This window comes from Coregonus lavaretus (assembly GCF_964263955.1).
Source record: "Coregonus lavaretus genome assembly, chromosome: 38".
Taxonomy (NCBI): domain Eukaryota; kingdom Metazoa; phylum Chordata; class Actinopteri; order Salmoniformes; family Salmonidae; genus Coregonus; species Coregonus lavaretus.
In genome coordinates, this window is record NC_140025.1 from 21991075 (window position 1) to 22052022 (window position 60948).

Sequence of the window (60948 nt, forward strand, 5' to 3'; positions counted from 1 at the left end):
AGCCCCTGAGGACAACGAGGGCTACGTGCTTACGGTCTCCATGTAGGACGTATGTAAGTCATTCGAATGTGTTAACTCTCGATAGGCTGCTGTCCCAGATGGCATCCCTAGCCGCGCCCTCAGAGCATGTGCAGACCAGCTAACTGATGTGTTTTCTGATATTTTCAATCTCTCTCTAGCTCAGGCCGCTATCCCTACCTGCTTTAAGATGTCCACTATCAGCCCCATGCCCAAGAAAGGGAAAGTAACTGAACTGAATGACTACCGACCCGTAGCACTCACTTCCGTCATCATGAAGTGCTTTGAGAGGCTAGTCAAAGACCACATCACCTCCTCCCTCCCCGATACACTCGAACCTCTCCAATTCGCCAACCCCGACAGATCCACGGATGATACAATCGCCATTGCACAGCACACTGCCCTCACTCACCTGGACTAAAGGAATGCATATGTGAGGATGGTGTTCATCGACTACAGCTCGGCCTTCAATACCATAGTGCTCTTTAAGCTCACCACAAAGTTCACGGCCCTGGGACTGAACTCCTCTCTATGCAACTGAGTCCTGGACTTCCTGACGGGCCGCTCCCAGGTGGTGAAGGTAGGCAACATCACCACCTCCACACTGATCCTCAACACGGGGGCCCCACAAAGGCGCGTCTTCAGTCCCCTCCTGTACTCCCTGTATACCCACGACTGCGTGGACTCACACAGCTCCAACTCCATCATCAAGCTTGCTGACGACACAACAGTAGTAGGCCTGATTACCAACAACGACGAGATGGCCTACAGAGAGGAGGTAGGCACTCTGACAGTGTGGTACCAGGTAAACAACCTTTTCCCCCAATGTCAGCAAAACAAAGGAACTGATTGTGGACTTCATGAGGAACCAGGCTGGGTACACCCTCATACTCATCAACTGGGCCGCAATGGAAATGGTCCAAAACATCAAGTTCCTCGGCGTACATATTTCAGAGAAGCTGAAATAGTCAAACCACACGGACACCGTGGTGAAGAAGGCACGACAGCGACTCTTCAACTTCAGGAGGCTGAAGAAATGTGGCCTTTCCTCAAGGGCCCTCACAGTGTTCTACAGGAGCACCATCGAGAGCATACTGTCGGGCTGCAGCCCAGGACCTCCACATTCAGCTTCTTCACCTGCGAGATCGTCTGAGGTCAGCCACCCAGACAGCTGATGAAACTGTGGGTTTGCACAGCCGAAGAATTCCTGCACAAACTGTCAGAAACCGTCTCAGGGATGCTCATCTGCGTGCTCGTCGTCCTCATCAGGGTCTTGGCATGACTGCAGTTCAGCATCGTAATTCAGTGGACCCCATGGTGGCTGTGGGGTTATGGTATGGGCAGGCATAAGCTATGGACAATGAACACAATTGAATTTTATTGATGGCAATTTGAATGCATATAGATACCGTGACGAAATCCTGAGGCCCATTGTTGTGCCATTCATCCGCCGCCATCACTTCATGTTCCAGGATGATAACGCATGACCCCATGTCACCCAAGCTGAAAATGTCCTAGTTCTTCCATGGCCTTCATACTCACCAGACATTTCACCCATTGTTTGGGGTGCTCTGGATTGAAGTGTACGACAGCATATTCCAGTTCCCTCCAATATACAGCAACTTCGCACAGCCATTGAAGAGGAGTGGGACAACATTCCACAGGCCACAATCAACAGCCTGATCAAATCTATGTGAACAAGATGTGTCGCGCTGCATGATAACACCAGCTGCTGACTGGTTTTCTGATCCATGCCCCTACATTTTTAAAAAGATATCTGTGACCAATAGATACATATCTTTATTCCCAGTCATGTGAAATCCATAGATTAGGGCCTAATGAATTTATTTCAATTGACTGATTTCCTTATATGAACTGTAACTCAGTAAAATCTTAGAAATTGTTGCATGTTGCGTTTATATTTTTCTTCAGTGTATATATAAATATGGTTTGTATATATGTGTTGGGCTTTATATATTGTGTATTTGTATGTGTTGGGCTTTAGCTGAGATTATTCTTTACAGAGTCAAGTATATTAAAATCTTCTAACTTTTTCCCAGAAGCATTTAACTGCAGGGCACACCCACATCATATGAAGGAATGTGCCTACCTGATTTACAAAGATTATTTCCAGATCCTTAATATATTTTGTCTGCGCTTATGGAATGTCCTCTTCAATTCAAACCACAGGTTTTCAATGGGGTTCAGGGAGACTGAGATGGTCACTGCAAAATGTTGATTTTGTGGCCAACTAACCATTTCTTAGTGGATTTTGAAGTGTGCTTGGGGTTATTGTATTGCTGGAAGATCCACTTGCAGAGGCAACCAGGTTTTTGTCTAAAATGTCCTGGTACTTGGTAAAGTTCATGATGCTATTGACCTTCACAAGTGCCCCAGGACCAGTGGAAGCAAAATAGCCCCATAACATCAAAGATCCCCAACTATATTTTACAGTAGGTATGAGGTACTTTTCTGCATATATTTCTGTTTTTCGACACCAAACCCACCACTGGTGTGCATGGCCAAAGAGCTCTATTTCATGTCATCTGACAGCACACCCTGGAGTTTGCTAAACGGCATTGACACTTGGATTGGAACCGATGCTTTGGTCAGATGACATGAAAATAGAACTCTGTGGTGGGTTTGGCGTCGAAAAACTGATATTATGCAGAAAAGTACCTCATATACCTCATAATTCATTTTATTACTTGTTAAACGAAATCTCTTTCTCTGACCAATTGTTTGTAGGAAGAAAAAAAATGTTTTGCTCATCTTTATCAAAGGTGGCAATAATTTGGAAGGTAACTGTATGTGTTGTGTGCGTGTGGGGGATATAGCCACAGCACTTACTGTTATAAATGTTTAATGTACACACTCTTATCGTTAATGCATCTTATTTTACCGAATTCAATCACAATGCCATTAGGGTTGTCAATAGATGACATTAGCAGAGGTTATGATATTGAGGTCATAAATCAGAAGGATGAGTTGCAAACAAGTCCACAGCCCTATAGGCCTACACAGAGTATTCAATGGTTTTAAAGCTAAAATGTGTCTAGGCCTAGAGGTAGAACTATTACATTTGATCTAAGGTAGCCTAAAAGTATGGAATTGCCTGAGCTGGACCTTGTCACGATCGTTATAATGAGTGGACCAAGGCGCAGCGTGATATGAGTACATACTTTAATAGGTACTTTTCAAATACATCAAAATGATACGTGAAGTCCTCGGTCAATAACACAAACCTACACGGAACAAGATCCCACAAATCACAAGTGCACAAAAGGCTGCCTAAGTAAGGTTCCCAATCAGAGACAACAAGCAACAGCTGATTCACGTTGCCTCTGATTGAGAACCACCCCGGCCAACATAGAAACACATAACCTAGAACAGAACATAGGAAACGAAACATAGACACTACACAAAGAAACTAACACCCTGGCTCAACATACAAGAGTCCCCAGAGCCAGGGCGTGACAGACCTGACTTACTGTTTACACTAGCTTCTATATCCACACATTCAGATTCCACAGCCACAAAGTGAGATTCACAGCTACAAAGTCCAAATTGGCTACAAAAATGATCTTAATTTAAATTTGCTTAATTTAAGGTTAGGGTTAGGCATAAGGTTAGCAGTGTGGTTAAGGTTATGTTTAAAATAACATTTTAAGAAGATAAATTGTAGATATGGGTGGGGTTTATGACTTTGAAGCTAGTCTAGAAGCTAGTGATGACCCTGCCTCAGCTGTAGTTATCCTTCCTTGTCGACTGTACAGGTGTAGGATCTTAATGTGATTACTCTTTTGTTGCTGGGAATATTTATGCACTGCAGGAAGTGCAGATGAGCTTCATGATTTATACAAATTCACTGAAAACACGCAATAACACTTGGTTATATTAACAGGCTATTGTACTTTTCATTAAGTCTAATTTCAAGCAACATTATGGACTAAACTTTCAAATCCTGTTAGGACTACTGTAGGTTTATTTTGCTGCGACAATAGGCCTATTGGTCAAATTAAGATCCTACACCTGTAAATCAACCATGTTCTAAAAAATAACTCGGATGGCTCCATGAATTTAGTTGTAATCAGGCATCAGACAAAACAAATCTATAAGGGCGCGATATTGGAACTCACGATACATGTATTAAATTATTCAAGAGAGGGCACAGAAGTTAAATATGGAACTGTAACATAATTGCGGACAGTAGCCTATTTATAAAGGAGAAATGTATCCCTACAAAAAGCAGATATTACCATGGCGGACACGTGGGCTTATGTGTTGAAAAAAGGGGAGAAATTAATTGAGTACATAACTGCACCCTCATATTTTGTTGCTTCTCAAATGTACAATAATCTATTTTCAAACTAAAAAACAAACACACCCCCGCTGCACATTGCTCCTCGAAAATGTTGCGTTTGTCCGCTGTCCATGGTGCTATTTTCCGATTCGGCAAGATTTCAAAGATCACCAGTCTGTCGCACATATGGGCCAACTTTCTCTCCTATTGGCGCTTCGAAAGAAGGCTAACTAATGATATTATCATCAAACGTTTTTTGATATTTTAATCGACCGGAGCTTGCCTGGAATCCCGGAAATCCCCCTGAATTGAGTTGGATGGGAAATTGAGTAGCCTAGCGGAAAGCATCTGCAGCAGAATCTGCTTATGTCAGGTGTTCTTCTGTCCACTGCTGCATTCAAGGCAAGGAGCGGTGAGATCGAGGTAGATTGCATCGAAGTTGCTCTCTGTCATTGTCATAAATGTTACAAAATCGACATGTTAGCCTCGAAGCATTGGTTATGGATCAATTTGGTTCTACTGTGTCTCGGTCAAGCCAGTCTAGCTGCACCTAAAAAGGTTTTTCGATGCCCTTCAGGATGCTCGTGCTCCAAGGAGACCATTATCTGTGTCGGGACCTCAAGTGTACCACGGACTATCCCGAATGACATCAACTCACTGTGAGTATTCTCCTCAATGTATTCATCATCACACAAAGTTGAAAGGAAAACACAGTAGGCCTATCATATGGAATGTTGGAAAACGTACAAGCATCAATTGTGTAGTGACATGAAGTTTGTATTGACTTCAAGGTTACAAGTAATGATTTCCTCGTTACAGTCTATTGAGACAACTGAAGCATCTTAATAGGCTAATGCTGGTTTCATATTGTCAATATCATGTCGATCTTCCACCAGGAGCATAGTAAATGGATCCCTCGCAGAAATCACTGAGGCCATGTTCTCCCTCATGCCCTCTCTGCAGTTGCTGTACGTAGACACATAATTTACATCTTCAGCATGTACCTAAGAATATTTTGTTTTTATAGTTCCCTATACATGGATTCACCAATGCAGGCCGGATGTAGGCCTACACCAGTAACTGTAACTACAATTCGGATCAAGATGTGGTCCTGTATGGCTCAGTTGGTAGAGCATGACGCTTGCAAATCCTGGTGCTACCCAAACGTACAATTTATGCATGCATGACTAAGACGCTTTGGATAAAATCGTCTGGTAAATGGCATATATTATTATTATTATTATTATTATTATTATTATTATTATTATTATTATTATTATTATTATTATTATTATTATTATTATTATATCAGACAGAGACACATGCAGGGATTAGTGTCAGTCTGAATGGCCTGATTTATGAACAGTATCTCATTGCCTTCGAAAGTCTGTTTGGTCATAGCTCCGTGTTGCTAATAATTTTTTGCATCTTCAATAAGTGTCACATTTGCCATCCAAATGTTAAAAGTGGAATATGCTATGGAATCTAGGCTATCACGACCCAACACGTATCATGTTTTTCTTATTTTCTCAGGCTTCTCAATTCAAATTCATTGACCACCATCAAAGATGATGCATTCTATGGCCTTCCTCATCTTGAATATTTGTGAGTATTTGGTTCAAACTAATTTGTTTTTTTCTCCTCAGTCAACTGTTTTTGCAGAAACAGTATGATTACAAACATCTGAATTAATCTTCTTCAATGTCTAAAAACATTTTAAGGTGGCCTATGGAACACTAGTGTAATGTGATACCTGTAATTCGCCATGGTTTTCTTCTTCATTTTTGTCATATAAAACGAAAAGCTCTTAGCTTTAGTAAAATAAGTAATTTCATGTTTTTTAAACTGAATGGAAAGCTCAAAAGACAGCTACAGTAACATCATTACTCCCTTAATTTATTACATTTGTGATTAACAGATTCATAGAGGGCAACAAGATTGAGACCATCACCAAAAATGCCCTCAGAGGTCTCCGAGACGTGACTCATTTGTAAGTCTGCTGCTACCATTTCTACCATCTCTATTCTCTACCCAGGGCCGTAAGTGCATATGATTGACACCAAGGTCCGGACCTCTGTAATTGTTTCGAATTTGAAAAAATATATATACAGTACCAGTCAAAAGTTTGGACACTCCTACTGATTCAAGGTTTTTCTGTATTTTTACTATTTTCTACATTGTAGAATAATAGTGAAGACATCAAAACGTTGAAATAACACATATGGAATAATGTAGTAACCAAAAAAGTGTTAAACAATATATATTACATTTGAGATTCTTCATATAGCCACCCTTTGCCTTGATGACAGCTTTGCACACTCTTGGCATTCTCTCAACCAGCTTCACCTGGAATGCTTTTCCAACAGTTTTGAAGGAGTTCCCACATATGCTTAGCACTTGTTGGCTGATTTTCCTTCACTCTGCCGTCCGAATCATCCCAAAACATCTTAATTGGGTTGAGGTCAGGGGATTGTGGAGGCCAGGTCATCTGATGCAGCACTCCATCACTCTCCTTCTTGGTAAAATAGCACTTACACAGCCTGGAGGTGTGTTGGGTCATTGTCCTGTTGAAAAACAAATGATAGTCCCACAAAGCCCAAACCAGATGGGTTGGCGTATCGCTGCAGAATGCTGTGGTGGCCATACTGGTTAAGTGTGCCTTGAATTCTAAATAAATCACAGACAGTGTCACCAGCAAAGCACCCCCACACCATAACACCTCCTCCTCCATGCTTTACGGTGGGAACTACACATGCGGAGATCATCCGTTCACCCACACTGCGTCTCACAAAGACACGGCGGTTGGAACCAAAAATCTCAAATTTGGACTCAAGACCAAAGGACACATTTCTACAGCCCCTCTGAACAGTTGATGTTGAGTCTGGGTCTTTTATTCCTGGGGTGGTCCTCATGAGAGCCAGTTTCATCATAGCGCTTGATGGTTTTTGCATCTGCACTTGAAGAAACTTTCAAAGTTCTTGAAATGTTCCGTATTAACTGACTTTCATGTCTTAAAGTAATGATGGACTGTCATTTCTCTTTGCTTATTTGAGCTGTTCTTGCCATAATATAGACTTGGTCTTTTACCAAATAGGGCTATGTTCTGTATACCCCCCTACCTTGTCACAACACAACTGATTGGCTCAAACGCATTAAGAAGGAAAGAAATTCCACAAATTAACTTTTAAGAAGGCACACCTGTTAATTGAAATGCATTCCAGGTGACAACCTCATGAAGCTGGTTGAGAGAATGCCAAGAGTGTGTAAAGCTGTCATCAAGGCAAAGGGTGGCTATTTGAAGAATCTCAAATATAAAATATATTTTGATTTGTTTAACACTTTTTTTGGTTACTACATGATTCCATATGTGTTATTTCATAGTTTTGATTTCTTCACTATTATTATACAATGTATGAAATAGTACAAATAAAGAAAAACCCTTGAATAAGTAGGTGTGTCCAAACTTTTGACTGATAGTGTATATTTCTTTAGGAACTCAGTCAAGGTCTCAACTTACTGTTAAGAGTTAGAATAGTAGAATACACCCGGACCCAGCCACTAGAGTTCTAAACTCCAGGGCAAAGTCCTGCGCAGTCCTCGTCCCCTGCCTGAGATGGACCAGCCGCTCGCCCGCCTCTCTTCCCTCGGGAGGGTGATCGAAGACTGCCCGGAAGAGGCGAACGAACTCCCCGTAGTTGTCCAACGCGTCTCCTCCTTCACTCCAGACCGCGTTGGCCCACTCCAGGGCTTTCCCCGAGAGGCAGGAGACGAGGGCGGACACGTTCTCCCGCTCCGATGGAGCCGGGCTGATGGTAGACAAATAGAGGTCCAGCTGCACGAGGAATCCCTGGCAGCGGCCCGCTGTACCGTCATACTCCCTCGGTCGGGATAGGTGAATCCCTCTGGGTGCTGGGGTGTGGGTGGCTGGATCCGGTCACTCAGCTGGTCCTGAAGGGTCGGGTCCACTCCTCTCCAGGCGTTGGATGACCTGGAGAACAAGATCCATCGCTTCGCCCAAGCTGGCTAGCATGTTGGAATGCTCCCGGGCCCGCTCCACGACTCCAGGCATATTCCCGTCTCCTGCTGACTCCATGCTGTTGGTGTGTGATTCTGTGGCGGGTGATTTGGACGGAGTCAGGCGCAGGAGGGTAAATCACAGAATAAATGGTTTATTCGGTAAGACAGCGGTACGCAGCAATGCGTAAAACACTCCAGTGCGGTAATTACCGCACTGGAGAAAACAAGGCACACGGGTGAATATCCCAGCGATACAAAATACAACATAGCTCCACTGAGCTATAGTAACCTCCACAATAAACAATCACATACAAAGACAAGGGGGGCAGAGTGAATACTTATACAGGTTTGATAAGGGGATATGAACCAGGTGTGTGTAATAAACAAGACAAAACAAATGGAATGATGAGATGAGGGGTGGCAGTGGCTAGAAGGCTGATTACGATGAACGCCGAAGCCTGCCCGGACAAGGAGAGGAGGCAGCTTCGGAGGAAGTCGTGACAGCAGCAGTGCAGCAGCAGACTCAATACTGTACAGACTCAAGGCAGAGCAGGCTGTTTGCTGCTTCATTAAAACTCGTTCATTGTGATAAAATCATGTTACAACAATAGCTAGCTAACTATCTAGCTCGCTTGTTTATGGAAGGAGTATTTAATTTAGTGTTGCACTAGCTGGTTGGTCAGCTTCTCTTTCGTTTCATATGAAGTGACTTGCTCAGGCTTAGCTAGTAAGTTATCATGTACATGATCTAGCTTAGCTAGTACGTTTTCGTGTATATGATCAAAGTTCAGAAAGACACAAAACTGCTTAACTAAAATAGCGCGACTAAGACATCCTCGAAATTAAACTTCAAAAGTAATTACAAATTTCTTGATTTATCTAGATTTATTATGACTAATTTTGAGGGTGGCGTAGAAGTGACTGTTGTTACTAGGTAACATGATAAGATTCATGGGAAGAAGCTGCTGCTAAGGGCGCCGAGTCGGCATAGGATGCCCACTCGATAAAAAGCTTCCGAAGGGCGCAGTGGAGTCCTCGATGACTCGAGAACTAGCGTTTTTAGATTGACTCGATTGACTTATAACGTGAATATCAAGTGATCGAGTGCTCGAAGTGCTCAAAGTGTTTGAGATTCAGCCTATGTGTTTATAGATAGACTTTTTGCTGTTCTCCAAATAGCACCGCCCCCCATCCCCCGTCCCCCTGAACCTCACTAAAACTCAGACCCTGGTTACGGCCCTGTCTCTACCATCTCTTCCATCTTTATCCTCTCTCGATCTCTATTCTTTTCCATCTCTACCATCTCTATTTTCTATCATCTTTATCATCTCTACTATATTTCTACCATCTCTTCCATCTTTCTATCATTTCTCTCTCCCTGATCATCTCTCTCTACCACCGCTGTCATGTCTATCAGATCTATCAATCTCTATTATGTCTACCATTTCTATCATCCCTTCCATTTCTATCATTTCTATTCTCTATTATCTCTATCATCTCAATCCTCCACCCAAGAATCTCTCTCCATGACGACACATTGTTTTTCTCACTGTCTCCTGCCGCTCTGTCTCTCGCAGGTCGCTGGCTAACAACAACATGAGGGCTTTGCCAAGGGATCTCTTCCACGATCTTGACTCTCTGCTAGAGCTGTGAGTAAGAAAAGCAGCTAGCAATCACTTATAGGACCACGGGTTTCTATGAGGCAGCACTGACACTGCACCAAACATCTCTAATTGACAGTTGGCAACCTGCTCTTATAGGCTTTTAAGGCTACCGCCTTCTGCCCGATGTAAGGAGGATGACTACCGAAGATGGGCTGCTAATGCTCCTCTATAAGCTTGCCATCAGGGAATGGTGATTTGCAATTTATTGAACGAGATCACATTGAATATCCTGATATCCAATGAATAATGGTTTTGAATATAATATTGAGAATGAGATAAACAGGAAATGGTTGTTATACTCAGCTAGTTCAATCAGAATGCTGCTTGTGCTTAAAGAGTTAATGATCGATTTGTGTATATACCTTGTTATTAGTAGGTTCAAGAAATAAGTGCTTTGTTCAGTACACTGGCTAGCCAGTGATTTAGAAATGGTGCACAAAATATTTACTAGGGACAAGCTTAGTCCCGCATGCACATAGGGTGCCATTTTTGTCACGTAACAGAGCACAGATCTGTGAAAAATACTGTAAAACTCCACATTTATAATCTGAAGTGCAATATCATTTGAAAACTTTCTTTAATGTTGTGCATTAAAACTGCCAATTGCTCATGAAAAAAGTTGCCCATAATGTGTTGTTGTTTTGGCATTTTAAAAAGTGTATTGCATGTTACTTCTGGTCCAGAGACAATCTTCAACCCCTTTCCCTAGGTCCATCAGAAGAGATTGGAGATTGGATAGGTGTAATCAATATGATGACGGCTCTACCTGTTACATAAAATCTGCAAACACACAAGGGGCTAAGGAAAGGAACTAGGGGTTGTTTTGGAAAAAGGGTTAGGGTAAGAGTTAAACTGATTTTAGGGAAGTAGATAAAGGGCTTCATTGTCAAAATCCCAAACTATCCCTTTAATCTGTGTCCAGGAAACTAGCCCCTAGAGTCCAGACCTTATTTTCTTGCAGTGTGTGGATACTGGATGGCATAAATGTTCCCATTATTTTTACTCTTAATTCCCAGACTATGACCTAAGCTTTGCCTTTTACTAAGTGATCACATTCTATCTTTTGGTGGATTCGTTTGCGTTAATGCATCCATCCTCTGTCACATGTTAGGGATTTGCGAGGCAACATATTTCAGTGTGACTGCGAGAACAAGTGGCTGATGATGTGGCTGAAAAACACCAACGCTACCGTATCGGATGTCAACTGCGCAGGTCCCATAGAAATGAAGGGCAAACGTCTGAACGACCTTCCCATCCTGCCGGACGAGTGTATCTCCACAGGTAATTTAACCAGCGCACCTCCAAACTCTGGTCAAACATAAATGTCACACCCAACCAATTTATATTATTTATCCTTTCAATAATAATATGTTTGGTGTTTGTGTGTGTGTGTGTTGAGGAGGAATCAAATATACAGTTATGCAATTTATTTATAGCCACACTTGCCATCTGTGTGATACTGTAATAATACTATACACATATACAGTAGTAGCTCTACACACTATGAACCATGTTTGATTTACATATTGTGATACACAAAGGTGTCATGACACACAGTCCTTTCACACCGTGTGTTGTCTGTTCAGCAGTTGATCGATTTCTTGCAACAACACAAATACCTTTTTAAACTCTTACATGGTAAAATACATTTTACTTTCTGTAATAATGTATTGGACATCATCAGTACTTTGCTGTTGAATAATTAACAAAAAATTACCAATAGCGACAATGGGGGCTTTAATACTTCAAATCCAAGTTATATTTGATTACTAATTTGTTGTAGCTTAATTGAGAGTTGCCACATTGTTGTGGCCTTGTGTGGATATCAGGGTCTCCTCTGTACATATTTTTGTGTTGTGTTCATCATGTTGTGTTCCTTATCTGCCCCACAGACTTTGTCCGTCATCAGTCCATTCCAACCCAGGCTTTGTCGGCTGACATTTTCTCCCATAAGGAGGACATTTATGTGGCGATGGCTGACCCCAATTACAACAGCTGTGTGGTCATGGAATGGGACCACATTGAAATGAATTTCAGGCCTTTCGATAACATCACAGGTTTGATAACATCTCTTTTCTTGTTAGTTTGCTAAATGTTTTATTTTATTTTATTGTTCTAGGCCTATCCTTGTTGTTTAGTTAAATATACTAGAAGTCTCACTGTCCATTTTTTATGTTTTTTGGTTGTACCATACACTGAGTTTACAAAACATTTCCATGCTCTTTCCATGACATAGACTGACCAGGTGAATCCAGGTGAAAGCTATGATCCCTTATTGAGGTCACCTGTTAAAACCACTTCAATTAGTGTAGATGAAGGGGAGGAGACAAGTTAAAGAATATTTATAAGCCTTGAGACAATTGAGACATGGATTGTGTCTCAATTGTCTCCTCCCCTTCAGAGGTTGAATGGGCAAGACAAAATATTTAAGTGCCTGAACAGGGTATGGTAGTAGGTGCCAGGCGCACCGGTTTAAGTGTACCAAGAACTGCAATGCTGCTGGGTTTTTCACACTCAACAGTTTCCTGTGTGTATCAAGAATGGTCCACCACCCAAAGGACATCCAGCCAACTTGACACAACTGTGGGAAGCAATGGAGTCAACATGTGCCAGCTTCCCTGTGGAATGCTTTCGACACCTTTTAGTCCATGCCCCAACAAATTGAATTTAGGCCCCAACGAATTTAGGAAAAAATGGGTGCAACTCAATATTAGGAAGGTGTTCCTAATGTTTTTTACACTCAGTTTACATTTATTGTTCAACACATACAATTCAATAGAAATTACGAATTTGACTGGCCAGGACCTTAAAACAACTTGTGAATGTAAATTGAGAAACATTCTTTCCAAGTTCAAGTTTTTATTACACTCATATAGCAGTCAGTATAAACTGAAGTAAATGAGCATACAAAATATTAAGATAAGAGCAACTAAATAAAAAATTAAAGTAAAGACATTTTATAAAAAATCTCCTTAATCAATGAGCAGAAATATGGGGTGGGTGACCTCTTGTACCGTTCAGTTCTAGACTTTGGTATATATTCAGTTGGGTTTGGCTGCGGATGTTCCTGCCTGTCACTGTGTTTCGTCAGGGGGTAGCCAGTCTTTGAATTTAGATTTTAGGAGGCTGACAGCGAAATCCGTGCAGAGTTGTGTCCTTCTTTCATGAAGCCGTGTTAGGGACAGGGTCTAAAGTGCCTCAGTGTAACTGGAGTATCATGCTAGGATGGTGCGGCATGCTCTCTTCTGAATACGTTGCAGGTCATCAGACTGGGTCTGGGTCAGTGAGCTATTCCAGCACATGAATATGACATAATGCTGAGTATAGTGGTAGAGTTTATAGGACTTGATAATCTGACTATATTTTATTTCATTTTTTTCTCAATCATAATATCACTATTACTAATTATTTCAATATTACTCCAGGAAAGTCTGTTGTTGGATGCAAGTCTGTTCTGATTGACAACCACGTCTTGGTAATCGTGACTCAGCTCTTTGGCGGCTCCCACATCTACAAGTTTGACGATCAACAAAACAAGTTCACCAAGTTCCAAACCATTGAGGTCTTCAACATCTCCAAACCCAATGACATTGAGGTGTTCCAAATAGCCGGTGAGTGGTACTTCATCATTGTGGACAGCTCCAAGGCGGGCCTATCAACTCTGTACAAGTGGAACGACCAAACGGACCGGAACGAGACCGGTTTCTACTCCTACCAGTTCCTCCACGAGTGGTTCCGAGATACAGACGCAGAGTTTGTCGAGCTAGACGGGAAGTCCCATCTTATCTTGGCCAGTCGCTCTCAGGCACCCGTCATTTATCTGTGGAACAAGAGCAGCCAGAAGTTCCAGCTGCACAGCGAAATCCTAAATGTTGACGATGTGGTGGCGGTCAAAGCCTTCCGGGTGGACGAGGAACTCTTCCTGGCCATGACGTGTTACATTGGTGACTCCAAAGTCCTCAAGTGGACCAGCAAGCAGTTCACCGAGGTGCAGGCCCTGCCTTCTCGTGGCGCCATGGTCCTCCAGCCGTTTTCGTTCAAGGACAGGCACTACTTGGCCCTGGGCAGCGATTACTCCTTCACGCAGATCTACCTGTGGGATGAGGAGATCAAAATGTTCTCCAAGTTCAAGGATATCTATGTGCAGTCTCCGCGCTCTTTCAACGTGGTGTCCACTGACCGGCGTAATTTTTTATTTTCCTCCAGCTTCAAAGGGAAAACGATGGTCTTCGAGCACGTTATTATCGACATAAGCCTATGAAACTAGAAAGCTTTTATTTGTGCCTAACACCATCAAATTATTGTTTCTGACACATTTATACCTATTGCCATGAGTAGTAAATTATGTATTTATTTAATGAAAGGTGAATATAGTGTTTTAAATTAGTCTTCATAATTTGCAATAAACTATGGATGGCCTGGTTTAAACAGATATCTGAGCAAGTCTCTGCAAAACTATGCATTTTGCATTTGTTTACATTTTGTTATTGAATGTAATGATAGATCGGTAAAATTGTTTCCCTGTCATTAAGTTTGAAACCAAAATAATCATATAAAAGCAATGACAATGTGTGAAATGTAACCCGCATGATGAACAATGGCTGCCAATACCTGCTATGGTCTTGTACAGTGACTTATCAGGGATATGATTATTTGAGTAACTGCACAGTAGTTACAGCTAGCTGTTAAACATGAACAACTATTATACCTTTACTGAACATAATGAATAACAGAACTGAAATTGATGATGGCCAGCTATATGACGGAACAGTGCCTGGCTAATAGCAAAACTGAATGTCAATAATGTCTAATGCTGTACTTTATTAGAATGCTTTATTACACGCTGTACTATATTAGTACAGTTAGCTAGAACTTCATTTAAATAATAAACATATATTCCTTATGTCTTTAGTGTCATGATCTTGCTGCCTTTACCTTCAACGTGTTAACTATGCCCTACTACAGTATGTTACCTCTGTGCCATGTTGATGTTCTGAACAAGTGGTGTTTTCAGCCACATCTATCTATGTACTGTATATAAGTTAAACATAAAGCAAATTAATTGAATGTAGATTCCATTTGGCTTTGAGCATATCCTCATGAAATAATTGTTCTCCATTTATTATTTAAAATGTGTGGATTTAAAATGCAATAGAATTAAAGCATCTGACAGGAAATATACTGCACTGTTGTTTTTGTACCCATTATTCTGTACAGCATACCTTGCACTTACAGACGCTGGGAATTTGTCTGTGTTGCAATGATAAAGTGCCCAAGAAGGCAAAGTTAAGATGTGTAGCCTTGTCAGCACTGGGCCTTTGTGCCAGATTTATCTCTGGCTTGCAAGAATAGAGGACATCAGTACATCGCTACATGTATTAACCAGTGTTGTGACAATGAGAGAAAATGTAATGTGTGGGGAAATTTCCAAACCACTTCCATTCCTTGATTAGTTGTCAATCAATTTTGTAAGGGGAGGGCAAGTAGGCCCATGCTGTTATATTTATTTGTTTATAAAACAACAACACATTGTCAATATTCTTTGATTACATTAACAAAGGCTATGAGCGTTACCTGATTCTGTAGGCTATAGCCCATAAGCCTATGCGTTCAACTGAAGATAAGTGTGATAAGTGCACCACCCTGTGTTTAAGACTGACATTGCAGTGCATTGAGGCAAAAGGAAAACACAATATTTCGTATAAAAATGCATTACAATTGACTTTCCACGTAGGCATATTTGCATAACAAAGAAGACACAGATCACAATGAAAGGTCAGTCATATTCTTATTAATGATCTTGATAGCCGCTCAAAACTGCTGACGTTTCGCACGCACGCACGCAACTGACAGACAGACGGAAGTGAGGTAGACTGAAATAGCCTAATGTCTTCCTATGCAGAATAAATACTGTGATGCTTCCCTCCTGATACTGACTGTCCCGTCAAGCTTGATAAACGATAACATTGAAAGGCTGTCGGAAAACAAACGAGATGAATTCCTCAAGAAGAAGCGAAAGTGATTGGCAGGGTTTGGTCAGCGAGGTGAGTTGATTCAATGCAACATTGTATCATCCTGCACTGTGCAAATAATGCCACTGCCTCTTCCATGTCAAACTAAAATCCTAACCCCAATGCATCTTCTCACAGCTGTCAGTATCTTTATCACGTTGTTTGAAATAAATGTGCCTACAGTATTTCGTTTTTGAAACACTTCCTATAGCCTAAATGTTAATGTTTGTCGGGTAGCCTATTTAATCTACAACGCCGTTGCATATTTCAAATTCAACATGCTAGCCTACAACAAACTAGAAATGATGTGTACAGGGTATTTATTTCCTAGACAGAATACCTCTGCGTCGTTTCTTTTGATAAATATGACAGCTTGAACATGGAATGAGATACAAAATTCTGACGCATGTTCATTTTAAATGGACATAGATTAACGGTGGTTTAATACGATTATAAAGTCGTCCTCGTTGGTTAGGAGGGAGGGAAGAGAGTCTAGTACTGCACTTCTAAACATCTCCTCAATGTTTTCAATAAAGTCCATTACATGTTTTCCTGCTAGGGACATGGTCTTCCTTGTGGGCCTAGGCTATGCTATCCCAGATACCATTGTGAGCATTAGGAAGTACATTTGAGAAAATCCAGACAAATGTATTCACACGGTGTTGTACCGTTAGCCTACAGTACATTCTAAGCTTATTTACAGAAGCATTTGGTAACAATTAGGGTAAGGCTAGTCATAGGTTAGTCAGTCAAAAAGCACACAGGCACAGAACAGGAACGTGACAGCTATATAAAGCATTATATAACCTATTCCAATCTTTATTTTGGTCATGTATTCATTAGGTGTGTAATGCAATGCTATGTAGATGTAATGTCAAAGGTAACTGCCAAAATAAAGGAAGCACTTGAGTAAATGAAGGATAAAAGTATATTTAAAGCAGGGGGAAAAAATAGGATATTGAAAGCTGGTGCTGAGACAGGTGTGGTTCCTGAGTTAATTAAGCAATTAACATCCCAGGTCATGTAGAAAAGTGCCCATTATTTTGGCTACCGTGGTTTAGCGCTGTCCTTGACCCCAAAAAATATTGGTCAATCAATCAATCAATCAATCAATTTTATTTTATATAGCCCTTCTTACATCAGCTAATATCTCGAAGTGCTGTACAGAAACCCAGCCTAAAACCCCAAACAGCTAGTAATGCAGGTGTAGAATATGGTCGATCTGTTCTTTTGACCAATTAATTGGTAGACATTTTTAAACGTGTATTTTTCCATGTATAGACACTCCCTATGTTTGAATAAAATCAACTATATGTAGGCTACTGAGTTTGTCTGATGCTTTAAGCTCTGTGATTAAAGATTAAGACACACAAATTACTAAAGAGGGAGCCAGAGATCAATATAGCCTAACCAGAATAAAACCTGTTCCCGAAATGGACACATTTATAGGCCTACATTTGCGTGCAGGCCAGGTAGCCTAGGCCTACTTCTATGCATAATCAGGTGCATGTCCTTACTCAAGATTGACAGGAGCGCTCCAAACAAAAGACAATGAATATATTGACAACTTGTAAATGGAATGAAATAAACCTAAACTTTTTTGTAGCCTAGGTTGCGCTCTGCAAACGTGTCCACTCCTACAATGACAACGGTAATAATACTGTAATAATAATAATATATTGAATGCATTAACAGAAATTACCGTAACCAAACAAACATTGTAGATTAGAAATTATGTGAATTAACGGTAAATGTAATAATAATAATAATATGCCATTTAGCAGACGCTTTTATCCAAAGCGACTTACAGTCATGAGTGCATACATTTTTGTGTATGGGTGGTCCCGGGGATCGAACCCACTACCTTGGCGTTACAAGCACCGTGCTCTACCAGCTGAGCTACAAGCACCGTGCTCTACCAGCTGAGCTACAGAGGACTGGTGATACTGGTGTGCCATCCCCGCGGCCTCCGCAATGGATTAGTCCACTGAGACAGGCATGAATCAGACAGGTGTCTCGTGTGTCATGCATTTCTTTTTTATATATTTGCCACTGCTCAACTAAAAAAATATTGGTCGATCAACAGCCTATCGACCAGTCGACTAAATGGGGTCAGCCCTACTAGAATAAAATATCTCAGTGACTTTGAAAGAGGGGTCTCAAAGGAGCATAGGGGTTTAAAGTGTGTGTGTGCATGTGTCTCAGGCACCAGATCTCAACCAAATTCAACATTTATGGGAGATTCTGGACCAGCGCCTGAGATAGCATTTACCATCAACAAAACACCAAATTATGGAATTTATCGTGGAAGAATTGTCACATCCCTCCAATAGAGTTCCAGACACTTGTAGAATCTATGCTAAGGCGCATTGAAGCTGTTCTGGTGACTCGTGGTGGCCCAACGCCCTGTTAAGACACTTTATGTTGGTGTTTCCATTATTTTACCTGTATGTCCTGCTTATAGATGTTTAATATGTCCCACACAGTGATCTCATCATGCAGGCAAGTTGCCTTTTTTACAGTATGTCTGATCTGCTTGCACAAGATGACAATGTGTGTTCATGTCATGTGTACAGTTCCTGGTGTGTAAGCGCAAGTTGGAGAGCAAGAAGGAGGCCCTCCTGATTCTGTCCAAGGAGCTGGATACCTGTCAACAGGAGAGAGATCAGTACCAGCTGATGGCCAACCAGCTCCGAGAACGCCACCAGGGACTCAAGAAGAAGTACAGGGAACTCATAGTGAGTCTACACCCTCGGAGTAGGGTGATTTTGTGTCAGTTTTGCATTTTCAGGATTAGGGGAGGGGAAGCTGATCCTAGATCTGTACCTAGGGGGAAACTTCAACGTGGAGCCACTACTTCACACTACTACTCCACAACTGCTCCTCACACTGCTACAATACCTTACTACTGTCAATCACACACACTGTATTACTACACAAGAGGGACATTAAAGGCCTCATTCAATCAAAAGTAGACGCAAAGTGACACGCAAAGTGACACTTCCTGTACCACAAGAAATATGACGATCAAATCAAGTTTGATTTGTCACATGCTTCGTAAACAACAGGTGTAGACTGTGAAATGCTTACTTACGGGCCCTTCCCAACAATGCAGAGAGGAAAAAGAGAAATCATAGAAAAATAATAACACAAGGAATAAATACACAATGAGTGTTTTGATAACTTGGCTATATACACAGGGTAACAGTACCGAGTCGATGTGCAGGGGTACGAGGTAATTGAGGTAGATATGTACATATAGGTAGGGATAAAGTGACTAGTCAACAGGATAGATAATAAACATTAACAGCAGTGTATGTGATGAGGCAAGAGTTAGTGCAAAAACGGTTAATGCTGATAGTCCGGGTAGCTAATGGTTAACTATTTAACTAGCTATTTAGCAGTCTTATGACTTGGGGTAGAAGCTGTTCAGGGTTCTGTTGGTTCATACTCGGTGCATCAGTACTGCTTGCCGTGCGGTAGTAGAGAGAACAGTCTATGACTTGGGTGGCTGGAGTCTTTGACAGTTTTTAGGGCCTTCCTCTGACACCGCCTGGTATAAAGGTCCTGGACGGCAGGGAGCTTGGCCCAAGTGATGTACTGGGACATACGCACTACCCTCTGTAGCACCTTTGCGGTCGGATGCCAAGCAGTTGCCATACCAAGCGGTGATGCAGCCAGTCAAGATGCTCTCAATGGTGCAGCTGTAGAACTACAGCCCTGTCGATGTGGATGGGTCGTGCTCGGCCCTCCGTTTCCAGTAGTCCACAATCAGCTTCTTTGTCTTGCTGACTTTGAGGGAGAGGTTGTTGTCCTGGCACAACCCTGCCATATTTCTGACCTCCTCCCTGTAGGCTGTCTCATCGTCGTCGGTGATCAGGCCTACCACCGTTGTGTCGTTGGCAAACTGGAGATGGAGAAATCTGATGTTTTACATTAAACTATTTAAGCAGACAAATTATATTTGGCAGCAGCTACGTGCAGAGGCCTCTCTGGGCTAAAAGTATGGAAGAACTAGTAGACACTGATATTTTTCTTCTATGAGTGGATATTATAATAAGTTAGGGAAATGTCAAGTTATTTATTACACTGCAGTTTCAATTGACTAAAGAATGAGTTGATTTGAGCTGCCTATTCACACTTAAAATATCTGTCTGATGTTATAATGTTTTGTGCACAAGGTCCCAACATTTATACTCCTCATTTCTGACCATAAAGATACAGTGCATTCGGAAAGTATTCAGACCCCTTGACTTTTTCCACATTTTGTTACGTTATAGCCTTATTCTAAAATTGATGAAATTGTTTTTTCTCCTCATCAATCTACACAAAATACCCCATAATGACAAAGCAAAAACTGTTTTTTTTATTACAAAAAACAACAACTGAAATGACATTTACATAAGTATTCAGAACCTTTTGTCACGGTTTCGGCCGAGACTGCTCCTCCTCCTGGTTCGGGCAGGCTTCGGCGTTCGCCGTCCCCGGAGTACTAGCTGCCACCGTTGAATGTTTCGTGGTGTGATTGCTTTGGTCTGTCTTGTACACCTGTGTCTGTTTGTGTTCTGATTACGTGTCCTATAAGTTCCCTGTTTGGTATTGGTTAGATTGTGTGTTGTTGTCTGCCTGTATTTTCGGAGCTGCGTTTTGATGCTCTGTTTGTTTGTTTAGTGTTTACGCATGGTTTACGTATTCACTCGCCTCTGTTTGTTTTCGAGGCCGTGTATTGTATTTAGCACTTTTGACTAGTAAAGTCTGTTGGACGAAGCCTCTGTGTCCTGCGCCTGACTCCTCCACCACATCCACATCGGTTCTACTGACAGAACAACACACAAACCATGGAGTCAGCAGGAGCAGCTGCGACACCCAAGTCGCTGGAGGAACGGATCAGCTATCAGGACACCATGATCCGGCAACTTGGGTCCGCCATGGACGAGGTGTCCAACACTCTGCGCCGGTTGGTTACTGGGGAGGTGCCCACGTCTTCTTACACCATCCCATCACCAACGGCCAGTCCTCCTCTCTCAGCACCGGAACCCAGGGGCATTCGGCTCTCGCTCCCGAGGGCATATGACGGTTCTGCAGCCGGGTGTCAGGGGTTCCTCCTGCAGGTGGAACTTTACCTGGCTACCCTACACCCAGCGCCCTCGGGATACGAGAGCGTCTCCGCCCTCATCTCCTGTCTATCCGGCAAGGCGTTGGAGTGGGCCAACGCCGAATGGAGGGGAATAGACGCCGCTACCATCACCTACGCGGAGTTCTCCCGCCGCTTCAGGGCTGTCTTCGATCACCCACCTGAGGGAAAGGCGGCGGGGGAGCGTCTGTTCCACCTCCGACAGGGGAAGAGGAGCGCACAGGAGTTCGCCCTGGAGTTCCGGACTCTAGCGGCGGATGCGGGGTGGAATGAGAGGGCCCTCATCGACCATTACCGGTGTAGCCTACGAGAGGACGTTCATCGTGAGCTGGCCTGCAGGGACACCAACCTATCCTTCGACCAGTTGGTGGACATCTCCATCCGTCTCGACACCCTGCTGGCTACCCGCGGACGTCCCGAGTGGGGGTCGTCCATTCCACCCTCCAGCACCTCCGAGCCGATTCCCATGGAGCTCGGGGGTGCTGGCGCTAGAGAGAGGAGGAGAGAGAACCCGAGGGGGGCCATCCCCTGCACCAACTGTGGCCGTGGAGGACACACCGCGGCCAGGTGCTGGGGAGGGTCTCCTGGGAGGGGGGACAACAGGTCACGCACTGGGGAGTCATTTCAGGTGAGTAGGCGCCCCACTTACCCAGAGCTCTCTGTTGGTCACATGAGTATTCCTGTGAGATTTCCACAGGTGGCACCTCATTCCCAGCATAAGGCGCTAGTAGATTCAGGCGCAGCTGGGAATTTTATTGATCGTGCATTTTGTCATAGGTTAGGAATTCCCCTTCGGCCGGTAGAAGCCCCCTTTCCTGTCCACGCCCTAGACAGCCGGCCGTTGGGGTCGGGGCTGATCAGAGAAGTCACAGCACCACTTAAGATGACGACGCAGGGGGGTCATGAGGAGATCATTCAGTTTGTTATAAATTGCGTAATTCAAATCTGGTATTGGAATAAGAATCAAGAGATCTTCAATCCAAGCTTAATTTATTATATGCAAAATGTATGTATGATAAGTATGAAAGTTCGTATACGGGCTCACTGACAAACCACGCAGGGCCGACAGAGAACTAGAATTATTGTTTACAGAAATTTCTCAAGTACTCTGACAGAAAGCCTCCACCTCTTCTGTTGGCCAACCAGAGCAAAGGACTGAGTGTGGTTCAGCCAATCCGTTGGCGCAGGGGTGGGCCCAACTCCTCGGCACTCCATTTGTTACTAGACATAGTTGCTATGATAACCTGCGAAAGTCAGCACCCAGAAATACATCATCCCACTGTACTCAATGTTCAAGGACAGTTTCACAGAATACAAAGAGAGAGTGTTCGCAACACAAGTCTTATCTGTCCTACCCCCAATGTTCCCCACCCTGTTATGTGAAACAATCCATATCAGTATATTGCTCCTCATTAGTGCATTCCTTCCAAGCTATTCATCACATACAAATCCAATTAAAAAATAAAACCCAACAATTCCCTCTTTTGACACCCTCTAGGGTGTCACTCATTAAAATACAATACAAACAAAAATAAACACTTTTATTAATAGACAATTTGATAATAAAAATCCTTCAATCTACACCCAACTTGCAAACTGTTACCAGTCATCAAAGAAGTTCAAACCTTCACATAAGGAAAGACAAACATTCACATGGTTAACTTGATTAATAAAGCATAAAACACAGGATTAATAGAACACAAAACACAAGATTATTAAAACTCTAGGGTGTGATTAAAGATTTTTAAAGGGAAATTTTAGAATTCCCTCTTTTGACACCATTTATGGTGTCACTCTAAACAGAGTATAATCACCCTTAAGAATAACAGGATATGGAAATTAAATCACAACATTTAATGTTAATAAAAAATAAAAAATAATAATTTTAACCCTCTATTCCTCCCCTACACCTAACATGTATTGAGTTGGCTACCAGCCACCCAGGAATCCTTTACCTTCACATCAGGAAGAATAAACAATCACAGTGGTTAGTAAAAACATAAGGTAATAAATGAGCAAGAACTGAAAATAAATGCGTGTATGTATTTTACTAGGCAAAACATGGATCATCCAGCTTGGTCTCAGAGTCAGTAGCAGAGTCACCTGCATCATCCTGGGCCGGTAACAACAGCATCATACCCGACGCCTGCACCACTCCTACCACTGACCTCCTGAGACAGGGGACGATGCAAGCAGCACAACACATTAACAGCAAAAACACAATTACTAGGGTCAGAAATCCAGTAACCACCATAGAAGAGTACTCACCAAACCAGTCACTCAGCCAGGAAATAAGACAACATCCACAAAGAACAAGTATACCCATAGAAGCTATAACTTCACCCAGAATAGTCACAACAATAGTTTTCCATTTACCAAATATGTTATCAAACCAATCGTTTATGGAGCTATCAATACCAGAGTTCTTAACCAGTTCGTTCGCCAGCGTGGTGATGGTCACTCAAGCGCTTTGGTCACAGGCCCGTCCGGTGCTATATTGTTGGAGATGAAAGTACAACACATATATCCAAACAGAACACAAACCCCGTCCCGCTCAGCCAAAAGCATATCTAAAGCTATTCTATTCTGCCATGTCATTAAGCTAGTTGCCGCTGTCTGCTCAGCTAATCCCTTTATTGCATCACGAGTGTGGTTTATAAATATTTTGCTGGTTATATTAAATATAATTTATCCAATCTACATTTTTATTAATTGTTGACCATCAGAAAATACTTGATTCAAACTCAGCTGCGATCTGATTGTGGATCCCATCAATATATATCCTTTCATCAAAGGCTCCCGGGAGGAGGTCCTACTTTCTATGTGACAACTCACCAGTCTCTGACACGTTTGATTGTTTGCGTATGTAGGTGAGTTCACAATCAGTTATCACCACACATCCATCAGATGTCAGCACGGGCCTGGTTTTGGCTCCTATAATCCTCTTGCTGCAACAAAGAGGAGAGATTAGACTAGAAAAACAATTTAGAATCCCCTGTGACTTCAAACTGAGGCAACCCAGGTCGGGATGACTTTGTTATCGGGGGAAACAGATAGTGCAAGTTACCATAAGACTCTTTCACCACATTCCCAGGTGGCTTGCATGGAGGAAAAACCTGACAGAGAGTTAAAGCCTGTCAAGGGGAACGGAGTAGTTGTTAACCCTGGTTTGGCTGTCCCACAGGCAAAACAGTCTTCTTTAGACATAGTTGTTGCCGTATACTGAATCCATTCCAACCACAGGTTAAGATTTCTATACCCCGTTTCCACCTGTACTACTTCCTCCAGGTCTATAGTTTTGCACTATCTTTATCACAGCCCCGGTCTCACTACCTCCCTCAGAGAGGTTTACTCTAGAATTTCCCCTCTCCCTACGTCTAGCTGTCTCCTATGCTTTTTCAACTTGTGTTAGGTTAACTACCACTTCTGGCTGAAACAGGAGGGTCCGTGTGTGTTAGGAATATGGCCCCCACAATCAGACAGCTACCTACCGTCGGGAGACCTGTGAATCCCCACCCTTGCCCTGAGAACATGTCAGATGCCAGAGGCCAACCCATTGCTTTACCTTCTATCGAACTCACACAGGGATGATCAGACAGGGTAAGGGAATCTTCGTTAAGGAGGCAACCCCCGGACCATAGTGGTGATCGGATCTTTCTCCTAACTCTGTGTTTGTTCGTCAGGTGTAGCTGGTTTTGTACAGTGTGTGACATGCACCCAGATGGATCTCTCAGCTTTTCTGCTGGCAAAGGCAGTGCTTGGTAGGGCCCTTCCCGCCAGGCCTGATTCAGTCTCCTGGTTAGATAGAGTGGGTCACCTTCTCCTTTAGTTCACCTGTGGGGCACAAAACCTCTGACATACAGGTGTGGTTAATAAACTATCATACATGTTTTTTTAAAGTATTTTGTCCTCTCCTTCGTATATATTTAATAAAGTATTTTGTCCTCTCCTTCGTATATATTTAATATTTAATCCAACCATCCCCCTCTTTGACACATGATTTGGCCATGTGTCAATATTACCACCTACCTAAACAATCACTTTAGTTAATATCGGTATTTCATTATCCGATTGCCATTCCTCCACTCTCTCTTCTGTTATTTATGGTTCAAATCAAATATATTATTACCAAATTATAATCTTCTTCACAATTTTCACAGTACTATAAATTACCCTCAACTTAGTAAAATAAACTATGCTAAAATCTTCCTCTCATGCCTTTAGAATGTACTAGTGTGGATGATTAATTAACACCAGAATGTTAAAACAGAGTTCAGAGGCCATTGAAATCATTTAACGAACTGTTTAATCCCATAGTATACTAAACAATTACCATTATTCTAAATATTTCATAAATGTTAGTTATCCCAAGTGTTCATTAAGTCCTCATGACATTCATTCTCATAAGAAATCATATATACCCCAAACTCAGCCAAAACCTAAAAAATCCATAAAATTCACTGTGTGCACCTTTAAGACCTATAACCCTTGACCTGCTGAAAACCCCCCAAAATTGAAACAAGGCTTTATAAACATCATACTAGGTGTGTTGTTTTTTATTTGAAAACCCAATTTGAAAAACAACCACAAATAGCCAGGCCCTAATTTGGTAGCTCACTTTTATGACCTAAATACGGCCTAACTTCACTACTGCTCCCCTAGCCCTTGGCAACATTCCAACGAGATGAGCTAATCTCTTTCTCCTGGTTATCCCCAGTCTTAACCCATCAATAATTGTTTGTATCATTCTAATTCCTCCTAACTAATCCATTAAACCACTCAAAATTCCTCGAGTATACTATGATTATTTAATTGATTACCCTAACTTTGCTACATGTGATCTCATCTCAAATGATCCATTTATCAATTATTTATTCAACCCCCTAGAAAAACCTGTCTTCCCTTCTATTGTTCCTGTCCTCCCTGTATATGTCATATTTGAGTTTTTAGCCAATACAATCACAGTTACATCAAATGTTCCCTCAGCTAATGGTATTTTCTTCCTAATATAACTTCCCTAAATGAGATTAAATCCCCTGCCTTCCTCTACTATCCTTATATCATTACTGGATCAATGATAATTATTGTAATAACTATCAATAATAATTGTAATAACTATTTCACATTAAATTGTGTCTTTTTTCTGATAATGTTATAATTGTAGCCTATTCCATCACTTTTAGTTTAAAATATAAGTTTATGTAACAAATCCATAACCCACCACAGGCTGGCGCTATTCCCCCATCACAACAGCCAATGTCACTTGCATCCACTTAACCAAAATACATTATCGTTCTAAAATGTACCAAAAAAAATATTTCCCAGCTAAACCATTTCAGTTCGCTATTCAATTTATTTAACTGTTCTCTCTGATTATGCCCTAATTAATAAAACAAATACTTGCTATCGTTGATTAGCATACATTTAATTATGTTCCTACCATCTGAACTGTACTGTCTCTCACCCTCCCCTTGCTCCTTCGGAGAGAGCGCATGGTAACCTTATAACATATTTACATAGACTTTTCTAGAATACTTCTATTTAAGCTATCTAATTCAACCTTTCAGGTATATAGCCCCACTGCGTAAGCTTTGTCTACTGTCCCTACCTGTGTTCGAACCAGGGACATCGCCAGTCACTCCACAACCTCTACGATTCTCACAAAGTAAATACTTTCACGTCGCACATCCAGCCACGTCATCACCCCCGTCTAGCCAGCCCTTCCGTCTCAAACACCCTAGTAGCCTAAATAAAACACACTCTAACAGCGTTCTGCATTTTCCTCTATCATCGGGTTTAAGAACTAACGTAACAACATTAACTATTCTCTATTGCTGTAGTAACGTCTTGTTTGGTTCAGTTTATTTATTACGGAGTGTCCATAATACTATAATAATACATAATCGAATTCCCCTCATGCATACAGATTTCACCTTATGCCATTGAAATGCCAAATAAACCATAATAGTTCAATGGAGCCCCCTATTGGCTCTCCCCTACCTATACATTACTTCTACAACCACTTTAGTTATGGTCCGATTACAAGTTAAACCTTATCACATGATCAAACAACGCCACAACCTTAAACTCATATGGGGCGGCAGGCAGCTTAGTGGTTAAGAGCATTGTGCCAGCAACCGAAAGGTCGCTGGTTCTAATCCCCGAGCTGACCAGGTGAAAAATCTGCCGATGTGCCCTTGAGCAAGGCACCCAACCCTATTTGTTCCTGTAAGTCGCTCTGGATAAGAGCGTCTGCTAAATGACTCAAATGTAATGTAAAAGAACAACACCTCATAAGGAGTGCCCAGCAGGAGTCCAATTCCTATCAGAAAACATACATACAAACATTCAGACACTCCCAATCTCTCCCAGGGGGAAAAAGTTATTCTTCACCCTGAGTGAGATTGTTGTTCCCATAAGGGTTTCTTCATTGTGTTGTCAGGATTGGTTCTCGCTGCTCAAATCAGCCCTGACTTCTGTCAGTGATCTAGAAGGAGTGGGGGCTGGTGTGCAATGAGTTAGATGGTGTCAGTGTGCGCCTAATTTACCTCTGACCTGGACTGAGTGTGAAGTAACCTCCTTCACTTCGTACGATCCAGTCCACCTGGGTGTCAGCCACTTTCTCTTGTGGACTTTAACCCTCACCCAGCCTCCCACGTTTACCTTCAGTGTCAGCGTACTTCCCGACAGCTCCCCCTCTTGGGCCTTCTGCGCCTGAGAAGAGAGTGCTGCAGAAAATTCCGTCAATTTCTTCACATAATCAGTCATTTCTATCTGTTGTACATCAAGGGCGGGCATATGACCTCCCTCCCTTGGTGGACCTGGCATTACTCTCCCTGTCATTCGTTGTTCTATGTATTCATTGAATTTGGGTATGTTTATGTTTGGTCCTGCCATCTTGCTTTCTCTATCTTGGATGTATTATCGGTATCAAATACAGACTTATCTCATGTATGACACCCTCGCATATAAAGAGGCTAATTTATATAATTTGTAATGCAATTATTATCATAAGAATCAGAATTCCAGTCACATATACCAATGCAGTAATCTCTACACACAGCACACACCACGCTTTAGTTATCTCACGCTTGTTCTAGAATCATGCACAACTTCAATATCAGTCTCCCCAGTCCCCGGTTCCTGAAACCCTAGGTCAAATTCACTCAATTCCACAGATTGGTGTTCGGTCTCATAAGTCTCACTATAACTTCCCATCATCCATTACACGTTATAATACATAAAAACACAGACACGTTAAAATATAAACACAGCAAAACAAAACTGCCAATTAGAATACAATACCTTAAAAAATTTAGGTTACCAGAGCGTCCTAAAACATAGTCTCAGTTCAACTGCCACCCTTCACACAACCTTATACTTATGTGAAGTCACAGAAGCAACTGGATCCCTATCAAAGGATTTTCTTTAGACAACTCAATCACTAGGAAAGACTTAATCTCAGCTTAATTGTACCTTTCACACAACCATTTATATGGAACGTTTTAAGTGTGAAATCACAGAGATAACTGGCATCCCCGGGAATTTAATACCTCTGGTCAATTTTCGGTGATTCTCCCCCACCTAATTAGTTAAAGTTGGTGCATGTTTATATTTAAACGATAAACCGAATTATTTCAGTCTAATTGTTTAACCAGTATTTTGCAGGGTCAAACATCAAACGTTAAATCAAATAATAAACCGAATTTCTTCAACACAACTATTCAAAACCAGTATTATGCTATGTCAAACATAAATAACAGGTTGTACGGTTTTAAGCAACCACAAACCCAACAGTTATCCCCAAATTTATACAGTTTGGACAGGCACAGACGTCTTTGATTCCCAATTAGTTTTCTATCAAGGTATACAGGTTTATTATTCACACTCTCATGCATACGACAACACCCGCACTGTCTAACTTTTAAAGTACCAACAATAGGTACGTTGCCACGCCCTTACCCCTTTCGTTTAACCTACTCTATTTCTTATGTTCCCATTTACACCCTATTGGTGCAAAGACAATAAGTTTATACTCTCTCCTAATTTGCAGTATCTCACTTATGTTCCCATTTGCACCCTATTGGTGCAAAGACAATAAGTTAATACTCTCTCCTAATTTGCAGTATCTCACTTATGTTCCCATTTGCACCCTATTGGTGCAAAGACAATAAGTTAATACTCTCTACTAATTTGCAGTATCTACCCATGTTCCCAGTTGTCCCGGACAACGACAAATGGCGATTTATACTGTCTTCTAAGTTTTTAGGAGTGCTGTCCTATGATCCCAACTATATTCAAACTATGTTCCCAATTATATCCATCCCAGACCGATACAATGACAATAGATTTTTATAGAATATAGTGACAAATAGCGTACACACTCGAGTGCTGTCCTATGATCCTAACTATATCCAGACTATGTTCCCAATTATATCCAGCCCAGACTGATACAATGACAATAGATTCATTAGTCTATGTTCCCAATTATATTCAGCCTAGACTGATACAATGACAATAGCTTTTTATGGAATATAGTGACAAATAGCGTACACACTTTTATCCAATAATTCCCTATATCCCCAGCCCACCCCTGGTGGTACCTAGTCTGGGGATTTCAGTATTTTCCCAGAACCGCTCTTCTGTGGAACAATACTCAATATACCATGGCTTTTAACCCTCACATTTATCAAACATTTGCATAGTATATTATGAAATCGAAATAGTATACTGTAATCGTTATTTATAGTACAATAGGGTTCACTTACATCAAACAGGTGCTTCACAAAATTAATTTGGATAAAGCCAATGTGCAAAACTTCAGTTATATTACAATAGGTGTTTTGCTTACCTTTATAGAAGCCCGGGCAATTTGTGAAACACAGTTCGATGACAGTGATGTCCAATAGGCTGGGTGAATTCCAGCGAAGTGAAGTTCCGCTACCAGATCACAGTCGGAGGTCACCAATTTGTTATAAATTGCGTAATTCAAATCTGGTATTGGAATAAGAATCAAGAGATCTTCAATCCAAGCTTAATTTATTATATGCAAAATGTATGTATGATAAGTATGAAAGTTCGTATACGGGCTCACTGACAAACCACGCAGGGCCGACAGAGAACTAGAATTATTGTTTACAGAAATTTCTCAAGTACTCTGACAGAAAGCCTCCACCTCTTCTGTTGGCCAACCAGAGCAAAGGACTGAGTGTGGTTCAGCCAATCCGTTGGCGCAGGGGTGGGCCCAACTCCTCGGCACTCCATTTGTTACTAGACATAGTTGCTATGATAACCTGCGAAAGTCAGCACCCAGAAATACATCATCCCACTGTACTCAATGTTCAAGGACAGTTTCACAGAATACAAAGAGAGAGTGTTCGCAACACAAGTCTTATCTGTCCTACCCCCAATGTTCCCCACCCTGTTATGTGAAACAATCCATATCAGTATATTGCTCCTCATTAGTGCATTCCTTCCAAGCTATTCATCACATACAAATCCAATTAAAAAATAAAACCCAACAAGTTTTATCTGATTGACTCTCCTGCGTACCCCGTGGTGCTGGGGCTTCCCTGGTTAAGCGCCCATGATCCTACCATTGCGTGGCAACAGAGGGCTCTTATGGAGTGGTCTGCCCAGTGTGTAGGGAAATGTCTAGGCGTTTCCTTAGGGGCGACCTCGGTAGAGAGTCCGAACCAAGTGCCCGCAATGCGCATTCCCCCTGAGTATGAGGACTTAGCACTTGTGTTCAGCAAAACGAGGGCAACACGGCTACCACCTCATAAACAGGGGGACTGTGCGATAAATCTCCAAACAGGAGCGGCACTTCCGCGGAGCCGTGTGTATCCCCTGTCTCAAGAGGAGACTGCAGCTATGGAGACTTACATAGCCGAGTCCTTGGCACAGGGATACATTCGGTCCTCCACTTCCCCGGTTTCCTCGAGTTTCTTCTTTGTGAAGAAGAAGGACGGGGGTTTGCGCCCGTGTATTGATTACCGTAGTCTCAATCAGATCACGGTTAAGTACAGTTACCCTCTTCCACTGATTGCGACTATGACGGAGTCATTACGCGGAGCGCAGTTCTTCACAAAGTTGGATCTCAGGAGCGCGTACAATCTGGTGCGCATTAGGGAGGGGGATGAATGGAAAACGGCATTTAGTACCACCTCGGGTCATTACGAGTATCTCGTCATGCCATACGGGTTAATGAATGCTCCTTCAGTCTTCCAATCCTTTGTTGACGAGATTTTCCGGGACATGCATGGGCAGGGTGTGGTAGTGTACATCAACGACATCCTAGTGTACTCTTCTACACGAGCCGAGCATGTAGCCCTGGTGCGCCGAGTGTTGAGAAGACTGTTGGAGCATGACTTGTATGTCAAGGCAGAGAAATGCCTGTTCTTCCAGGAGTCCGTCTCCTTTTTGGGTTATCGGTTGTCCGCGTCTGGTGTGGAGATAGAGGTAGACCGTGTGTCGGCCGTGCGTAATTGGCAAACTCCAACCACTGTAAAAGAGGTGCAGCAGTTCTTGGGTTTTGCTAATTACTACCGGAGGTTTATCCGGGGCTTTGGACAGGTTGCAGCTCCCATTACGTCCCTGCTAAAGGGGGGTCCGGTTCGTTTGCAGTGGTCAGCTGAGGCGGACAGGGCATTTGTCAAACTGAAGAACCTGTTCACCTCGGCCCCGGTGCTGGCGCATCCGGATCCCTCTTTACCATTCCAAGTAGAGGTAGATGCGTCCGAGACCGGTATTGGGGCAGTCCTGTCACAACGGTCCGGCACGCCACCTAAGCTCCGCCCCTGTGCGTTCTACTCCAAGAAGCTCAGCTCGGCGGAGCGCAATTATGACGTTGGGGACAGGGAGTTGTTAGCTGTAGTCCAGGCCCTAAAGGTGTGGAGGCATTGGCTTGAGGGGGCTCAACACCCTTTCCTCATTCTGACTGATCACCGTAACCTGGAGTACATCCGGGCAGCTAGGAGATTGAACCCTCGTCAGGCTAGGTGGAACATGTTCCTGACCCGGTTTGTTTTTAAGATCACATACATCCCAGGGTCCCAGAACGGTAAGGCAGACGCCCTGTCCCGGCGGTATGACACAGAGGAGAGGGCCATTGAGCCTACTTCCATACTGCCGGAGTCTTGTCTGGTGGCTCCGGTGGTATGGGAGGTCGATGCGGAAATCGAGCGGGCACTGCGTACCGACCCTACTCCCCCCGAGTGTCCTGTGGGGGCGAACGTACGTTCCGCTCGAGGTTCGTGATCGTCTTATTTATTGGGCTCATACATCACCCTCCTCTGGACATCCAGGTATTGGCCGGACAGTGCACTGCCTTAGCGTGAAATACTGGTGGCCAACGTTAGCTAAGGAAGTGAGGGTTTATGTCTCCTCCTGCTCGGTGTGTTCCCAGTGTAAGGCGCCTAGACATTTGCCCAGGGGTAAGTTACATCCCCTGCCCGTTCCACAACGACCATGGTCCCACCTCTCGGTGGATTTTGTAACCGACCTACCCCCTTCCCAGGGGAATACCACCATTTTGGTCGTTGTAGATCGGTTCTCCAAGGCCTGTCGTCTCCTCCCAATGCCGGGTCTCCCTACTGCCCTACAGACCGCCGAGGCCCTATTTACCCACGTGTTCCGGCACTATGGGGTCCCCGAGGATATTGTGTCTGACCGAGGTCCCCAGTTCACCTCCAGAGTCTGGGGGGCGTTCATGGAACGCTTGGGGGTCTCGGTGAGCCTGACCTCGGGGTACCACCCAGAGAGCAATGGGCAGGTTGAACGAGTCAACCAGGATGTGGGTAGGTTTCTGAGGTCCTATTGCCGGGACCGGCCGGAGGAGTGGTCTAGGTATATCCCCTGGGCAGAGATGGCCCAGAACTCTCTCCGCCACTCCTCCACCAACTTAACACCTTTCCAGTGTATTTTAGGGTATCAGCCGGTCCTGGCACCGTGGCACAAGAGCCAGATCGAGGCCCCTGCGGTGGACGAGTGGATTCGGCGCTCGGAGGAGACGTGGGACGCTGCCCATGTCCATCTGCAGCGGGCCATCCGTCAACAAAAGGCGAGCGCCGATCGCCACCGCAGTGAGGGACCGGTGTACGCACCGGGAGATCGAGTCTGGCTCTCGACTCGAAACCTGCCCCTCCGCCTGCCCTGCCGGAAGCTGGGTTGGCGGTTTGTGGGGCCCTTTAAAGTCCTGAGAAGATTGAACGAGGTGTGTTACAGGTTACAACTGCCTATTGAGTACAAGAATATTAACCCCTCGTTCCATGTGTCTCTTCTCAGGCCGGTGGTAGCTGGCCCACTCCAAGAAGATGAGATAGGAGAGACCCCTCCGCCCCCTTTGGACATCGAGGGGGCCCCGGCGTACAGGGTCCGGACCATCTTGGACTCGAGGCGCCGGATGAGTGGTCTCCAGTATCTCGTGGAGTGGGAGGGGTACGGTCCGGAGGAACGGTGCTGGGTGCCCAGGAGGGACATCCTAGATCCATCCCTCCTGACTGAGTTCCACCGTGGGCATCCCACGCGCCCGGGTCCGCGTCCTCCTGGCCGTCCCCGAGGCCGGGGTCGGCGCACGGCTGGAGCCGCGTGTCAAGGGGGGGGTACTGTCACAGTTTTGGCCGAGACTGCTCCTCCTCCTGGTTCGGGCAGGCTTCGGCGTTCGCCGTCCCCGGAGTACTAGCTGCCACCGTTGAATGTTTCGTGGTGTGATTGCTTTGGTCTGTCTTGTACACCAGTGTCTGTTTGTGTTCTGATTACGTGTCCTATAAGTTCCCTGTTTGGTATTGGTTAGATTGTGTGTTGTTGTCTGCCTGTATTTTCGGAGCTGCGTTTTGATGCTCTGTTTGTTTGTTTAGTGTTTACGCATGGTTTACGTATTCACTCGCCTCTGTTTGTTTTCGAGGCCGTGTATTGTATTTAGCACTTTTGACTAGTAAAGTCTGTTGGACGAAGCCTCTGTGTCCTGCGCCTGACTCCTCCACCACATCCACATCGGTTCTACTGACACCTTTACTCAGTACTTTGTTGAAGCACCCTTGGCAGCGATTACAGCCTCGAGTCTTCTTGGGTATGACGCTACAAGCTTGGCACGCCTGTATTTGGGGAGTTTCTCCCATTCTTCTCTGCAGATCCTCTCAAGCTCTGTCAGGTTGGATAGGGAGCGTCGCTGCACAGCTATTTTCAGGTCTCTCCAGAGATGTTCGATCGGGTTCAATTCCGGGCTCTGGCTGGGCCGCTCAAGGACATTCAGAGACTTGTCCCGAAGCCACTCCTGCGTTGTCTTGGCTGTGTGCTTAGGGTCGTTGTCCTGTTGGACTGTGAACCTTCGCCCCAGTCTGAGGTCCTGAGCGCTCTGGAGCAGGTTTTCACCAAGGATCTCTCTGTACTTTGCTCCGTTCATCTTTCCCTTGATCCTGACTGGTCTCCCAGTCCCTACCGCTGAAAATCATAATGATGCTGCCAACACCATGCTTCACCATAGGGATGGTATTTGCCAGGTGATGAGCGGTGCCTGGTTTCCTCCAGACGTGACACCTGGCATTCAGGCCAAAGAGTTCAATCTTGGTTTCATCAGGCCAGAGAATCTTGTTTCTCATGGTCTGAGAGTCCTTTAGGTGCCTTTGGGCAAACTCCAAGCGGGCTGTCATGTGCCTTTTACTGAGGAGTGGCTTCCGTCTGGCCACACTACCATAAAGGCCTGATTGGTGGAGTGCTTCAGAGATGGTTGTCCTTCTGGAAGGTTCTCCCATCTCCACAGAGGAACTCTGGACCATCGGGTTCTTGGTCACCTCCCTGACTAAGGCCCTTCTCCCCCAATTGCTCAGTTTGGCCGGGCGGCCAGCTCTAGGAAGAGTCTTGGTGGTTCCAAACTACTTCCATTTAAGAATGATTGAGGCCACTGTGTTCTTGGGGACCTTCAATGCTACAGATATTTTTTGGTACCCTTCCCCAGATCTGTGCCATGACACAATCCTGTCTCGGAGCTCTACGGACAATTCCTTTCAACCTCATGGCTTGGTTTTTGCTCTGTCTGTGGGACATTATATAGACAGGTGTGTGCCTTTCCAAATCATGTCCAATCAATTGAATTTACCGCAGGTGGACTCCAATCAAGTTGTAGAAACATCTCAAGGATGATCAATGGAAACAGGATGCACCTGAGTAAAATGTTTAGTCTTATAGCAAAGGGTCTGAATACTTATGTACAAAAGGTATTTCAGTTTTTTTTTTAATACATTTCCACAAATTTCTAAAAAACAGTTTTCGCTTTGCCATTATGGGGTATTGTGTGTAGATTGAGGAAAAACAATGATTTAATCTGAATACTTTCCGAATGCACTGTATAGTACTTTACATTTCATAATTTATTAACCAAAGTCATACCAATCATACAATTTTACCTTGACTTCAGCTAAGTGATCAGTCCTCACTATCTATGTTTTTCTACATTCTAGGATGGAGACTCCAGTCTACCACCTGAAAAACGAAATCAAGTAAGTCAATATCAATTTTCTTATTTATTGTAGTAGCGTGGCAGTCTAAATGGGTAGACTGTAAATTATTAAACATGTCAAATTGGATGACCGAAGTAACAGTTTGTGTTATGACTGTACTGTACTGACATAAGACCCCTGGCCAGCAACTTCCCAATGTCAAGGATGTAATAGCATGGGAGACTACACAGCAAATTTGCGGATGTTTAAATCTCTGTGATGAGGTAAAAAGTGTTGTCATTGTTATATCTGAATGTTGATTCTAGTGGGGTTAACAACAGTGGGATTGAAATTGACGCCACCTGCGGTGAATAAATGAAGTGTTATTTGAATCACAGTGGAATCAACACCAGGTGGTGTTGTTACTCGACTGTGTTGAGTTAATTTCTGTTAACTCTGAGTGAAAAAGACATGGGATGGGCCCCATCATATTTCCCAGCATACTTTGTTGCAGGTTGCTTTTTAGAATAGTTTGTTTTAATATATATGTTACTGAATTAATTAATTGATCTTCTACTACACAAAGATAAATAACATACATTTTTCTAACCTAATCCAATTTTTAAGTGGTTGTTCCAGTTTACATGGTTTAGGTAGTCTCATTTATCAATCTCCCTACCTTGGCAGGCATTCTATCTGCAGATGCGGGTGATTAAAAGTTCCAACTGTTGTATATCTTAACTGGATTCTAATAGGAATTATATAACACTTTGCAAGCCAGCAGAATATAACTTGCCGATGTGGCCTGCAAACCAGGAGTTTCAGACCACTGTGTTAGGGTAAAACTAGGCTGTCGAAGTATGGTATTGTCCAAAAAAGGAATGTATTCTCATAAATAATTGGATTTTTATTATAAAATATGAATTTAGGCACTAACTTGGTGAAGGCTACAGGACTGAAAACCATCGAATGCAACAGTCATGTCTCTGTCACTAGCAAACACCGTCATGGGTGCTACAGGTACCTCTACAATTCACTCGAAAGGCACCCTGAGAAATAAATATGCAAATAAGGCTTTACACAGTGTTAAAACACCCCAAAAATAGTTACTTTAAGACCACAGGTGTTAATTCCGTAAGACTGAGAAAATTTACAGTGAGGGAAAAAAGTATTTGATCCCCTGCTGATTTAGTACTTTTGCCCACTGACAAAGACATGATCAGTCTATAATTTTTTAATGGTAGGTTTATTTGAACAGTGAGAGACAGAATAACAACAAAAAAATCCAGAAAAAGACATGTCAAAAATGTTATAAATTGATTTGCATTTTAATGAGGGAAATAAGTATTTGACCCCTCTGCAAAACATGACTTAGTACTTGGTGGCAAAAACCTTGTTGGCAATCACAGAGGTCAGATGTTTCTTGTAGTTGGCCACCAGGTTTGCACACATCTCAGGAGGGATTTTGTTCCACTCCTCTTTGCAGATCTTCTCCAAGTCATTAAGGTTTCGAGGCTGACGTTTGGCAACTCGAACATTCAGCTCCCTCCACAGATTTTCTATGGGATTAAGGTCTGGAGACTGGCTAGGCCACTCCAGGACCTTAATGTGCTTCTTCTTGAGCCACTCCTTTGTTGCCTTGGCCGTGTGTTTTGGGTCATTGTCATGCTGGAATACCCATCCACGACCCATTTTCAATGCCCTGGCTGAGGGAAGGTGGTTCTCACCCAAGATTTGACAGTACATGTCCCTTTGATGCGGTGAAATTGTCCTGTCCCCTTAGCAGAAAAACACCCCCAAAGCATAATGTTTCCATCTCCATGTTTGACGTGGGGATGGTGTTCTTGGGGTCATAGGCAGCATTCCTCCTCCTCCAAACACGGCGAGTTGAGTTGATGCCAAAGAGCTCGATTTTGGTCTCATCTGACCACAACACTTTCACCCAGTTCTCCTCTGAATCATTCAGATGTTCATTGGCAAACTTCAGACGGGCATGTATATGTGCTTTCTTGAGCAGGGGGACCTTGCGGGCGCTGCAGGATTTCAGTCCTTCACGGTGTAGTGTGTTACCAATTGTTTTCTTGGTGACTATGGTCCCAGCTGCCTTGAGATCATTGACAAGATCCTCCCGTGTAGTTCTGGGCTGATTCCTCACCGTTCTCATGATCATTGCAACTCCATGAGGTGAGATCTTGCATGGAGCCCCAGGCCGAGGGAGATTGACAGTTCTTTTGTGTTTCTTCCATTTGCAAATAATCGCACCAACTGTTGTCACCTTCTCACCAAGCTGCTTGGCGATGGTCTTGTAGCCCATTCCAGCCTTGTGTAGGTCTACAATCTTGTGCCTGACATCCTTGGAGAGCTCTTTGGTCTTGGCCATGGTGAAGAGTTTGGAATCTGATTGATTGATTGCTTCTCTGGACAGGTGTCTTTTATACAGGTAACAAACTGAGATTAGGAGCACTCCCTTTAAGAGTGTGCTCCTAATCTCAGCTCGTTACCTGTATAAAAGACACCTGGGAGCCAGAAATCTTTCTGATTTGAGAGGGGGCAAATACTTATTTCCCTCATTAAAATGCAAATCAATTTATAACATTTTTGACATGCGTTTTTCTGGATTTTTTTGTTGTTATTCTGTCTCTCACTGTTCAAATAAACCTACCATTAAAATTATAGACTGATCATTTCTTTGTCAGTGGGCAAACGTACAAAATCAGCAGGGGATCAAATTCTTTTTTCCCTCACTTTAACAGCATCAGCTCTAATAAAGTGTACATTTATCAACACTATTTTGATGTGGGTGTTAAAATTCTGATCTCAAATCTTCTGTGTTGATGTGAAAGAATACTATCATGTACATGTCCTATGTCATGTCACCCTGTCCTATGTCATTCCCTTGATCAGTTGAATTTGGCCCAGCTGTTGAGAGACTCCAGAGAAAGGAGTAAGCAGCTGTCTGAAGAGGTGAAGGAGCTGAATCAACGACTGGCTGAGGCCCAGGGGGATAACAAGGTATGTTATCCTTCAGGGATGGGGTCAATTCCATTTCAATTCAGTCAATTCAGGAAGTAAACTGAAATTCCAATTGTCATCATTTAAAATCAATTAGGAAAATTTGAATTTCAGTTTACTTCCTGACAGGGCAGCAATGGTTTACGCACATTTGAAATCAAACAGTGCAGTTACTGTCGGTTGCATTCCAAATTGAAATGGAATTGACTTTGTCCTCCCCCTACCCTCCCACAGCTCCTGCGGATGACCATAGCCAGACAGAGGTTGGGGGATGAAGAGGTTGGGGCGAGACACTTCCCGGCCTATGAGCGGGAGGACCTTGTCCAGCAATTGGAGACGGCACGAGAGCAGGTGAGGAATGGAAAGGTTGTGCCATAATTTGTGTAACTGTTGGGATCCGAACCCCGGTCTCCCGCTCAGGAAACCAACTTCTTTACCATTACACCAATAGTAAATTCCAGGGCAGGGCTACCGCATCGTGAAAGTCTGATTCACCTCTGCTACAATTGGTTGAGTGGTAATGGGACAAATGCCATTTGACCACATGTCAATATAGAGACCAATGTTCAATTCCCCGGTCTGGCACTTCTGAACTGTCTCCACCCTCATCTGTCTCTCCATTTTACTGTCTTAAATACATTTTTAAAATACTGAACAAAACTGAATTCTCCTTTTTTTTAAACATCAAAGTTGTAGAATAAGTTGTCCTGCAAAGACGGTGTGGTGGTGGGTTAAAAAAAAGAAGGCAAACAAGTGTGAGGAACGCACCTTGGATGATGTTGGAAACCACACCAATGGCAGAATGAAATTATACAGATGGTTTTGATATTGTCATATAGGCGATAAGAGACCAGTTGTCAGAATGCCATATTCCCAACAATCCATAGTTCAGCCTATGTTGCCCACTCATTACGTAAGGCAGTGTTGGAGGTTTTCCACAGCCACAATCTGTAATATTATACAGTGTGGAAAAAAAGTATTTAGTCAGCCACCAATTGTGCAAGTTCTCCCACTTAAAAAGATGAGAGGCCTGTAATTTTCATCATAGGTACACGTCAACTATGACAGACAAATTGAGAAAAGAAAATCCAGAAAATCACATTGTAGGATTTTTAATGAATTTATTTGCAAATGATGGTGGAAAATAAGTATTTGGTCACCTACAAACAAGCAAGATTTCTGGCTCTCACAGACCTGTAACTTCTTCTTTAAGAGGCTCCTCTGTCCTCCACTCGTTACCTGTATTAATGGCACCTGTTTGAACTTGTTATCAGTATAGAAGACACCTGTCCACAACCTCAAACAGTCACACTCCAAACTCCACTATGGCCAAGACCAAAGAGCTGTCAAAGGACACCAGAAACAAAATGGTAGACCTGCACCAGGCTGGGAAGACTGAATCTGCAATAGGTAAGCAGCTTGGTTTGAAGAAATCAACTGTGGGAGCAATTATTAGGAAATGGAAGACATACAAGACCACTGATAATCTCCCTCGATCTGTGGCTCCACACAAGATCTCACCCCGTGGGGTCAAAATGATCACAAGAACGGTGAGCAAAAATCCCAGAACCACACGGGGGGACCTAGTGAATGACCTGCAGAGAGCTGGGACCAAAGTAACAAAGCCTACCATCAGTAACGCACTACGCCGCCAGGGACTCAAATCCTGCAGTGCCAGACGTGTCCCCCTGCTTAAGCCAGTACATGTCCAGGCCCGTCTGAAGTTTGCTAGAGTGCATTTGGATGATCCAGAAGAGGATTGGGAGAATGTCATATGGTCAGATGAAACCAAAATAGAACTTTTTGGTAAAAACTCAACTCGTCGTGTTTGGAGGACAAAGAATGCTGAGTTGCATCCAAAGAACACCATACCTACTGTGAAGCATGGGGGTGGAAACATCATTCTTTGGGGCTGTTTTTCTGCAAAGGGACCAGGACGACTGATCCGTGTAAAGGAAAGAATGAATGGGGCCATGTATTGTGAGATTTTGAGTGAAAACCTCCTTCCATCAGCAAGGGCATTGAAGATGAAACGTGGCTGGGTCTTTCAGCATGACAATGATCCCAAACACACCGCCCGGGCAACGAAGGAGTGGCTTCGTAAGAAGCATTTCAAGGTCCTGGAGTGGCCTAGCCAGTCTCCAGATCTCAACCCCATAGAAAATCTTTGGAGGGAGTTGAAAGTCCGTGTTGCCCAGCGACAGCCCCAAAACATCACTGCTCTAGAGGAGATCTGCATGGAGGAATGGGCCAAAATACCAGCAACAGTGTGTGAAAACCTTGTGAAGACTTACAGAAAACGTTTGACCTGTGTCATTGCCAACAAAGGGTATATAACAAAGTATTGAGAAACTTTTGTTATTGACCAAATACTTATTTTCCACCATAATTTGCAAATAAATTCATAAAAAATCCTACAATATGATTTTCTGGAGAAAAAAAATCTCATTTTGTCTGTCATAGTTGACGTGTACCTATGATGAAAATTACAGGCCTCTCTCATCTTTTTAAGTGGGAGAACTTGCACAATTGGTGGCTGACTAAATACTTTTTTCCCCACTGTAGGTATATCTTACAATGTTTGAAATGCCTTACAATGTTTGAAATCTTACATATTGTGGCTTTAAGGCATTTTTTCTGTTTGTCCTAGAATGAGGAGCTGGAGCACAGTGTGAAATCTCTGACGGACGAGCTGCAGGATGTGAGGGCGGAGCGTAACGTGTTCCAGGAAAAGGCCCAGCGGCTGAACCACGAGGTGAACCACATCCTGGGGGGACACGAGTGTCAGATCCTAGACGTAGATGCACTCTGCATGGAGAACAGGTGTGTTTGTGTGTAGGAGAACATAATATAAATCTTATAATGTATGTAATATCTGTAATATCTGTAATGTAATGTCTTATTGAATGCAATAAGGATGTTGTTGAATAACTTGCTACACAATGTATGACTTTGGGCATTTATTGTTTTGGAATACTTTTTAAATAAACTGATGTTTTCTTTCAGATATTTACACGAGCGGTTCAAACAACTGCAGGAGGAGGTCACCATGCTCAAAACGAATGTCATGAAGTACAAGGTATTGTAAGCAACATATAAACAAGCCGAAAATGTTGTCTGAATAGTACTAATAATACTATAGAACAGAACTATCCTTAGAGATGATCACAAGTATCATAACTACTCAAGGCCTTATTTAGTCAGCTGGTAACTGGGTTTCTGGGCTCATGTTCTAATGTCAATTAAAATGTAATCTTTTGTGACATTTTTGTTGCCAAGATGGCACCCATGACAGTTATAGATCTCAAACCATATTTGACAAACTGTATCTATGGGTTTGGTGATATTCTGTATGTTTTTTCCCCCCGTTTGTATGGTTCACAACCCTCTACTACTACACATATGGTTAATGACAAATCATGTTTGTGAACAGGGGGGTACAATATATCATATGAATATCAACTGGTATTTGTACTGGTTTTCAGAGTGCTCTGGAGAGCAGGAAGAACTCCAAGACGTATGGCAAAGTTAACAGCAGTGCACTCACCGGGGTGCTCTCTGCCAAACAAGGTACTGCACAAACCGTTCCCCCACTCCTCTTCTTTCTGTTCAAATTTTGTTAATTTGTCCATGATGCAAAATGCATCATCATCATCATCATCATCACAGTTTTTACTCTGTACTGAAAATGCTCTATCTTGAAAACGTACAAACTTCTAGAATTGGAAAACACATTTTTATACACAAAATATACATACATACATACATACATACACATATATATATATATATATATATATATATACAGTGGGGGAAAAAAGTATTTAGTCAGCCACCAATTGTGCAAGTTCTCCCACTTAAAAAGATGAGAGAGGCCTGTAATTTTCATCATAGGTACACGTCAACTATGACAGACAAAATGAGGAAAAAAAATCCAGAAAATCACATTGTAGGATTTTTAATGAATTTATTTGCAAATTATGGTGGAAAATAAGTATTTGGTCAATAACAAAAGTTTCTCAATACTTTGTTATATACCCTTTGTTGGCAATGACACAGGTCAAACGTTTTCTGTAAGTCTTCACAAGGTTTCCACACACTGTTGCTGGTATTTTGGCCCATTCCTCCATGCAGATCTCCTCTAGAGCAGTGATGTTTTGGGGCTGTCGCTGGGCAACACAGACTTTCAACTCCCTCCAAAGATTTTCTATGGGGTTGAGATCTGGAGACTCCAGGACCTTGAAATGCTTCTTACGAAGCCACTCCTTCGTTGCCCGGGCGGTGTGTTTGGGATCATTGTCATGCTGAAAGACCCAGCCACGTTTCATCTTCAATGCCCTTGCTGATGGAAGGAGGTTTTCACTCAAAATCTCACGATACATGGCCCCATTCATTCTTTCCTTTACACGGATCAGTCGTCCTGGTCCCTTTGCAGAAAAACAGCCCCAAAGTATGATGTTTTCACTCCCATGCTTCACAGTAGGTATGGTGTTCTTTGGATGCAACTCAGCATTCTTTGTCCTCCAAACACGACGAGTTGAGTTTTTACCAAAAAGTTCTATTTTGGTTTCATCTGACCATATGACATTCTCCCAATCCTCTTCTGGATGCATTCTAGCAAACTTCAGACGGGCCTGGACATGTACTGGCTTAAGCAGGGGGACACGTCTAGCACTGCAGGATTTGAGTCCCTGGCGGCGTAGTGTGTTACTGATGGTAGGCTTTGTTACTTTGGTCCCAGCTCTCTGCAGGTCATTCACTAGGTCCCCCCGTGTGGTTCTGGGATTTTTGCTCACCGTTCTTGTGATCATTTTGACCCCACGGGGTGAGATCTTGCGTGGAGCCCCAGATCGAGGGAGATTATCAGTGGTCTTGTATGTCTTCCATTTCCTAATAATTGCTCCCACAGTTGATTTCTTCAAACCAAGCTGCTTACCTATTGCAGATTCAGTCTTCCCAGCCTGGTGCAGGTCTACAATTTTGTTTCTGGTGTCCTTTGACAGCTCTTTGGTCTTGGCCATAGTGGAGTTTGGAGTGTGACTGTTTGAGGTTGTGGACAGGTGTCTTTTATACTGATAACAAGTTCAAACAGGTGCCATTAATACAGGTAACGAGTGGAGGACAGAGGAGCCTCTTAAAGAAGAAGTTACAGGTCTGTGAGAGCCAGAAATCTTGCTTGTTTGTATGTGACCAAATACTTATTTTCCACCATAATCTGCAAATAAATTCATAAAAAATCCTACAATGTGATTTTCTGGATTTTCTTTTCTCAATTTGTCTGTCATAGTTGACGTGTACCTATGATGAAAATTACAGGCCTCTCTCATCTTTTTAAGTGGGAGAACTTGCACAATTGGTGGCTGACTAAATACTTTTTTTCCCCACTGTATATATATATATAAATACAGTACCAGTCAAAAGTTTGGACACACCTTGCTGGTGACACTGTCTGTGATTTATTTAAAATTCAAGGCACACTAACCAGCATGGCTACCACAGCATTCTGCAGCGATATGCCATCACATCTGTTTTGCGCTTAGTGGGACTATAATTTTTTTTTCAACAGGACAATGACCCAACACACCTCCGGGATGTGTAAGGGCTATTTGACCAAGAAAGAGAGTGATGGAGTGCTGCATCAGATAACCTGGCCTCCAAGGTCGTCTGTTAATTGAAATGCATTCCAGGTGACTGGTTGAGAGAATGCCAAGAGTGTGCAAAGCTGTCAAGGCAAAGGGTGACTACTTTGAAGAATCTAAAATCTAAAATATATTTTGATTTATTTAACACTTTTTGGGTTACTACGTGATTCCATATGTGTTATTTCATAGTTTTGATATCTTCACTATTATTCTACAATGTAGAAAATAGTAAAAATGAAGAAAAACCCTTGAATGAGTATGTGTGTCCAAACTTTTGACTGGGACTGTACATCCATACATACAGTTAAAGTCGGGAGTTTACATACCCTTAGGTTGGAGTCATTAAAACTAGTTTTTCAACCACTACACACATTTCTTGTTAACAAACTATAGTTTTGGCAAGTCGGTTAGGACATCTACTTTGTGCATGACACAAGTAATTTTTCCAACAATTGTTTACAGACAGATTATTTCACCAGTAGGTCAGAAGTTTACATACACTAAGTTGAGTGTGCCTTTTAAACAGCTTGGAAAATTCCAGAAAATGATGTCATGGCTTTAGAAGCTTCTGATAGGCTAATTGACATCATTTGAGTCAATTGGAGGTGTACCTGTGGATGTATTTCAAGGCCTACCTTCAAACTCAGTGCCTCTTTGCTTGACATCATGGGAAAATCAAAAGAAATCAGCCAAGACCTCAGAAAAACAATTGTAGACAAGTCTGGGTTTGCACAACCAAATCATTTCTGCACAAACTGTCAGAAACCGTCTCAGGGAAGCTCATCTGCGTGCTCGTCGTATTCATCAGGATCTTGACCTGACTGCAGTTTGGCATCGTAACCGACTTCAGTGGGCAAATGCTCCCCTTCGATGGCGACTGGCACACTGGAGAAGTGTGCTCTTCACGGATGAATCCCGGTTTCAACTGACCCTGGCAGATGGCATCGTGTGGGTGAGCGGTTTGCTGACGTGAATGTTGCGAACAGAGTTCTAAGCTGACATGGCATTGTTTTAAGGTGGTCATACTATGGATCCTTTAGCTATTTGATTTTGAATTTTAGGACCCCTTTAGGTATCAAAATAAAATATAAAAAAGTTATTTGATAAAATATTGAATTTGGCCTTTACTACAATAGCCCAGAGAAACACATTGAATAACACATTCCTAAATGGCAAAAAAGACTGTCAAAAAAAGAAACAAGGTTTTTAAGTGTTTGTCCTATATCTAGGAGATATAAGAAAGATATATATATATATATATATATATATATATATATATATATATATATATATAATTTTTATTTTATTATTATTTTATTATTTATTTTTTTATTCTTTCTTTTTACACATTTAACCCCTTTTTGGGAGGGCACAAAAGTACCTTCATACTTCCATTAATGTTTTTAAAACCAGTACCGGTTACCTTCAGACGAGTCCCGTGAAACTTGTGTCGTGTTCTCGAGATTCTCCCCTGTCCATAGAGCGATCATAACAGTTTGTAGGTCAAACTGTTCGAACGCTACAGATGTTTTCATGAGAAGACCGATTTTCGGGATGTCTCATGGTCTGACAAATAACACTCTAGCTCTGCCACCTTTCACTGCAGATGTGGAAGCGCGACATCAGTTTTCCAATGCAAAAAAACATATCTCTATCTTAAACTGACCGATTTTGCTGGGGATTTTTTTTATTATGTTACTTAGAGCGTCAATCGACTCTAGGGTGTTAAATGCATCAATGATGGCATTTTATTTCGTAAGGAGGCCAGTCGGGGCCTAAGCCTGTGTTCCTGGCCTTGACCCAAGCATCAGTGTTTTAATGAATGACTTCTGATAATTCCGTAGTGTACCAGGCATTCGACCTACCTTTTAACCCTTAGTTTTCTGAAGGGAGCATGATTATCCACAATAGTGTTGAAGACATCGGCAAAAAGGCTGAAAGCTAAATCAGGTTCAGGGATAGTTCAAATACAATCAAGGTCACTAAAATAAAGATCATGTAAAAAAGCCTGTTCACTGAACTTTTTTAAAAGTTCCTCTTTGTGATGACCCGAGGCTTAGATCTTTGTATTTTCACATCTCTAACGCAAACAATTGGGCAATGGTCACTAATATCTTAGACGAAGACACCAGTAGAAACATATTTCTCTGGTGTATTCGTTAGAATCAATCAGAGTTGACTTTTTTAAGGATCTTTAGGGTTGGGCCGTATAGGCTGTCACCAGCTGTGTTAGGTTTAGATCATTACACATGTCTTTTAGATTGTCTGAAGCCTGCATTTCCCATTCATAATTTAGGTCACCAAAGATAATAACTTCTAAGATAGTTTTTCAGTGAACTATCCCTTTTTCAGATTTCTTGCACATAATCACTCACTATAGCTCTTCAGATATATCTAGTGGATTTGAATCAATGTGTTGTATTCAAGATGTTATATACGTCAACTTACAATCTTTTCCATCATACCAACCTTGGAGAAAAATAAATAAACTGACTGAAATATTGTTCTGTTGTCTGCGCGTCCCAAATATCACTTTACATTTCTATGTATTCCAATACATAGAAATGTAAAGAGATATTTGGGACGTGCTTTTTAAGGGCAGGCTGTCGTTTCTATTGCCTGTATAACATTTTCGGTAACACTTTACTTGACACCCAGAATCATAACACGTTATGACATGGTCATAATCTGTCATAATATGGTCATAACACTGTCATGACACATATATTTAGAACTTTTGTGACATATTGCGTTATTTTATGGCTGGTTATGACACCTACCTAAGAGTGTCAAAACCTACCACACGGCAAAACATTCCATTACACCATAGTCTGCTTGTCAACAGTATGTTTATGTTATATTACATTTTCAGAAATGTAACATATTAAATTATCATTGTAATTGCACACACATTTATGTCAGACATGCACCTACCCCAAATCTCTGTTGCTGATGACTGGGATGAATGCAGGAGTAGGTTTCAGGAGAAGGACAAGACACCCTCATTTTGACTGATGACTGACATAAAAGGCCTATCTGGCTTATATGATTATGATGGTCATAATGCTTCTTGACAGTGTCGTAAAGTGTATTTTCTTAGTCCAAGTAAAGTGACACAGGATGGTAATAATGCTTTATGACAGTGTCATAAATTGTATTTTCTAAAAGTTATTTTTAAATGTTATGGGGAAAAAATGACTGTAAAAAATGAGTTACAACAATAGCAAAGGACTAAAGAAACAAACTTTCAAACAAAAGGTAACTTCTTGGCAGGAAAAAAACAAATTTGAATAAATGTGGGTTTTGATGTGTGTAGGTGTCATATCAGCCATAAAATAACGCAATATATGTCACAACAGGTGTAATTATATGGGTCATGACAGTGTTATGACCATGTTATGACAAGCTATGTCAGCCGTTATGGCATATTATGACATGGTTATGACCGTGTCATAACGTGTTATGACGCTGGGCGTCAAGTAAAGTGTTACCTAATTTTCCTCTAAAGCCAGTGCTGATGGTGGGGTAGATGTCTCTGAACATTGTGTCAGTTCTCTGCACATTCATTTTAGATAATGAATACACTGTATAATCAAAATGCCAACATCCCTCCCTATCCAGCTCACATGCTCTTGCACCATGCATTTACTTCCATTCGTAATACGCATCAAAAGGCAAAGCTACCCAAGATGGAGACTCTAAACTTAAGAAAATAAGAGAACCCCCATAAACATCTGTCTAGGCAAACATAAACACAGAACATTTTACCTATCTTAATGGGATTTGTGTGTGTGTTCAGTGCAGGAATTATTGCTTTCTGAGGACCACGGATGCAGTCTCCCCGTCACGTCTCAGTCCATCTCAGACCTCAAGTCCCTGGCCACAGCCCTACTGGAAACCATCCATGAGAAGAACCTGGTCATTCAGCACCAGCGCCAAACCAACAAGTAGGGAGCTCTTCTACTCTGTAGAAATGTTTAAATTCCTTTCTTCTTCATCTGAATTTCTTCTGTTTTTCTAACTCTCATGACCAAGTTCCTCTAGTTACTCTGTAAGTAGCCCCTATGCCATGTACTCACTTATTGCATTTATACCTGCAATGTTGTGAACATCTCACCTCATTGAAAACAGCCTCATGTCTTCCTATGTAAACAGGATTCTTGGAAACCGAGTAGGGGAGCTCGAGAAGAAACTGAAGACTCTAGAGGTGTCGGGAATATGGAGCCTCCCAGGTCTCTGCCACACACTGTTTATTTTTTTGTTATTTTAGAATTTATATCATGATGCATATTGCATCATGAGTAACTTACTAGCCTGTATGTATACCATGCAAATATAAATGTGGATCTCGAAGCCAGTTCCATGGCTGATTTTCAGGTGGATGTAATTAATTATCAGGTCAGAAAACCAGCAGTACTCCGGACCCCCAGGCTCGCATTTGAATACCCCTGCTGTATACATTCATAAATGCTGTTTGAAAGTGGCATGAGCTAATATAAATATGGTATTATTGGGTGGTATTAGGCACTATTAACTGGTGATTCATACTGATAGCTTTTGATCCTGTATGTGGTCACTGGCCAGTAGTATTGGCACCCAGTCACTATTGTCAAACTATGAGTGATTTGATTAATGTTCCATCTCTCCCACTGTACTGAGTTTCTTCTTCTCTCTTTTCCTTCTGTTTTCTGGAGGCCTGACTTACAATGTGTCGCTGGGATTCTCTGGAAGTATGTTTCCACTGCTTTACTTTACTTCACTAATACTATACTTTACTGTAATATACTGTTCTACAACTATTTTAATTTAAAGTTTCTGTTGACATGCTTGATATCTCCATCCTGTCCCTTAAAATATCCATGGGTACACTATTTTTGTGCTATTTATACTGAGCAATCTCCACTGCATGCATGTTTTGAGATTATTCTGGTTTTTACGGAGTAAAAAAAAACACTAATGCCACAAAACATACTTAAAACACTTTTGAGTCACCGCAGAAAGCCTGACCGGCCTTCAAAATAATAGAGAGAAAGTCACAATGCTGTCCCTGTCTTTCTTGTCTACAGTGTTTAGTGTGAATCCAAAAAGAAACCTAACTAAATATTTCTCTGAACATTATTTCTCGCTGGATGGGAAGAATGTCCTTTGCACTGATCCATGTAAACCCAGACTCGACTGAAGAGAGGTAGCCTGGTCCCAGATCTGTTTGAGCTGCATAGTCAACTCCTATGTTTAGTTTCTGCATTGGTGTGCTACACAGCACAAACTGAACTGGGACCAGGCTAGAAGAGAAGCCACTCTGATATAGTTTACACTACACCATATATTTACCCTGTCCCTTATACAGTATTATGTATCCAAAAATTAGGGATGCTGTGCCCAGTCACATACACAACACTGAGACGCCTCGGTTGTCAACATAATCTATTAATTGCATGCCAGTTTGTTGTATTGTAAATTCATTATCAGTAAAGATCTTGGCTTTTATGTGCAGGTTAGGTTGGGAGTATAATGTTTTTGTCAATACAGTTGTCATGACACGTGATCTAGTATAAATATTTGTGACAATTGTTGTAACACTGTACAGGCATTAGGACATGTTATTATATCAAAAGTGCTAGTAATATTATTTGGCTTCTTTTGTGATAGGAGGGAGAGATGCCATCATCCTGAATGAAACTCTGCAGCCTAGATCCACTGTGACAAGCTCTGAGGAGAAGGAAGTACCATCCAATGAACAGGAAGTACCACCCACTGAGCAGGAAGTACAACCCAGTGAGCAGGAAGTACCCCCCACTGAGCAGGAAGTACCCCCCACTGAGCAGGATGTAACCCCCAATGAGCAGGAAGTACCCCCTACTGAGCAGGAAGTACATTCCACTGTGCAGTCTACCACAGGTGAATGAGAATATTCTATGTAATTCTGTGGGGCTAACTGTATAAATAGCAGATTTATTAAATATCTTACATTACATTCGAATTCTCATACATTCTATAGAGTATCTATTTCACTGGCTCTTATGTACTATAACCTTAATTCGTATTACAGCAGATGACTACACCATTCTCATTGTTGCCAATTTGGTTCTGGGTGTTGAGATCAATGTTACTAATGCTGCTACATTTCAATTATACCATAACATTCTCAATTATTTTGACCGTAGAGCAGAGGACGACAAGGTAGCCAAGGAGAGGCAGAGCCCCCCTGTCCCAAGCCATGTGGGGGGGGTTACCCAGTGTGACGGGGGATACAGAGATGGGCACCAAGGAGCCAGAGTCACCAGTCAGCCTGGACACATCCAAGCAAAACACCACAGGAAAATCTGCTGAGGAAGTCACTGACAGTTCTCAAGCAGAGACAATAAACCTCGATGAATGTCAGACTGTCGACCAATCACAAAGCGCAAATGCGGTCATGGTGCTTCCAAGGTACCAATTAGACGAGACTGTAGACGGGACTCCATCCCCTTCCTCAGGGCCAGACTTGGACATGTCCTGCCCCATAGACATATGCCACCTATCAGAGCCTCTAATGGATACAAAACCCACCCAGAGAGAGGCGAGTTGGTCAGATGATGACATCTTAGGGGTGGGGTCTGAGGAGATTGACATTGCAGAGGGCTCTATGACAGACGACACCAATCTTCCATCCTCAACATCAACCTGCAGCTCTCCTATTCAAACAAGTCCCACCCACGGGAGAAGAACCAATCACACCACAAGGCAGAACCTTCAGAAGATGTGAGGGTCGAGTGCTTGACGAATAAGGAGTCAGAAATCCTTCCCTTGAACAGTAGCCACTCAAATGCTGAATGTTCAGACCAGGATGGGGCAATAGTGAAGAACGATAGCTACTTTCGTGGTCCTCTGTAGCTCAATTGGTAGAGCATGGCGCTTGTAACGCCAGGGTAGTGGGTTCGATCCCCGGGACCACCCATACGTAAAAATGTATGCACACATGACTGTAAGTCGCTTTGGATAAAAGCGTCTGCTAAATGGCAATTATTATTATTATTATTATAATACTTCAGCCAAAACCTTGCCTAGATTGACACTGGAATAGAATGGGTTTCAATACTCCTGAGGGTGCATTCTGTAAGATGTCATACTGCTTACTGGTGATTCCAAGATCCCGAAATTTCTGAAAGAGAGATATTACTCTGCTACTGTTGCTCTAAAGTGGAATTGAACCCTGCGGTCCTTCTATTTAGTGGTTGAAGCTGGCCGGGATTGACCGGTACAGAGAACCTACTAGCTCCTCTAATTTTCTACTGCTTGAGTATTGGCAACTCTTATAGAATACAGGCTCTAAAATGCAAACCTTGTCTAGCTCAAATTAAAGTGAGTACCAGCAACTTTTTCAATGCACCTCAGGATTCTATTGATAACATTTCTAATAGTGTCACTCTGAAATCTTATGGATTGCACCCACCCAGCTCTTTCCATCAGTTGTTGTAGAGGAGAGGAAAGGAGGGGAGAGGAGAGAAGTTATTTAAAGGCCCAATGCAGCAGTTTGTATATCAATATCAAATTATTTCAGGGTAACAATTAAGTACCTTACTGTAATAGCGTTCCATTAAAATGGCCCAAAATTGATTATTTTTTTAGTAAAAAATGGTTTCTGAAGCAAGAATTTTGCTAGGACTGTCTGGGAGTGGTGTGAGTGGGGATAGGAAAACTGAAAACGAGCTGTTATTGGCAGAGAGATTTATAACTCTTTGTTATTGGTCTATTAAATCTGCTGATTAAAAGGTCCTGTGTAGAATGTATTTTCAACCAGCAACTATCAGGAAATAACACTGATCAAATGTTTTCACACTTTTACAGTGTTAGTTTCATCAGCTGCTGTACAATGTGATATAAAAAAAACTGGAAAAATTGCATTTTGACTGCACTGGGCCTTTAAGAGTATTGGAACATGTAAGGAGTTGCAGGTAAATCCATTTGAATTCAATCACTTTTGACAGCATCCATTTTGATTTAAACAAACATTTCCATACATGTTTACCCTTGGAAGAAGTGGTCAGAAAGTGACTTTTTGGACCTGAATGCCAAAACAATCAGGAGATAAAGGTGCTCAAAGTTGACCTATTTTGCAGACCCCACCATACCATGAGACGTCCATGTCTTCATCATTGGAAAATATAAACAGTTGAGTTTGATATAATTTCAAAGCTTATGAACAGTGTTGTCAAACTATTTTCTTATTTATTGGAGAGAGAAACTATTTAATAAAGAAATTCCATTTTAAACCTTTTAACGTCAATTATCTAAAAACTAGGTAAAAGGATTTCACATCATCTGAGGTTTTAGGGTTGAGACAATATGCTCTTGAATAAAAATGACAATATGTAATTTCACTTAAGTGTGTTAACCCTCGCACGGCTGCCGGCCCTGATGGCATCCAAAGCCGCGTCCTCCAGCTGGCTGGAGTGTTTACCGACATACCGGTATTCAATCTCTCTCAGGGCCTGGGTCTGAATCCCTCCCTGTGCAACTGGGTCCTGGACTTCCTGACAGGCCGACCCCAAGTAGTGAAGGTAGGCAACAACACCTCCGCTACGCTGATCCTCAACACGGTCGCCCCACAGGGGTGTGTGCTCAGCTCCCTCCTATACTCCCTGTTCACCCATGACTGCGTGGCCACACACGTATCCAACTCAATTATCAAATTTGCTGACGACACACTTTATATGTAAAGTGCATTCAGAAAGTATTCAGACCCCTTCACTTTTTCCACATTTTGTTACGTTACAGCCTTATTCTAAAATGGATTAAATAAAAAGATGCAGCACTCCACCAATCAGGCCTTTATGGTAGAGTGGCCAGACGGAAGCCACTCCTCAGTAAAAGGGACAAGACATGCCACCAGAGGTCTCTTAACAGTCCACAAGTCCAGAACAGACTATGGACTGTACTACATTGAACCATGACTACATGGAACTCTATTCCACATCAAATAACTCATGAAAGCAGTAAAATTTGATAAAAAAAACAGATAAAAATACACCTTATGGTACAGCATATGGTGAAGCAACACAAACACAGGCACAGACACATGCATCCACACACGTACACATGGATTTTGTGTTGTAGATCTGTGGTAGTGGAGTACGGGCCTGAGGGCACACACTTGGTGTGTTGTGAAATCTGCTGTGAATGTGTTGTAATGTTTTAAAAATTGTATAACTGCCTTGACAGAAACTAATGGGGATCTTTAATAAATACAAATACTTTCCAGTTGGAGTTAGCCAAAAGGCACCTAAAGGACTCTCAGACCATGAGAAACAAGATTCTCTGGTCTGATGAAACCAAGATTGAACTCTTTGGCCTGAATGCCAAGTGTCACATCTGGAGGAAACCAGGCACCGTTCATCACCTGGCCAATACCATCCCTACGGTGACGCATGTGGGTGGCAGCATCATGCTGTGGGGATGTTTTTCAGCGGCAGGGACTGGGAGACTAGTCAGGATCGAAGGAAAGATGAACAGAGCAAAATACAGAGAGATCATTCATGAAAATCTGCTCCAGAGTTCTCAGGACCTCAGACTGGGGTGAAGGTTCACCTTCCAACAGGACAACGACCCTAAGCACACAGCCAAGACAACGCAGGAGTGGCTTCAGGACAAGTCTCTGAATGTCCTTGAGTGGCCCAGCCAGAGCCCGGACTTGAACCCAATCGAACATCTCTGGAGAGACCTGAAAATAGCTGTGCAATGACGCTCCCCATCCAACATGACAGAGCTTGAGAGGATCTGCAGAAAATAATGGTAGAAATTCCCCAAATACAGGTGTGCCAAGCTTGTAGCGTTATACCCAAGAAGACTTGAGGCTGTAATTGCTGCCGAAGGTGCTTCAACAAAGTACTGAGTAAAGTGTCTGAATACTTATGTACAGTGTATTCGGAAAGTATTCAGACCCCTTGACTTTTTCCACATTTTGTTACGTTACAGCTTTATTCTAAAATTGATTAAATATTTATTTTCCCTCATCAATCTACACACAATACCTCATAATGACAAAACAAAAATATGTTTTTAGAAATTTTAGCAAATTTATTAGAAATAAAAAATTGATATCATATGTCATGACTTCCCCTCATGGGCTGAGGATCAAAGATGCCGGCTAGGCAAAGGTTTGAACACCCCCTTTCCTGGGGGTTAGTTTTATTACCGGTCGTAAATTCCTTGCAGAAACTTTCTTTTCCGTGCCATGCAGTATTGGGAGAGGGAATTTCCCTGTGAGATAAAGGAAGTCTTCCCGCCAAGACTCCAACATCCAAAAGTGGATAATGAAACAATATTCCTACTTAAAAGAATGTGGGAAATGGTAGGTGGCGACTTAAAAAAACAATCATGTCAAATTCGTTACTATGTTGTGATGTCATTAAAGACGGTGGAACAACATAATTGTATCTCTGGGGGTGTACACTTCCCAGTTATGAGGTTTGCATCTAATTGTTGTATAAAACGAATTATTAAGTATAATAACACTTTTGTGAAGATAACAATGTGATTTTAGCATTCTAGATGATGATTGTTTTCAATATTGATTTGTTCTCAGTCAGTGGCCACGCCCAGATGAGCACAAACATGATGGAAAGCCCCTTTTACCCTGAGTGCATAAAAAGCCTTGTGATGAAATTCACACCGGACCAGGAAGCCCACAGCTTAAATGGTTGATACTCTACAAGACCAGCAGACGTGAAGCGTGAGCTAAACGTTACAAAATGGTTTATAACTACAACTCCATTACCAAAGGAAGACCAAGCATACTACGGTATCAAAAAAATTATAAAAATGGCACAGAAATGTAAAAGCGGTAATTTCCCAGAAAAATAATTGTGCACGTCAATGACCCGCGCTCAATCAGTTTCAGCTAGCAGCTCGTTTTTCCTGCAGTCAGAGCATCACTATTTGTATGAATAAAACAACATGTCTAAGAAACATGTCAAAAAAGAAAGTAAGGCTATATCTCGAGAGTTATCTTAACTTCAGTTTTATTGAAGGACAGGACAGGACTCGGCCAGAATGTGTCATTTGTGGCGAGAAGCTAGCTAATGACAGCATGAAGCCAAGCAAAATGCAACGACACCAGGAAACAAAACACCAGGAGACTATTGGTGAAGGTCAGGATTTTGTTGAGAGGAAGAAGCAGTTGGCAATATCAAAAAGATCCACAGACATAAGAAAAGCATTTGAAAGAGCAGGCAGTGATTTACACAGAGCCACAGAGGCATTATTTGATTGTTCGCTATTAATTGCCAAGGCTAAAAAGCCGCACAATATTGGAGAGCAGCTAATCAAACCCGCCTGCCTGAAAATTGTAGAGAGGCTGTGTGGCCCACAGGTGGTGGATAAAGTGAGAACCGTCCCACTCTCTGACAACATTGTCAAAGACAGAATTGATCAAATGGCTGGATATTGTCAAAACCAGCTGCACGTGAAGCTTAGGAATGTTCCCTTTGCTATTCAGTTAGATGAAACAACAACAGTGTCAGACGAATCCGTGCTCATCGTTTAAATGCAATATATTGACGGTGATGACTTGAAACAAGATATTCTTATGTCTACCAATCTAGCCACAACAACAACAGGCCAATATATTTTTTATAGCTATGGACTCATATCTCTCGTCCAAAAATCTGCCCTACGAGAATATTGTTGCATGCTGCACTGATGGGGCTGCAGCGTTGATAGGCAAAAACAAGGGATTTAACAGCCGATTGAAGGAAAAAGCTCCGGTGTGTGCAATTTTCCACTGCATGCTACATCGCCAAGCATTGGCCAGTAAAAAACTTTTGTAAGACCTCAGTAACACCCTGGCAACTGTTGTTAAAGTTGTAAACTTCATTAAGGCTCGCCCTACTAACAAGAGAGTGTTTGCCCAGCTGTGTGAGGATGAAGCGCATCAAACACTGCTGTAACACACAGAGGTACGCTGGTTGTCACGTGGACAAGTGCTTGTGCATTTTATGGAACTGCAGGAAAAAATAAAGGAATTCTTGCAAGATCACAATCGACCACTGTGTGAACAGCTGACTGATGAGTTTTGGATCAAAACTGCATACCTAGCAGATACATTCACTCTCTACAATGAGACAAACAAGCGGATGCAGGGTCCTGAATCAAACATCATGCAGTGCAAAGACGCTCTCTGCGCTTTTGTGCAGAAACTGGAGTACAGAGTTGGAAAAATGTCAAAAGGGGAGCTACAACAATTTCCTCTCCTGATGAAACAGTCTGGTGGCACTGTGTGCCTGTGTCTTTACGCACTGAGTTTACCCGGCACATGAACATGCTTTGGGAGGAAATTAAATCCTGTTTTGCTGATGTTGACAAATACTTATCAAAGGAATCGTGGGTGATGGACCCTTACATTTGCAGTCTCGAGGACGTGGAATACCTCGGATGTGAAGATGAGCTTGCTGACCTTCAAGCCGATTCTGTGTCAAATAAATATTTCCACGAGAACGGATACAAAAAGTTTTGGATTGTCAAAGGACACGCTGTTGCACCCAGACTGGCAAACACGGGTTATTCTACCATTCAGCATTACCTACCTGTCTGTGACGGCCTTCAGCGCGCTTGGAACAATAAAAACAAAAGCCTGTAACAGGCTCGATGTCAACCAGGAATTTAGGCTGGCTGTCACTAGCATCACACCTGACATCCCATCCCTGGTCAGAGGTATGCAGGTCCAAGGTGGCCATTCATTTTTTAAGGAAGGAAAAAGTTATTGATTGTAACTTACTGTTATTGTTACTTATTGTTATTTTTTATAACACATACATTATAGCTGTGTCAAAACCAGTGTTCACATGATGTGCATGTGTGTATGCAACTGCCCCGTTTCAGTTAATTGGTCTGAGGGAGATCTAGGACAGCGCTATATAGGTGCTGTTAATCACTTATTACGCTGATAATGAATCATTATTATTATTTTGGTAACAATGTGTGTGTATAGGCCTACAGTTAATTATACACGAAGATAACCAGGGCAAACCAAAGAGAAAAGGAAAGAAAAACTATAATTGATGTACATTTTTGGCAATAAAGATTTGGAATGAATCACTTTATTATTTTGGTGTGTGTTTGTGGGGGGGGGGGGGGGGGGCTCAGCTTTTCTTAGATACAAGTAGGGGGGTCTTCAAGGAAAAAAGGTTGGGAACCAATGGTCTAGAGAACTTTCACTAAAGACAAGAAAGGAGAGGACAATCCCTCTCAGACAACCACTGGTACATCTGAAGTATTCATTCTAACCATTTGATGTCACTTGGTGACATTGACTCCTGACCTGTTGCAACCTCTACAGCCAATGTGATTATTATTTTACCCTGATGGTCATCGATGAACGTTTGAACATCTTGTAGAAAAATATGGCCTTAATGGCCACGTACTGTTATAATCTCCACCCAGCACAGCCAGAAGGGGACTGGCCACCCCTCAGAGCCTGGTTCCTCTCTATGTTTCTTCCTAGGTTTCTGCCTTTCTAGGGAGTTTTTCCTAGCCACCATGCTTCTACATCTGCATTGCTTTGCTGTTTGGGGTTTTAGTCTGGTTTAAAAGGGCTTTATAAATACATTTGATTGATTGATTGATTGATTAGGCTATTTACTGTATTACAAAAGTGATATTGAATTGTGTTTGGTTGTCAACACAACCAAATATCAACATTTGAAAGATATGTATCTACTGCTTGGAAAGTTCCATCTGTGCAACTGGCTTAGTCCTATATTCTTTAACTTAGATGTTTGGTTGAATCCAATATATCAATAATTCACCCTGCCCTTTTCATTAGCCAACGCAGCAATTTTGAAATGGAAGTATCAGCCAATCAGCTCCTTTGTTGTTCAACGCAACCTGCCATTCCATAATGGCCGATGTGGCTAATGCTAGCTAGCATTAGAACAAAAAGGGCAGTTTTCCTGGAAAACTAGCAGTATTTCAATATTCTCAATGGAGCAGTGTGGATAGAGGTAACATTTGGAGTACAATGGCATATCCCATCCCTGGATTGAGGTACGTTTTCCGACCCATATCTCGCGCCATCTCCACGGTGTCTTAATGTAACCATGATTGCGTTCCAACCCTAGTGCAGCTCAGTGTAAACAAGCACAATGGTAGGGTCGGTATCTTCTAGCAAGTATAAGAGTATTCAGTATTAATTTAAAATATCTATTTTGATATCCCGGTAAAAGTACAATGAGATGTAATGGAAAGAAATACACTAATGTCTCAGAAATGATTTACAAAGCACTCTTGGAATTTCAATAAAGGTCTTTAAAAGTTATTTTTAATACAAGATACATTAATTGCTATCAGCTATGGTAAACCGGTCCTATCCCTTAAAATAAAAGATAAACATGACTTTAAAGGAGAAGGAAACCTTTTTGTAATTTAGAACTGGAAAAAATAAAGCTTTGAAATTAAGTTGTCCTCTGATGAAAGGTGGTGAGCTCAGAAAAAAGAAAAGAGAAGAATAAACTACGATTCTCATCCCCTTCTTCTCTGCTGTCGATGATGGTGCTTATCCCACAGTTTGGGACTGCTCATCCCGATGGCGCAGCACGCCAGCCTCCGCCCAGCATTACCATGTAGCAGGCTCCCTGCATCACCACCCTGGCCTAGGTCGTCTGCCTTCTCATGGACCACCACCGCCCGCCCCAGCACCGACGGCCCCCCGAACAGAGTGGCCTCCGATTCAGTCAACTTGTGAACCCTCCCCTGGTGGGCCACAAAGTTCCCAAAGTCTCCTGGGTGGCTGGGATGGGGGACCCTGTAAGGGTTGTAATGACCGCCTGTGGAATCGCAGCCCTCGCTGAAATCCCCGTACTGGTGGATGTGGACAGCTTTTGGCTGATGATCACTCTGACTGGGGAAACCATGGAGAAGAAAGAGGACTTTGAGGGTTCCCTCAGGGTATTCCTGCTTGAACAGCACCTGTCCGTACACCTTAGTTAGACCTTCGCCTAGCTTGGTGCTGGGTCTCATTTTGCAGACTGCATAGACGGTTCTGTTATACTCAATGGCCTCTGGTGGGGCCATGTTGGAGGCAGCCTCCTGGCTGTGTGTAGAGCAGGCTTGGAAGCTTACCAGAACCAACAGAAGTGTTGGATGAAATAAAGGCATGGCCCTAGCAATTTTGTGTAACCTAGAAGAAAACAAAATACACAATCAGGATCTCATAGTGTCCACAGGGCAACCATGTTTTCTCATTCATTTAACCTGTAGCCTAACTAATGCACATAAATAGAAACTGATTTAAATTGGGAGGATGAAGCCTGTAGGTCAAAGTTGGGATTTTAAGTACATGAATAAACTATTCTATACTATTTAAGTACACTTCTTTATAAATGTCTAATATTTGCCTAACACTGTAGACTTGTAGTAGGCTAACCATTGCCTACCTAACCTTGTAGACATTTTTGAAAGACATGCCCTGTCATATTTACATTTAGAATGCAGGGAATAGGCTATTGAAAAGCTAGGTTTACCTGCCAGGCTGGCATTACAGAGACGTGGGGAGGGTAAAGATCTATACTACACTACAGGCTTAATCTAGCCTATCCTACAATTTCTGTTTAGCCTACTTCTCTAATAGGAATAGGTTTAAACACATATAGTTTCTGGGGGTATCTGTAGCTTATTCATTCTATTTTTGACAACTTTTACTTTTACTTCATTACATTCCTAAAGAAAATAATGTACTTTTTACTACATACATTTTCCCTGACACCCAAAAGTACTCATTACATTTTGAATGCTTAGCAAGACAGGAAAATTGTCAAATTCACGTACTTATCAAGAGAACATCCCTGGTTATCCCTACTGCCTCTGATCTGGTGGACTCACTAAACACAAATGCTTCATTTGTAAAGATGTCTGAGTTGTGAAGTGCGCCCCTGGCTATCCGTAAATTTAATTTAATTTAAAAAAGAGAAAATGGTGAAGTGTGGTTTGCTTAATATAAGGAATTTGAAATGATTTATACTTTTACTAGTATTTTACTGGGTGACTTTTACTTGAGTCATGTTCCATTAAGGTATCTTTACTTTAACTCAAGTATGACTATTGGATAGTTTTTCCACCACTGACTATAGGCCTATAGTAATAATTGAGGAAAACATACACCCAAATGAACACACATTCCTCAGTCGCTTAGTCTTTGGAGTGTAATTTAATTCGGATTTGGCAAGCAATTTTCTATAATATTGATTGATGGCCATGTTCGTGATCTCTGTAGCCTACCTGTCTGGCGTAATCACAATTCTTGACAATTGTCGGAATAAACCATCGAGGTTGTCACACAAACTTTGCAGAGATAGTGCCCGTCAATCTTGAGGGAGTTCGATTAAGTGCACCGGGCTAAGGTCTCCGTGACATGAACGGGCAACAGCAGTAAGGGAGGAGCGCCTTTCTAATAATCTCAAATCGAACAGTAATCTGCGCCGCTCAGTCATGTTGACAACACGACAGCATGATGCATAGTTCAGAAACATACATCTATTTTCCATAAAATACAAGTATATGTTCGAATTTTCAAACTAGTTTTCATTGGGAATTCAGATAAAGTATTTTTTATCAAAAGCAATCACTTCTGCATTTGAAAACACAGAATCCTACTCATTACTACGTCACTTTTGTTTTGAGCCGATTTCGCCGTTGGTCATAATTTGCCACCTGGCTCACACCGGGGTGGCAGCCGGTTC

General features: G+C 42.3%; 3 protein-coding genes across 3 annotated transcripts; 2 read left to right on the forward strand and 1 right to left on the reverse strand.

The window, feature by feature from the left end:
• The first annotated feature begins 4626 nt into the window (after positions 1–4626).
• On the forward strand, positions 4627–15187 carry LOC311112289 (leucine-rich repeat LGI family member 2-like). Its single transcript, XM_084155343.1, has 8 exons — positions 4627–4980; positions 5218–5289; positions 5855–5926; positions 6240–6311; positions 9916–9987; positions 11114–11283; positions 11895–12059; positions 13428–15187. The coding sequence occupies exons 1-8, from the start codon at positions 4688–4690 to the stop codon at positions 14261–14263; spliced, it is 1752 nt and encodes a 583-aa protein (XP_084011469.1). The 5' UTR covers positions 4627–4687; the 3' UTR covers positions 14264–15187.
• A 731-nt stretch (positions 15188–15918) lies between these two features.
• Positions 15919–51232, forward strand: LOC311111994 (coiled-coil domain-containing protein 149-B-like). Its single transcript, XM_084154951.1, is given in 14 exon segments — positions 15919–16046; positions 18590–18751; positions 35604–35642; positions 38487–38594; positions 38829–38945; positions 41245–41417; positions 41601–41673; positions 42080–42164; positions 48036–48183; positions 48392–48468; positions 48931–48966; positions 49886–50134; positions 50406–50458; positions 50460–51232. Coding segments are annotated over 14 exon segments (1893 nt in total). The 5' UTR covers positions 15919–15995; the 3' UTR covers positions 50982–51232.
• Positions 51233–58510: 7278 nt separating this feature from the next.
• Positions 58511–60584, reverse strand: LOC311112160 (extracellular superoxide dismutase [Cu-Zn]-like). The gene is made up of 2 exons (XM_084155138.1): positions 60488–60584; positions 58511–59390 (listed from the first exon to the last, which is right to left on the reverse strand). Exon 2 carries the CDS (start codon positions 59366–59368, stop codon positions 58733–58735), a length of 636 nt encoding a protein of 211 aa, XP_084011264.1. The 5' UTR covers positions 59369–59390; positions 60488–60584; the 3' UTR covers positions 58511–58732.
• Between the last annotated feature and the right edge of the window lie 364 nt (positions 60585–60948).

Coding starts and splice junctions, on each gene's coding strand:
- LOC311112289 (XM_084155343.1), top strand. CDS start 4,688: ATGTCAGGTGTTCTTCTGTCCACTGCTGCATTCAAGGCAAGGAGCGGT. Junction 6,312..9,915: donor CTCCGAGACGTGACTCATTT/GTAAGTCTGCTG, acceptor TGTCTCTCGCAG/GTCGCTGGCTAACAACAACA. Junction 9,988..11,113: donor CTTGACTCTCTGCTAGAGCT/GTGAGTAAGAAA, acceptor GTCACATGTTAG/GGATTTGCGAGGCAACATAT.
- LOC311112160 (XM_084155138.1), bottom strand. CDS start 59,368: ATGCCTTTATTTCATCCAACACTTCTGTTGGTTCTGGTAAGCTTCCAA.